General features: G+C 42.2%; 6 protein-coding genes across 6 annotated transcripts; 2 read left to right on the top strand and 4 right to left on the bottom strand.

Moving 5' to 3' along the window:
* The first annotated feature begins 5408 nt into the window (after positions 1-5408).
* On the top strand, positions 5409-11724 carry hopx (HOP homeobox). The gene is made up of 2 exons (XM_068593672.1): positions 5409-5735; positions 11404-11724. Exons 1-2 carry the CDS (start codon positions 5586-5588, stop codon positions 11479-11481), a joined length of 228 nt encoding a protein of 75 aa, XP_068449773.1. The 5' UTR covers positions 5409-5585; the 3' UTR covers positions 11482-11724.
* Positions 11725-16825: 5101 nt separating this feature from the next.
* Positions 16826-25461, bottom strand: LOC137794927 (sperm microtubule associated protein 2-like). The gene is made up of 10 exons (XM_068592084.1): positions 25453-25461; positions 23400-23450; positions 23053-23315; positions 22925-22955; positions 21809-21865; positions 21240-21505; positions 19978-20097; positions 18220-18364; positions 17585-17719; positions 16826-16957 (listed from the first exon to the last, which is right to left on the bottom strand). Exons 1-10 carry the CDS (start codon positions 25459-25461, stop codon positions 16826-16828), a joined length of 1209 nt encoding a protein of 402 aa, XP_068448185.1.
* Positions 23491-28585, bottom strand: arl9 (ADP-ribosylation factor-like 9). Its single transcript, XM_068580996.1, has 4 exons — positions 28273-28585; positions 26897-27068; positions 26643-26818; positions 23491-25842 (listed from the first exon to the last, which is right to left on the bottom strand). Exons 1-4 carry the CDS (start codon positions 28477-28479, stop codon positions 25666-25668), a joined length of 732 nt encoding a protein of 243 aa, XP_068437097.1. The 5' UTR covers positions 28480-28585; the 3' UTR covers positions 23491-25665.
* Positions 28586-29527: 942 nt separating this feature from the next.
* LOC137788142 (snRNA-activating protein complex subunit 1-like) lies at positions 29528-30688 on the bottom strand. The gene has a single exon (XM_068580984.1). It carries the CDS (start codon positions 30607-30609, stop codon positions 29536-29538), a length of 1074 nt encoding a protein of 357 aa, XP_068437085.1. The 5' UTR covers positions 30610-30688; the 3' UTR covers positions 29528-29535.
* A 1608-nt stretch (positions 30689-32296) lies between these two features.
* srp72 (signal recognition particle 72) lies at positions 32297-42139 on the bottom strand. Its single transcript, XM_068594405.1, has 19 exons — positions 42030-42139; positions 41557-41677; positions 39792-39912; positions 39402-39545; positions 38981-39092; positions 38868-38899; positions 38309-38433; positions 37577-37634; positions 37261-37392; positions 37024-37152; positions 36523-36595; positions 36161-36225; positions 35982-36077; positions 35768-35871; positions 35228-35305; positions 34242-34379; positions 34097-34137; positions 33445-33604; positions 32297-32914 (listed from the first exon to the last, which is right to left on the bottom strand). The coding sequence occupies exons 1-19, from the start codon at positions 42127-42129 to the stop codon at positions 32734-32736; spliced, it is 2010 nt and encodes a 669-aa protein (XP_068450506.1). The 5' UTR covers positions 42130-42139; the 3' UTR covers positions 32297-32733.
* A 1206-nt stretch (positions 42140-43345) lies between these two features.
* LOC137796867 (leptin receptor overlapping transcript-like 1) lies at positions 43346-48448 on the top strand. Its single transcript, XM_068595084.1, has 4 exons — positions 43346-43439; positions 43907-43982; positions 45636-45822; positions 45962-48448. The coding sequence occupies exons 1-4, from the start codon at positions 43424-43426 to the stop codon at positions 46076-46078; spliced, it is 396 nt and encodes a 131-aa protein (XP_068451185.1). The 5' UTR covers positions 43346-43423; the 3' UTR covers positions 46079-48448.
* Positions 48449-70986: the final 22538 nt, after the last annotated feature.

The following is a 70986-nucleotide window of genomic DNA, read 5'->3' as shown; positions in this document are numbered from 1 at the left end:
GAACAAAGTGTGAGACGTTTAGTTTTCATGCCTAAGAACAGATGAACAACGAGAACGACGTTTAATAAGTTGATAATTTACAGATGATATCAAGTCATCACAAAATGTATTTTATAACAAAGTCTCCCTCGTTGAGTCGACCGTGTACAGAAGTTATCACGAGCTCCTTTAAATCTTATAATTACATTTGAATTAGATACAAATTAAAAAACCACCAAAGTCACATTCTATTTATTTATTTTCAAGTTTTTTTAAACTTTATTTTAATCTATAAACAATCAAGTAAAAAATGAAGATCAGCTAAAAATATTAAAACAGGGAAACTAATAGAGAACCAGAAGCATAAATGATTACAACGATCAGCCATGTGTCCCTAAGTTAAAGTCAATATAAATTATTTTTGGATCATAATATTTGGAGTGTGTCAGTATACAAATCAACACACACACACACACACACACACACACACACACACACACACACACACACACACACACACTTAGAGAACATTATGCAATAAGAGCTTCAGACAACTGTCACCAAGAGAAAGCAAAATGTATTTTCAACATTTATTACTTCTGTCTTTAGTTTATGTGAATGTTCCCCAGCCACAAGCGGCTGTTAGATCGATTTAATGCATTGCATTGTGGGAGAATAGCATCCAATCGATTGCACACTCAAGATTCAACCATATATGCAGATGGAGCATCCTTAATGTAGTCCCTTTTCCCATAAGAAGACACTACTTGTATACCACAGGATATATGTGATGTTATTTATGGGGCAGCTGACGTGTTTCCCCCGAGGGAAGCAGATTCAGCTGGAAAAGATGTCGACAAAGTAGAAGAAGATACAGACGGCAAGAACAAAGCGGACTGGACTGATAAAGAGCGTCTCTCATCTCCTGTTCTGAATGCAGAGCAGAGTGTTTCACGTCATCAGGACAGTTTGTGAATGAAGTAAACTGACAAGAAGGAAATCTTTCAGCCAGACAGATCGCAGTGAAACTGTCCTGCAGATGAAGTTCATCACAGTACTTCAACGTTGTGTCGGACACACGGAGAGCTTCAACAAAAAACACTCCTTCTGTTTTAGTCTTTCTGTTTTTGAATGGTAAAAGTATGTTTTGAAGTATTTTACACTGGTGTTAAAGTCAGTGGACATGTTTGGTGGTCTTCTCATCGCATCCCTTCTTGAGTTCATGTTTAAACATTCGCTCCATCGCTGACCGGCTGCGTGCTTTCTTGGAAGCAGAGTCGTGGAGAGCGAACCACAACGTAAAGCAAATCTATGAAAAGGTCCAGGAAGTGGAAACGACCCCAGAGAGCGAAGACTGCGTCTTTGAAGCAAACTTGAGAAATGTTTGGGTTTCTTTTGAGGATGGATTTATTTTCCTTCTCGTGGTCGTGATATGCGGACGTTCATGCTTCCTCACAGGAAGTCAGTTCAACATTTTGGGAGGCGGCTGGACCCAAATCATATTTTTGCATGAAAAGTAGGTTTGTTGCTCGATTTCTGGCAGAAAGCCCCGGAGGCCGATCCCTCCCACGTGCTCCCTCTACATTATTATGATTGTTTTTACCCATAACACCTTTCTCTCTTCCATCCAGCTCTGCAGAAGCTTTTTCCTCTGATGCACTTTGGGCTCACAAACAGTTTGTACTATTTCCTGTGCTGGCAGGAAGTGCAGGGTCGTGACCTGTGATATTTTTACTCTGGTGTTGCTCTCCGAGCGGCTCACTGTCATCATGGCGCTCGCTCCAGAGCTTTCATACGTCCTGTTCTCCCTCGCACCTGAACGACCCGTCTGTCCGATGATTTCTGGTGATTTCGTTAAAAATTCAGTTTTTTCCATCAGGATGTTGTTAAAATAGACGTCTCCTGTGTGATGACACAAGCGCCGTCGCCTTTTTTTATTTTATTCTCAAGAAAAAGCGAAAATTCATATTATAATTAGTCTTAAATACAATCTATATATATAGATCTATATATATATATATATATAGATATATATCTATATATATAGATCTATATATATATATAGATCTATATATATATAGATATAGATATATCTATATATCTATATATAGATCTATATATATATATATAGATCTATATATATATATATATATATATATATATAGATCTATATAGATCTATATATATATGTATATATAGATGTATATATATATATATACAATCTATATATATATATATCTATATATTATATATACATATATGTAGATACATATTTTAGATTGGATCTGACCCTTTGCTCCTCTCTCATGTCATATTGTCTCTCAATCGTTTAAAGGAAAACATTTGTATACTTTCACATCTGCGAGACACACTGCAGATAAAACAATAAAATCCACATTTAGTGCCGTGTGCAGACGTCGGCAGAGTCAAAGTGAAGCCAGACGATCACGTTTCTGAACTTTGGATCCAGCCAGATGGGATTTGTTTCCTTATCACTGGACCCTGAAGCGACCTCGCTCGTGTGCGTCTGCCATGAACGGACAGCTTGCGCTCGGCCCTCTGTGGGAAGAGGCGGCTCCTCGTGTCCGTGCACCTTGTGAAGCGCCTCAGACATCTCAAACTGGGGCACGCTGCGGTTTCCCATCAGCTGATGCCACGGCCCGAAGTATCCTGTTGTTTCTGTGTTGGCATGCTGGTGCAGCTTCTTGCTCCCAAACTGTTTGTTGTTTCATTGGAAATCAAACTGCTTTGCTCTGGTTTGTGTGGGAGCGACGGTCACGCGGTCCATCGCTGAAACGTTCAGAACAAATGGACTTTTTATTTGGAGAAAGTGTTGACGTGTTCATCTCGCTGTCGGCTGGTCGGACGGCTTGAAAGTACAGAGACGCGTTGTCGAGTTGTACTTGTCCGCCCAGCGTCACATCCAGGTTATCTTTATAGCAGCTTGTTTGTTTAGTCAAATGTTTTGACGCCTTTAATCCCATTTGCATGCTTTTCATAGCGTGCGAGCCGTCTGTCCGAGGTCATTTAGGCCTCGAGGCCTGAAGTCACATCTTCTTCGTTGGTGTCTGTTCCCCTTGTGAAATGTCTTCACGCTTTACTTCTTCTCATCATTTTATTCCTCCAAGTACTCAGGCAAGATAATATCCTTAAACCCATCAAATGTATTCATGACTCCTTCACCAGACGTTACGTGACCTCACAAGCCGAACAGCATTAAATACGTCTGCTTCCCCAAAAGAAGAAAACAAAACAGTCATGTTAAACGTCCCCGATGCCGAACAGCGTGGACCCAAAACACCACAACGGCATGAACGGATCAATACAAACCAGCTGAGTGCGTCCTCGCTCGCTTTCTGTCATCAGCGGTGAGACCCTGCGAGGTTTTATTTGCTATAAACAATCCAAGCGAGAGGAAATTACCCAGCAAGCTTTGCAACCACTTAAGTCTGGCTTTCAGTGAGAGTACCACATCATTACGGGTGTAATCAGAGCCCAACGATAGCATCAAAAGGAAGTGTGTGTGTGTGTGTGTGTGTGTGTGTGTGTGTGTGTGTGTGTGTGTGTGTGTGTGTGTGTGTGTGGGTGTGTGTGTGTGTGTGTGTGTGTGTGTGTGTGTGTGTGTGTGTGTGTGTGTGTGGGTGTGTGTTTACTGTTTCTAACTCATGAAATCTAACATGTTTAATCAGGATGTTTCCTCTGCAGCGGACTCACCACACCGGTCTGATCAGAGTCCTGTGAAGGCTCAGGGCTTTACAGGGGAGGAGGAGGAGGAGGAGGAGGAGGAGGAGGAGGAGGAGGAGGAGGAGGAGGAGGAGGAGGAGGAAGAAAAGGAGTGTGTTATCTCTGTGGTGGAACAGATGCCTCCCACAGTATCCTGGAGTCAGTCGACATATTCAGTAATGAACACAAACAGAGAGATTAATAGGAAATAAATCCCCTTAATAATCCTATTGGGACACAAACAATGTCTTTTGTACTTAATAACCGTGAGTTATTACGTGATTTAAGTTTTTTTTTAAAGCGTTATGGCTGATTTGTGGTATTTTTATGAAAGTATATATAACATTTCTTCATATTGTTCTACATAGTTTTAGAAGTTATGTTTTTTTAGTTTTCTTATTTCTAAATATTTGTAAAATTCTCATTCTCACAGGTGATATCTGTATGAAGCTGTAATATTCATATGTTAATAGTAAACGATGCCGTTTTGAATTCCTTCTGTTGTGTAATCCTGCTGTGTTCTTATCCAGCTGTGTGTGTCCTTGGTGACCTTTATCCTTCTTTAAGGCGCTTATCTTATCTCATGAAGCAGGTCATTAGCTTAGCTTAGCATCAACACTGGAAGCGGGGGGAAACTGCTAGCCTGGCTTTACCCCAAGATTTAAACCAAAGAATCCAACGAATAAAAACGTCGTCAGTTTTTTGTTTAACATGTACACAAACACGTGTTGTTGTGCTGTGAGTCTGGCATGATGTCATGAACTAAACGCCTGCGCTGCAGGGACAGAGATACCACATTGAACTGGTTTCCTCCCAGTTGGGCTACTTCTGATTAAGTTATGCGTGTCAACATTTGGCAACAATGTTTGTTGAAGATTGTGCAAACAATATTATTAAACATGCTGCAATGTTCAAAAACACAGATATTAGGAACCTTTGTGTAGAGAAACAGAGATCATCCAATCAAAGCTCAGCACAAAGCAGCAGAACACATTTTCAACCAATTCATGGGTTCATTTTGGCTGAATCTCAAAAAACATGACGACGATTTCAGGGTTTTATTTCTCAAAACGTTAAACTATGTCTTTCAATATTACTCAATGACTTTATTAGACTAATAAAAAGCTATTGCACTTTATTTTGTATTTACCTTTAAAAGGGATACATTGTTTTTAATGTTAGCGCCCCCCAGTGGCAGAGGTCGTCATGATTGAATTCTTATATAAACTTCTACATACAGTATGTGTGAATATATCTATCTATCTATCTCTCTATCTATCTATCTATCTCTCTATCTATCTATCTATCTATCTATCTATCTATCTATCTATCTATCTCTCTCTCTCTCTCTCTATCTATCTATCTATCTATCTATCTATCTATCTATCTATCTATCTATCTATCTATAATGTATTCTACTATGTAGAGTATCAGGTTTCCATTCACATTTGATTTACTTCTGATAACACAGCTGAAAATTAAGTCAATTTGTTCCAGACAACTTTTATGTGAAGTTAAATCTGCGATCATCATTCATAACACATAATATATGATCCATAATATTCCCACAATACCCCTTTAAGCGCCGTCACCGGGCTGTTTGGGGGAGGACTCTCCGAGGGGAACGGCCTCATGACGCACCGCTGTTGACAGTAGTAAAACCTCTCCACATACACACTCCCACCCCCACGCACATACAAACACACACACACACGCACACACACACAGAGTGCCTCCGCCTCCCCGCGCACACTGCGCCGCTGCTCCTCGCCTCTCCATCCGCGCGCCGCGCCGCTCCTGCTCTGCGCGTCCAGCTGAGCTCCGACCAGCGCCGAGAAGCTGAGCTGTTCCACGGGAGATCGGAAGGAGAACTACACGAGGATATGTCTTCTCAGGCGGTGGAGATGGTGAAGCTGTCGGAGGAACAGCTCAAGGTGCTGGAGGACAGCTTCAAGAAAACCACCCGGCACCCGGAGGGCATGACGCTCATGCTGATCGCTGCGGAGAGCGGGCTGTCAGAGGAGGACACGCAGGTGAGGAACATCTCCCTCTTCTTTCCGTGCGGGGGAGGGAGTAGGACAAGTGTTGCTATTTGTTTACAATGCTCCATGTTACTTCGTATCCTGAGGAAAAAGTCTGCGTGAGTTCTAGAAATACCAGGCGAGTTTCTCTCTGGTTGTTAATACCGACGTGGAGACTGACTTCTGGTGCTTAAAGTAAGATTAGTTCATCATTGATTTCTCATGGAATCACTTTTTTTCTTCTTTTCTATTCATTGAGGTGTGTTTATTACCAAAGAGATGTATTTGTACTATAATAACAAATGACAAATTCCCTATTACACATGAAAACTCCACAAGTAGCCCTTCACGTGTTACTTTATCAGCATTTATTAGTTTATTTTAAAGCAATACAACACATTTTATGACAGTAATCTGCAAAGTAATGAAAACTAGTGCAGCGCATGTGATGTAGCCAACAAAACAACAACTCTGCCCTCAGCAACAGCATTTTAATAAAGTACTTTGCACCGCTGCAGTGTTGAGAGGTTTTACTGGACCAGCTATGACACAACAACGTGCGACTTGTCTTTATGGTGTCACAACTTGGTGTCAAGACAGTTTACGAGCTGGGTGTCAGCGTCACTATCAGTGTGTAAGTCAGGTGACCTCTGACCTCTGAGGAAGTAATGTATACTTCTAAACACACACAACCTCCATGTGTACGAAACCAGCCGCTCCTGACGGCCACGCAGCGGCTCTGTGGGCAGCGTGACCCCGGCTGATGCATCTGTGTTGAAATGTCACAGTCTGATGAAATAATCCTCATCGGAGTGTAAACACGGCCCCCAGAGGCTCCGCGCTGGAGCCGCCTTGCTTGTTTTCCTTTGATGAAGTCACAGTCCAGTTTCCTGCTGTTTCTTTTGGCTCGGGGAGCAGCTGTTGTTCCTTCCAACAGACACTGATTCCTTCATTCAAATGTGAGGATCTGTTGCTCTTCTTTGTCTTCCTGTGATGAGGAAGTGAATATCTGAAGTCATAGATTTGGGCTTTCATATATTACAGACCAATCAAATGGATTAATGATGATGATCGTCGTTGCAGCATAAGTCAGTTTTGAGTGGGCGTGACCTTAGGAACACTATTTTGACAAAATGTTGAGGGATCCTCGACCGAAGACATTTTTAATCGACTGATTCGTGATTTCATCGAGTTCCTCCTCAAATCACACAAACGCACCACTTTAAATATTGTGTTTACCAGAGATGCTCGTAAGTCTACAGAAAATAAGTCATCCAGCATAAAAAAACATAAAAGATAACTAATCAAGTAAAGAAATCTACGTTGACAAAGAGTAAAACAACCGACTAGTTCTTCCTTGTAGGATCCGGGGAACCCCAGTTAAAGTTTATTGGAGCTTAAAATTTACCAACATAATCAATTAAATAAACTTTTTTTTAATAACTGCTGAATATTATATATATATATATATTTATACATATATATATATATTTATACATATATATATATATATGTATACATATATATATATGTATAAATATTAATATATATATGTATAAATATTAATTCCAATAATAATTATCCTGGAGCGCGAGGCAAAGTCAGATGATACAAAAGTCCAAAATATTGACTGCACTATAATGTTAACATTTTCTGCCATCCGTCCATCAACGATTCAATTACTATACATTAATAATAATTAATAATAATTGCAGCTCTAGAGCTTATAAATGAACATAATATCCACTCCAGCAGGAGCTAAGCACAAATAGTCCATTTAAATGAAGCCTCACATTATTACTTAGGTATTTAATCTCTCTCTCTCTCTCTCTCTCTCTCTCTCTCTCTCTCTCTCTCTCTCTCTCTCTCTCTCTCCCTCTCTCCCTCTCTCTCTCTCTCTCTCCCTCTCTCTCTCTCTCTCTCTCTCTCTCTCTCCCTCTCTCTCTCTCTCTCTCCCTCTCTTTCTCTCTCCCTCTCTCTCCCTCTCTCTCTCCCTCTCTCTCCCGCCCGCATGTGAACTCTCCCACCATGCCTCACTATCTGAGGAATGTTTTACTATAAAGTCGTCACATCAGGAGCCAGATGTGAAGTTTCAGAGCTGCGATAACAAGCTCCACTGCACCTTCAGTAGCATTCCTCCGATGGATACATCATCTGAAAAGCACTTCCATGTCTCCGTCCAAAAACAGGATTTTTAGGAGCGGCCTAAATGTTGAATATCTCTGTTTTTGTTGTTGTTGTTTCTCTCTCCTCTGTTTTGGTCGAGGGAGACAACAGCCTGTTTGCTCAGCTGAATCCGCCAGGAGGTGAAAACCCTGCATGTAAATTCTGTCATTTGAGTCGTCGGGTTCAGTCTCAGAGGCAAATGTCTGCTGGTGTTTGTGCTCCCGAGGCTGACGGACAGGTTCAGATCTCACGTGTCATGAAACGTGGATCCCTCTTTCAGAATTAGCTCACACAGTACAAACGCTTTGAGTCAATAACTTGCGCGTGTGAATGAGTTTTCTTTTTTTCCGTTTCAACTCAGCGAGCCAGTTCCTCGAGATTCCTCGGGCGGACAGGTTGACACGGGCACAGGAACGACAACAGATGAGGTGTTGTGTGTTACAAAACACTTGGTATACACTTGTGTACTGGAAGCCTTCAGTTTACACCGTGTGTGTCATATCGTATGTGAAGATGAAAGACTTGTAAAAACCTCGACAGACGGGCGGACTCGATTCAAACCCCCAACTATACGAAAAAGAAATTCCATAAGGAAAGGTCAACTAGAGACACGGAGAACAAAACATTTTAAAAAACATGGCGACGGCCATATTCCAAGATGGCGACGGTGAAACCAGAGGCTTTAAAACATCAGTCCACAAACCAACAGGTGACGTCACGATCACTACGCCACTTCTTATATAAAGTTATGATTGGACTGCTTTACTACTGAACAACTTCGAATAAAGTAAAACAAATTTTGCGCAATAAAAGATTTAATTCAATTTAAAGATGCCCTCTTGATCCGGCTTACAGGGATCAGAGCCCCGTCTCCGTTACTATACCAGCAGAGGTCTTTCATTATTTATCTCCTTCCCCTGACGTTTATATTTCAGCTTCTAAGCTGGCAGAGCCGCATTGAAAAATGTCCGATAAACTAAAAAACTCCACTAAGCTGCGTCCTAATTCCTCCTCCGGTGTCGGTGACTGTTCCCATTCATCGTGCACACAAAGGTGGGAGGCGCCGGGGCAACCTGACAGGGGAAGCCTGGTCCAGGGTGAGGTAAAGGTCTGGCCTCTCGTCAAAAGACCTGAGTTCATTTCCAGCTGATGTGTTGGTTTTCTTTCCCCCTCCTGTTGAGTGTTAACAAAGCTCTTATTGGAGAAGGTTTAACTAAGGAAACACACCCCGGCTACCACTCCCCGTTTCACATTAACAAAGTTTACAAGGTGCTTCGGGCTCTGTGTGTTTGAGCTCCTTTCATAGAGCACTTTTACATTCAGTGCTGCAGTCAGTAAAGGTGGAGTCTTAAAGTTGGGAGTTTTCAAAGAGCCCGTTGTGTAATCCAGCGCTCCTCAGTCTCCTTTTTGTTCTGAATGTGGCACGCGTGTGATGTTTTTACAAGACATTCAATGATCTTTTACGCCACAAACAACAAGTACAAAGCAACTGACCTTCCAATCGAAACTTAATACAGATTCTTTGTTTTACATTTTTTTATTCATCCATAACTTTCCCCCCAATATGTGTATGCTGCATCGTAAAACTGAGCAGCATTTATATGAAATAAAAAAATAAAATCCCAAAACACAGCTGAAGAGTCAGGCAGTAGTTGGATTGATTTAGTCTTGAGTGCAAATCCAGACGACTCCTGATGGGAGTCTTGTGTGTTTTCAGGACAAAATGTGAAAACCGTCCCTCCTGCTCGGCGCGTGTCTCGCAAAGCAAGCTGGGGTCTCAGGCAGCCGATCCGAATCCCTCCCTTTCCCTTATGGCGTTGGACGAGATGATGTCAGCATTGTTGTGAATCCCTTGACAACACGAACCGCAACACAGCAATGTGCCGTGTGTGTGTGTGTGTGTGTGTGTGTGTGTGTGTGTGTGTGTGTGTGTGTGTGTGTGTGTGTGTGTCGAGGCACTCGGTGTCGTCATCATCTGGTCAGAGTTTCAGTGGAGCAGTCTGTTCAAAATTGGATGGAAACATTTTTTTGTGGTTTCCCTGAAACAACTTGGCCTTGGGGTCACTGTCGCATCTGTGAGTCAGCGACCACACTTACATGCATCGAGCAACGTGACGCGATAATGAAGATAATACAAGTCAGAAAGGAAACATGGCGACAATAACTCTTTATTCAGAGAGTTCATATTAGGGGTTTTGTTGGTATCACTATGGTGACAGAAAAAGTTGTTTAATGTGCTGAACATTAGCATGTTAACATGTAAACTATGGCACATTAATATTCTAAATATTAGCTTTTAACTTCCAAACTTTAGCTACATTAATAGCCCAAATATCAGCATTGCCAACTTTAGACACTATGTAAAGATAAAATGATAACAAGCTAACAACATATCACTTTTATTATGATTATGTTCATGCCAACCGTAGCAGGCTTCAATGCAAAATGTTACCTGATAAACGTTATTGAATATGGAATTAAAACATATTTACATGCATTTTAACGTGCTCAAAGTAATGGTAAAATGTTGAATGTTACATGAAAGAATGTTGTTCAAATTAATCACTGTTTAAATGATGTTCACAAGAAAATGTTGCTAAACATTAGCGTATGTTAAAGCTGTAAAGATGTTATTTGCTAACTTTAGCCAAGTTAACATGCTCATAACATAGCATAATAATATGTGAGCTACATGTTGCTGATGAGCATATTAGCTTGCTAGCTTGCGATAACGTGCCACAATTAACATTTTAACATAGCGCGTATCTTTCAATGAAAAGATTATAATTTTGCCTCAAACTCACTCACAAATATGTTGTTGTGACAGTTCTGTTTTATCACCAATTAAAGACACAACTCGTCACTTGAGTGATTTTTCTGTCTGACTAGCAGCCTCGCTGTCCCCATAGCGCTAATCTTTACGCTACATTAACTCGGTCTGATTCCAGCTTCTCATTGCACGGACACGGGAGAGTCAGAGCTCCTCTAAAACTATTCGGTTAGCCAAGAAGGTGCCATGGCATCTTCATGAAATACACATTTGTGTAATGTTATGAACAATACTAGTCTGTAGCCAGGCTAGCGACTAGAGAGGCGGTAATGCTCAAGTTACCTCAAAACAAACTGTAACAGACACAAGTAGACATATTTAACAGGTCTTTAAGTTTCACTTTGTGTCTCCTGTGTCTCTGTTGAATACTTCCGGTAACATTATATTTGTGTGTGTGTGTGTGTGTGTGTGTGTGTGTGTTCATGACCGTGTGTGTGTGTAAATTTAACCAGTGGGTCTGATGGTAAGAAAAGTACAACAATACATTTAAAAAACTTCATGTTTTGTTTAAATCATTCTCAACACAAGAACTGCTTGTGTAACTTCTCAGGGATATTCATGTCATGACTGTACATCCTGTGACCTCACCGCTCTCGTGTTTCAGGCTCCGTTGCACCTTGTCTACTACCTTCCCATGGGTGTGATTGTAATTGTTTCTCTTTGTTTATTTGTGTGTCCTTCCAGAAATGGTTCAACCTACGTAACCAGCAGTGGAGGAAGGAGGAGGGCCTTCCAGCTGAACTCGGATCAGTGTTGGACTGAGACGCTCTGTGCTGGCCTCGGTTTCTCCTGGACAAACTGACCGCCACCACCTCATCCTCATCCTCCTCACACACACTTGCCCCTCCCCATGTGTCATTCGCTCCCTTTTTTTTTTTGAAAAATCTATGAAGCTATTTTAACTTGCCGTAAGGAATGTGAAGGCGTTTGTGTGTTGTTGCCTCATATAACCGCCATCTCTACAGAAAATAAACATGTTGTTATTATAAGTTAAAGATGACTTGAGTGTGCTTTGTGGCTGCAGTACGCCTGGGGTGCAAATTCACTGAGGACGCCGAGGTATACGAAGAAGAAGCGTGCTTTTGTTTCTCAGGCTTTGTTTACATGTGTGTCTGTCAGCTGGACGCTGAGCGATTCACGGGACGATAAAAGATGAGAGGAAGGATTACAATAGAGGCTGCTGAATCAGCTGCTGCCATCCAGCAACATCCAGGGACAACATCTGGAACATTTCCAGTTGAGGGAGGAGGAGGAGGATGGGGAGGACGAGGAAGAGGAGGAGGAGGGACATGTGAGCCAACTGAGCTGAACAAATGACAGGTGACGTCATTTCATGGTCCTTGAGATCACGCTTTGTGAAAGAGGATGTGATCTCAACAGCCAGTTAAAGAATTCTGTTTATATATATATATATATATATATATATATATATATATATATATATATATGTAGAGAGAGAGAGAGAGAGAGAGAGAGAGAGAGAGAGAGATTGCTCAACAAGTTTGACAGAAACCAACACCGACCCAACAGGTAGTTTAACTCACCGCCGCCTCTCATCTGGTGTCGAGAGCGTTCATAAAGTATGAACTCATCATTGCTCACATTCCTGTTCACGGACACTTTGCTTTAGTTTTACTCCCTGAAGTTAAAACTTGAATTGAATCAAAAACAGTTTATTTTCTATCCGTTTATGAGAGCATTTGTATCAAGTACACACACACACACACACACACACACACACACACACACACACACACACACACACACACACACTTAAATATAGATGTTCATTTTATTTAGTGAAAACAAACAAAGAAGAAGACGAAGACTCCACTAAGGGATGAAACTTTTTCCTTTCTTTCATCCTCCTTCCCGACTCAGAGACTCAGATGATTCACACGACCGAATAACACGTACAGTCACACGCACAGTCACACGCACAGTCACACGCACAGTCACACGCACAGCGTCTGCATAGGAGTGTTTCATATGTTCAGTTGAAAAACAAGTATTTGGGTATATTGCGCACACGCACGCGCACGCACACACACACACACACACACACGCATGCACACACACACACCCACATGCATGCACACGCACACACACACACCCACACGCATGCACACACACCCACACGCATGCACACACACACACACACGCATGCACACGCACACACACACACCCACACGCATGCACACGCACACACACACACGCATGCACACGCACACACACACACACACACACACACTATACCACAGACTCCGCCCCTTTCCCACTCTGTTCATAAATCACATTTACAGTTTGTTTTGCTGGAAACCTCGAAATTCTTCGACGTCAGATTGTTAGTGATGAAAGTATCATGATTTTGTCGACGGTTATGAAATAAAACCTTCAAGATCTAAGAACCTCTTTGACCGGGTGATTCTTGTCTTTTTTAATCTCCTTTCTCTGCTCTTTCCTTCAGATATGGAGCCAAACAAAGCAGCAGTTTGTGTTTCTACTCCATTTATACTGCGCTATGTACTCGCGCTATGTACTCGTGCTATGTACTCGTTGTACTTCTGCGTGTATTATACCACAGTGGCCGATGTTGGAAATAAAGACTGATTTATGATCATATTGGATTTAATGGACATTTATTGTTTAGTTGTTAGTATTACTTATTATACACTTCTATACAATCTATTTTTCACTTATAATTTAAAATGTTTATTATATATATATATATATATAATATTTTCAATAATAGAAAATATTATATAAAATGAAATATTTGTGTTTATAATATACTCTTATTACTATTCTATTTTCCCCTGGTGTCAGTGTTAATTTTTTCACTATAAATAATTCTTACTCTGTTTATATTTTTTACTCTATTGTTTATTTCTTATTCTTCTGTTGTAATCTTTGATAAATCTCTGGCACAAGAATTTCCCTCAGGATTATTCATTAATAATCTTAATTTATTTTAAAATCCAATCTCATTATTTTATCAAATGTTTTTTCAATAGAATTTCTAGAAAACACACAATGTGTCGATACATAGCGTGTAGTATTTACAGTCATAGAATGTTGTAATAATATCATAAAATCCCTAAAACAGATTGTAGAGCCTCAGAGGGATTAACAATCTGTGCAGTCCCTGAACCGCCATCGCATCAGGAAAAACTCAGAGACAAAGATGATGTCTGACACACAGAGACACTAATTACAGTAATTATGAGAACTATGCATCACGGAAATATAAACAACGAGAGCACAGGATTAGACAGGAAATACTTACTTTTGTACTTGTGATTTAAAACCAGCTGTGAAATCCTTTTACCAAATTATGAGACATTAGCATGTTAAGATAAATATCAAAAAGGGAGTGGAAGTTAATTCAAAAGAATTCAATGAGCGAAAAGAGTCTCAGTCATTTTTATTTGTGGGAAGAACAGGAGGAGCTCATTTAAACTTAGCTTTCTGACTTATCCAAAGTGCTCAAACTAAAAGTGGAATAAAAGACTAATATGACTGCGAGAGGTCACGAGGCCTCAATGGGGACTCACACACGTTCTCTTGGGGTTCCACAGAGGTTCCTCCGCCCGGGGAACCTGCGTGTCAGGCGGTGCGACCGCGAGCGATCGGCGCGTGTGCAGAATGTGAATGCGGTGAGGTTTTGTCTGTTGCTAAGCGGACTCTGCAGAGCGGTGAGGAATCTGCCATTGATGGCCGCCGGGCTCGGCCCGCGTCACTTTGGGCCGCCAGACGTTTTGTTGCTCCATGCGGCCGCTGTGAGGGGTTTGAGTTCAGAGAGCCTGCGTGTGATGTGAGGGCCACGCCGGGAGAAAGAAGGGCAAACATTAAACTAAAGATCTATTCAAGCTCTACAGCGTTAGCGTTAGCATTGGGGCCCGTACACACTTCCAGTGAAGCCGTGAAAGCAGTAAGTCGTCATTCCCATCTTGGAAAACGTTTGTTGGGGGACCAAAATCTTTCTATGCTTTTAATTTTCTTTAAATAGTGCATTAATATACCCGATGGAGCCGATCCCAGCTGAGATGAGCGAAGGCAGAGTTCACCTGGACAAGTCTCCAGTCCACAACAGAGCACATAGAGACAGAGAACGCATGCATATTCATTTCATGCGGTTTGGCCTTTCATTTACACGAGAACGTAGGTCTTTTTATCACGGAAAACGATCATTTCTAAAAACTCCGGCCAAAGTGGAGATGTATGATAACTCTGTTTTTGTGTTTGCGTGTGCACGAGGTCAAATGTCACCGTACGCGACTAAAAATGCATCAGTTCATGTATGAGCGTGCTCTGTTTACAGTTTGCTTACTGATCATGGATGCTGTTAAGCTAGTGCTCATTGATGCGCTAATGCTAATGATCCTGTTATTCGTAGTTGTTGATTTGAAGGGATTCTGATTGTTTGCACGGCTTTACCCTTCTCGTTCTACTGCCGCCTACAGGTCTGGCATAGTTATGATGGCGAATATTGACCCGTAAGCTTTTTGTTTGGAGGGAATTCCTGTTGCTCCATCCTGATCTCTCCCTCGCCAAAGACCATAACTACTGCTTTACGTTCTAGTCTGCGGACCGTGCAGCAGGTTTAAGTATTCCTTACATCACAGTGGCTGAGCAGAGCGATGACGTGAGTGGGTCGTTTCCCCATTTCCTGTGTTTAGCAGAAGGTGTGAGGTGTGCCTCACACAACATCCTGTGTGAGGCAGTGGGCTCAGAACATGTGACAGAAATGAGTCTGAACTAAACCACAGCAGGAAATAAGCATTCCTGATGTTTGCCTTTCACAGGTTGATATATGCTGTAAACTATCTGGTAAAAGTCAGTGAGAAATATCTGTTTGGCTGTAAATGGCAAACCAGTTTGACACAAACAGCAGACCTGCGATGGACTCTGTTCATGAAGCTTCACAAGTCAAAAAGGAGTTGATTCAGTTGTTTCTGCTGCGTTGTGTACGATGATGTAGTGAATATTAAGTCTGTATTGTTTCTGTAACAGCTTGCAGTTCTTTCCTGATATCAGACAGAACGATCAAACTCTTCGTAAGCAGTCTGTTGACCTGAGAAAAGATGCTTTCACTACTGAAAGACTAAAAGCTTTCTTTTTTTTCCTCTCTCTCACTACCTTGTGGTCCCAGGTCACGATCGCTGGCAGGCTAATCTTGGATTAGCCTGCCAGCGGTTCAATCTCCTTTGATGTCTAGCCGAGTCGTGCTGGGCCATAAACCTGCACCAGCGTGGGCTGTAGATCACAGCTTACACACACACACACACACACACACACACACACACACACACACACACACACACAGAGTGTTATATTTAACGCTCACTTACACCAGTGTAAATGGCATTACAAACTGAGGTCGGGCACTTTTTGTAAACTAAACTGTGGCCATATTCATGGTATTTCCTTGAGAATATAGTGAAAGGGAAGTCTTTGGTAAGAGTCTCACACTCTGCACATGCAGAAAAAGCCTCAAGTGACAGTGAAAAAACATGCTCATTGCAGACACCACATCTGTCCCAAATCAGTGAGAGATGGAGAGGAAGTGGTAAAAACTGAGAGGCACAGTGTCGCCTCAAACTCACTTTTTAAAGGCTAAAATACCTCGAGAACCAAAGCGAGTGACCTGACGGCGTGTGTGTGAGGGTTCAAACACAAGTGGTTGTGATAGGAACGCAGATCCCAGCTCTAAACCCCCTGTGGATGTTTTTATTCCCAACATTATTCATCTTCTCTGCTCTGATATATTAAGAAGGTCTGAGATACAAACCACCAATCTATCATACATCATCTCTCCAAATCTTTTATTCTTCTATACACATGGCAACATTATAACACAACCGCAAATAAACAGACGCACCAGCGTGTGTTTTTCCACGTTTCCCCTCCAGATGTCTCAAATCCAGTTTGGAATTTAAAGATATTAAATACTTTCACGATCTTTGAGCTTCGTTTTCTACAAACTCTACAGGATTCGCTGGTTTTACATCATTACTCTTTGTCCTGCTCAAAGGTTTCCGCTGGCGTTGAATTTGCTCCACGAAGTGAAAAAAGTAGAAAACGTGGTCGTGACCTTGAGGGAAGCTCATGAGGGCGGGGCGTTGGTTCTGCTCCACTCGGGGTCTCGTGGGGGGACGTAGTCCTCAGAAAGTCGCTTCGGAGTCGCCAACAAGTCAACACGAGCGCTCGTCGTGGCTCTCAGCGCCGCCTTCGAAACCTGGTTTAAAGATTGAGTTCATGGTTTCATTAGATAAGATAATCCTTTATTAGTCCCTCAGTGGGGAAATTACAGGATTACAGCAGCACTGCTCACAAGTAATAAGATAAAAGAAACAATATAAATAAACAGTAGAACGGTAATAAACAGATTAAAGATTTAAGAAAAAAATTAGCAGTAAAAGAGAAGAATATTAAATATACATATGGAATAAAAAATGACCGACAGCAATTCAAGGCGCCTGAACTCATGTCCTAAAGCTTGTTCATCCACTCAGCTGCTGCTCAAGCAAAAGGAGCTTTTGTCATCAGACCGTTTTCTGGAAGCGGTTCATTCATCAGAATCAAAGCCAGACTGCAAAACCTCACGATCATGAGGACGGAAAACCATCTGGCAGCCGCGTGGAAGCAGTCGTTTGGCTGATGACAATGATTGGAAAATTCCACAATTAATTGTCAGAACTAGTGAAAACAACTCCAGTGTACTGCAGAGAGCTGCTTCCAGCAGCTGGAACGCATTTCAGCCGACTGTGCGATGTTAAGCAGGCAGCCAGTTTCACAGTTTTCTTGACTGACCGGTTCCTGAACATTCAAACTCAGCGGTGCGTTCAACAGAAGGAGCTCTTACGGTCCAGATCGGGTCCACCGGGTGTCCGAGCTCGTGGCAGATGTTGCTCGGCTTCAGTCGGGGCAGCGACAGCTGGATCAGTCGCTGGGAGACTCGAGCCGTCTGGGAAGCGAAGGAAACGACGGACGCAACGCTCTGTGGAACAGAAACGCTCTTCACACACCTTCTCACGCTGTCCTCAACCATCACAGTCTAGATTTGTTATTAGAAAACACAACAATCCATTACAAACGGTCATTATTCCTGGATTAACATTGATGGTAAATACAGAGAAAATACATATAATGACTAATAAGAGCTCCAGCAGACCAACATGAGAATAACGTGACAGCAGTGTGATAAACAGCAGCAACAATAACTGAGAGATGAGTGAAAGTGATCAAATCTGTACCACACTTTGTGTAATTGTATATCATACATACATACATATACATATATATATATGCATACATATTATACTTCACACAATGTGGAAGTTAATATGCTTCAAATAATCAGCCGATCCTGCAAATTAAATACCTAAAAATAAAACTACATCTTAACATAAATGCGTAATATCCCGTGAATCCAATATAGATCCCCGGCTGGGCGTCGCCTGACGGGTTCCTCAGCGAGGAAGAGCTTCAGGATCTCACCTCTCTGTTGCTCCTGAAGTCCGGGTGGTGGCGTTTGGGGCTGGAGAGCCGCAGCAGCCGCTCGGTGACCACGGCGGTCCTGATGCTGCGGTCCACGTGCCAGATGGGGCAGTTCCTGTCACAGCGAGGCGTGTGAGGAGGCCCGCTGACAGCAGAGAGGCGCGTTAGTACACCAGGACGAAGGAAAGGTCCAGCGGATTATTTATGAGCTTTAAACACATGAGCTCCATTTCTTTCTCTTGTCATTATGACATATCTGTCTCGAAAGTCTCCGAGTCGTCGAAGGCTCAGGGAACAGCTGCAGGAAGTGGACCTCACCTTTATTGTATTGTCATAGACTTCTTTATAATAAAACAAACATTTCAACAAACTGTTGTGCATCTCAACGCCAACAAGTTTTGTATTTAAGAAAAACAAGACAACTAATTAAAAGCTTTTCTAAGATGTCATTTTATTTTTAAATATTATCTGACGAAATCTCTCAAATATGGGTTAAAGGAAAAGTGTTGTTCCTCATCTCCTCCAAGTCTCAGTGTCCCAATAAACAACATCAATAAGTATTTTGCACATGAAATGCTTAAGTATGTTAGTTATGAGTTTGCTGCATATGTTTCCTGGGTATTCTTGTATTGTGTTGGTACTTTAGACTTTTCTTTATCATTCAGAATATGTTAAACTGTACGCGTAATACAGAAAGGGACATTTTTATAAACGTCTTAGGAATATTTCAAAAGCTTTAGCAACCAGTAAAATAGTTCCAGCAGCTTCCGTTACAGGAATCTTATTGTCGAGGTGCACGTATGTGTAATTTTAGAAGAAATGTATATACTTATCTAACTTTTTTTGTGCTGTTTTTTGGATCAACGCGATGAGCGGATTACGTTTCAGCAGCTGGTGATTACAATACCCCCGTTACATATACACTCTAAATTACAAAAGCAACATGAATTGTGTGTATTGCATCCAGAACGTGAACCCTGAATAAAACTCTTCGCCCGTTTCAGGGTTTATAAAAAGACTTCCGGCTGTCTGCGAGCGTCCCGGGGGCCTGGACTTTAGACAATGAGCTCCATTGTCTCCTCGCTGACGAGCGACGCTTCCCCACTCGCTGCTGCTCATATTGAACGATGTGACATGCAACGTTCTGCAGGGACCGAGTTATAGACTGTGTACAGTTATAGACTGTGTATAGTTATAGACTGTGTATAGTTATAGACTGTGCATAGTTATAGACTGTGTATAGTTATAGACTGTGTATAGTTATAGACTGTGTACAGTTATAGACTGTGCATAGTTATAGACTGTGTATAGTTATAGACTGTGTACAGTTATAGACTGTGTAAGTTATAGACTGTGTAAGTTATAGACTGTGTATAGTTATAGACTGTGTATAGTTATAGACTGTGTATAGTTATAGACTGTGTACAGTTATAGACTGTGTATAGTTATAGACTGTGTATAGTTATAGACTGTGTATAGTTATAGACTGTGTAGTTATAGACTGTGTACAGTTATAGACTGTGTATAGATATAGACTGTGTATAGTTATAGACTGTGTAAGTTATAGACTTGTATAGTTATAGACTGTGTATAGTTATAGACTGTGCATAGTTATAGACTGTGTATAGTTATAGAAGCCCCATCGTTACTGATATCTACTGCATGATGTCGCTGCAGCTCGGCCTCTGGGCTCTAAAGAACCTGCCGCGCTGCTTTGCCTCCAGTGGGTTTGGGCCTGTGGGCTCGTGAGGCTTTTACCCGGCTTCCTGGGAGCTGCAGCTCCGGCTTCTGGGTGTTGACAAGCGGACAATGTGCTCGTACCGGGACGCCTCGGAGGAAGGACGTGAGGTCTTCCTGGAGAAGCTCGCCTCCTCCTTCCTGCAGGAAAATGGGAGGCCATTACCAGTCCATTAATGCGCTGGGACAAAAGAACGTCTTGAGGCACAAAGGAGGAGGAACACACACAGAACAATGGACGAGTGTCAGAGCTGATGTGGAAAATCATCTGTATGCAGAGAAACATTTAAATGTCTTTCACTTCGAGACAGCGTGATGACACACAACCAATTTCAGATGTTGACATCTTCACAGGTCATGTTAAAGATTCAAGGAATAAGTTGAGTTGTGTCATGAAGGTCATAGAGAAGTGTCAGTGTTAACCTGAGACTGTTTCATAATCGATGACTCTATTTGTCGTTGTTAAAGCAGAAACACCAAACACAAGGATGTCCACTCTTCTCGATCCTACATTCCCTGCACGCCGACTGTCTTTGGGTTTTTCAGCGTCCTGCAGGGCCTTAAGGAACTGTTTTATTGACTCAAAAGAGAACAAATGTGCAGATTAAATCCAGAGGGAAGATTCTTAAAGGTTGCAGCTCCTGTGACGGTGACAGCGGTACCACTGAGATACTTCACCAGATAATCAGGTTAAAACGGAGGAGCCCACAGACCGATGGCATGACAGGAGCAGCAGCAGTGAGGTCATCAGAAGTCACAGAAGACAGTTGTCATAATCTAGATTAAGAATTCAACTAATTGAAACAAAACAAGCCGATATGAAGAAACTCCATCCAGCACTGTGTGTTTCTTCTTCTAGGAAATGAAGCAGCAAGTGATCGCCGTCATCGCCAATCACAGTAAATTAGTGTCATTTCTTCTGGAAGCTTTGCTTCCTGTGTGGGCTTCTGATTGTGTTACACCGCGTGTCACTGTGCATGTAATCCGACAGCTGAGGCGGAGGGGAGGGATCACAACAACAACAACAACAGAATAAAAGCCTCCGGAGCTGCCGTCACGCCTTCTCGTCCTCTAACTGATCCGGTCGGGTCCAGCTGGCATCCGTCCCGAGCTTCACTTTGCAGTTAAAGCTTCCCGACTCATCATTACCTTCAGCTCTGCAAATGTGTTTTCTCAAATATGTCGACGCGGCATGAAACGGCCCATGTGATGAACACAAACACCCCCCCCCCCCCCCCCCCTCCAACGCCATCATCAATAATGTTGACGATGACCGCGGTTACCTCCGCTGGTCCTCCCTTGCTGAGAAGTCTCCTTTGTGCCTCGCCAGGTGTTGGGTTCTCTCGCTTGGACGGGCTGCGAGCGCCGCGGCCGACAGGGGCCACACGGGCTCCTGGTGGCCCCAGCTCAGCTTCCCACTGATCAATGACAAAGATGAAAAAGGTGAGAGGCGGTGAGAGGTGACGGCTCGCAATGTTTTTTTCCAGACGAGCGAGGAAACCAAACGAGAGAATAATTTCAGATCAAAATGTTCAGCATCGTTGTTCTGCTGCAGCCGCGCCGGTCAAAGCGCGCAGACATCTGGCTCTGATCACGCTGTTTAAAGAGGGAGCGAAGCGCGACCGCGAGGTCCCGGATTCCTGGGAGTCAGTTTCACACCCGACCGATGAGCCGACGAGCTCATTTCTGTGTGACGCGACAGCTTGAACGCAGAGGACGTTTACAGGCCGAGAAGAAGCAGGAATAATGATGATGATGATGATGATGAACGTGCAGCTTCTTGTGGAAACGTAGTTTGCTTCTAAATATGTATCTGATTCAACACTCAGAGGAACACTGTGGAAGGACTCACCAGGGAGTCGTGACCCAGACCGATTTTGAGGTTTTGTGCTGCGCCAGCTCCAAGACTCTGCCGAGAAAAACACACAATCCAGAAGAAAAACACAAATCAGCTCTACAAGAGAGCGGAACTCTGAGAGCTGCGGCCCAGGAGGATGCCATCACTCTGCGGGTTTCTGTCTGTGTTGAGGCTTTCTGTTCTTTCTGGCCTCTATGTCTTTATGTGACGTTCAGAAACTGGGATCTCTCTGTCTTTAAACTCGAAACCTCAAACTCTAAACTCCAAACAATAAAACCTCAAACTCTAAACCTCAAACTCTAAACTTCAAACTCTAAACTTCAAACAATAAAACCTCAAACTCTAAACCTCAAACTCCAAACTTCAAACTCTAAACTTCAAACTCTAAACTTCAAACTCTAAACTTCAAACAATAAAACCTCAAACAATAAAACCTCAAACTCTAAACCTCAAACTCTAAACCTCAAACAATAAAATCTCAAACTCTAAACCTCGCTTTGACCACGAATCAAAGTCAGACTCAACTGAACTGTTTTAGGGTACATATTTTTCAGGGCGGACTAATGGAGAAAAGTTTTTGGCCTCAAGGAGGTTTATCAACATAGTAACATATAAAAAATACCCGGTATTTATTAAATAATAAACATAATACATCATCTTTTAACGCATTACAATGAAGGTATCACCAGACATTTAACTACTTATACTTTGCAGTAATTTTAACAATTATAACTTCTTCCATTAAGACATATTTTATAGAATTAAATATTGTTATATTTTGTGTCATTCATCACATTTAAATAGTAGTAGTAGTAGTACTAGTAGTAGTAGTAGTACTAGTAGTAGTGGTAGTAAGCAGCAAGCACAGTTACATAAGACACAAAAATAAAACACTCAATATAAACAATGAAGCAGAGTTTTAATTTAAGGAACTTAAACAAATAAAATATATCGTGTTTGGAGTATTACACAAGTGATACATTGAGAGAACCATAAGTAAACAGAGGAGCCAACACATTAAATAGTTTTAGAAGTGTTTTGTTAAAAGTAGTCATTACTTTCTTACAAATTAAATGTTTGTAGAAATTCACTAAAATGTTGTTACTGCACCTGTTTGATGGACCGAATCTGGGCTGAAGACCTGCAACAACAACAACAACAACAACAACAAACAGGACTGAAAACATGAGAACAAATGAAACATAACATAAATAACATTGCACAGTTAGTAACCGCACCTTGTTTTGGAGGCAGCATCTCTCGCCCTGCGGTGGCGTCTCGCCCTGCGGTGGCGTCTCGCCCTGCGGTGGCGTCTCGCCCGCTCGGCGTCACACTGATCTCCTGCTGTTGCTACGGAGCGCAGAGTCCTTAGCAACCGACAGCCCACCCGAGGGCTCCTTGAAACTGGAGTCTGCGAGGACGTGACTCGAGCCGTCCGTCTCCAGACCGTCCGTTTGAAGGAAAGCGATATGTGGAGGTCAGCGGCGACGGGCGGCCGGATCTTTGGGATCAGATTCCAGATGTAAAAGAGACGAGGGAGCGAACGTCAAGAGCTTTATTCTGCTCACGTGAGAAGTCCGTCTACCTCCTCAGATGAGCTGATATTGATGCGTTTATACACCTGGATGCAGCGGCACTACACAAAAAAAGTCACACCAAATCCATTTAGTGGAAACGATTTATTAAAGTGTGAAAAAACACAGAAAATAAGACAATCAGACTGTTGATCAATACTGTGTCGAGGACACGTGGTATTCTACATTCCTGGACTAATGTAACACATGAAGGCTTTGCACACAACAATGAATCCCCTTCATCCCCAGGTTAAGAGACGGGATTAATTAGGAAGAGTTGACCAGATAAAACACTGATGAGGTGAAATAACAAAAGGAACAAAACACACAAAGCTAATCCCCCCAAAACACACCCAGGAAGAAATGTCTTGAGAGAAAGTTAATTTCCTCTTAATGAACATGTGTCAGAACAGCAATAATGTTTTTAAAGATAATTCAACATAAACATGAAAGCTGTTTGATAGTGTTAACATTCGGCGACTCGATATCAGAATAGACATTAAACAATAAAACAGATGATCTTTAAAGCAAACATCCCTCAATATCCACTTTACCTGATTCATTAACTGTTTTATTTAAACATTAAACAGCTGCGGTTTCCTGTTAGTTATTGTATTTTCAGATTACATGTTAACAGTCTTAGTACCTGGTTCAACAAAGTCGATTAAATGTCCTATTATCCAGATTACATAACCGATATGATTGACATCAGGCTCACTCGGTTCCTCAAAGGTTGATATGTGCTGAAGCCGTCTCGTTAACTTAAATTTAAACCAGACGTCAGTCTTCAGGATCATTGCGCGCGGCCGTCTGCTACAAAAGGACAAAAAAAATCAAACACAGAATCCATGATGTTCTAACAGTACAACGGCAGATAAACTCTAAAGGACGAGCAACGGCTTTCTCCGCTGACGAGCAAGAGATGATCACGAACGCTTATAAAAGGAAGCCAGACCTTCCTGCTGCGAGGTCGAGACATAAACACTACTGCTGGCAGTAGTATACTAATTAATATATACTTATGAGGATATATGTACTGTATCCACATATGTGTCTGTGTATATTCATGTATGTGTAGATTACTTTATAACTAGGAGTTTGAATACGTTTATGGGCGGATCAGTATGTATGTATTATTCATAATCAAACATTCAATCAAGCAGTGAAAAATAATTGTGTGTGATTCTCTGTAGTCTTCATATCACAAGTCCACCGTGATCATGTTCTACAATGATGATATGTAAGGTGTACTAATAACACTGTCGTATAATTATGAGTGCTTTCAACACATCCATGACTTTCTTAAGCGCTAAATAAACGTTACGAACAGCACGGCGAGCAGCGGCTGAGTCTCTGCATACAGTCAGTGATGTGAGACGGTCTTTAGTTGGTCTGCGCCGTGTGGTGTTCAATGCACCGCTGAGAAGCAGCGGAATCGATAGCGCTCGTACAGGAAGTCATGGTGACGTGAGAACGGACCTTGGCAATCTCGAGGGAACTCTCTCCCTATAAAACTAACATCGCTCCTTCATCAGTGAGGAGGGGAGCTGCTTTTTGTCCAGTGGGAGTGGCCAACTTATCCAGTGAACTTTCACTAAACCTGCTCTAGACCAGGTGAAGGGATTTTGATGTGTTGCTATGGTGATTTATTTAAACTTGCTTCGAGGAACCAAAAAGCTTGACATGCGTCATCCTACCCTGGAAATAATCCAGCCAACTCAGTAAACCAGGTAGAGGAACAGAGAGCTCCTTAAAGCTGTTAATAGTCAAGTCTGCTCGTTGGCGATCCCGTGTGGCAGAAAGAGGGAACTACCCAGAAGTCATGACGCCGTCACTGACCTGAGGACAGCACGCCAACGTTTTAATCTTCACCAGAAGAGGGGAGCCTGATTTTTGGACTTTGTATTAAACTTTGCTGGTTCAGCTTTCAGTGTTCATGTCGAGGTGTCGCATGAGCCGTCGCTGGTGATGAAGCTGCAGCCACACAGCTGTCGCCCTGAGTGAAAAACCCCACTGGGATTCTCCTTACGTCAAAACATTCGTGTCTCTACTGATAAGACTCACTGACGCCATCTTGGATGAACATACATCTTTGGTGGAGACGCTGTAGGCCCCCCTCAATTAACAAAATCACTCATTTACTTTTGGTAAACACTGTAAAAACTAATTCTGAACTCTACCAGAAGAAACACACTGAAATAAATAAGAGTTTCAGCCAATCTAGCGTGGTGAAAGCGTCCACGGTGACAGAGCTGCAGAGGAGCGACTAGAGAGGTTCTATCTGCCGTCACACACCATCTGGATGATCAGGTCCCGGGCGTCCTGGACGCCGGAGCTGAGCGCCGCCTCGCCCTTCCTCACGTGGGTGTCGATGAGGAACAAGCGGCGCTCTCCGACCTCGGACAGAGCGAGGGCCTCGTGGAGGTCGGTGATGCCGCAGCTTCCCGGACGGTCCTGGAAACACGAGTTCAACATTTTAAAATCAGTCCCTGTTACTTTTATTGTTATCAGAATCAGCTTTAGTGGTCGTGTGTTTACAAATACATGGAATATGTCTCCGGTTTCACAAAGCTCTCATTGTACAATATTACTATTGTTATTTTTAAAGGCTAAATGCTGGTTTTCACACTAAATATTTAATTTATTTTGATAAGTTACTTCACAAAAACAAAACAGAATATATTAATGATGTCAAAAACATTAACCTCAGACAAAATGAAGCTTCAATTTTTAGATTTTAAGAACGTTTGTGACCTCTAAGCCAAACTGTCTAAAACGTTACTTTTTTAAATTTGGAAAATGAAATACATTCTCAACTGGAGTGATGAAAGGAGGATTTCAGAAAGTTATTTGTCAATTGAAAGAAATTGAGAAGAAAATTGAGAAGAAAATTAAATTTAAAATCAATTGAAATGTGTTGATGATCGATTTATTGTTTGTTCGTGATTTTATGAAAGGAAAAATTCAGAGCATTCACTGGCTACAGCTTCTGTATGTGTTTTTTTCTTCTAAAAAAACGAACTGAAAATATATTTTGGTTATTTGAAGATGTCACTTTGGTTGTTTTGTCATTATTTTCCTGACAACTTTCAGACCAAACAACTAAATCTAAAAAAACAATCTGCACTGTAATCGATATTGAGAATAACCATCTGTTGGCCGATGTGAACATTAGTCTCTGAATCTTCTTCTGAGCACCAGAGGCCTGCAGGTCCTGCTGAAAGCAGCGTGGAGTGTCTTCCTGTCACGCTCACCTGCTTGTTGGCCAGCACCATCAGAGGCAGGCGGGGCTCGGAGGCCAGCAGCTCGTGTAAATGCTTCTTAGCGACGGGGAAAAGCGCCGGGTTGGAGGAGTCGACCACGAACACCAGCAGCAGGGCTCTGGACATGTACTTCTGCCAGTACGGCCGGAGCTCCTCTTTACCGCCAACTGACAGACAGACGGACAGACGGCTGTGACATCAAACTCACGACTGACTTGAAACGTCTCTTTTGAGGTCAGACCTACTTTCTAGGAACTCGATGTGCAGATCCTCCCTGTTGATTGAGACGGCGTTGAAGCCCTGCGTCGGCTGCACGTCTGGCTCCAGGCAGCCGGTGGAGAAGCAGTTCAGCAGGCTGGTCTTACCGGCTCCATCCAGACCCAGAACCAGCACCTGGGTCCCAGCAGAGCTCACGGGCTGCAGCACACAGACCAGCACGCGTCAGATTAAGGCTGGATACTACGAGAACATTTCTGTACTGATACCATGAAGATACAGAACACCGAGGAGTCTTGTCATGAAACAGCCCTTTTCATATTTAGAAATATCAACAAACAAAATGTTTTTATTAACATAAAAGCAATGACTAAAAAAAAATGCAATATTTGATTAAAATAAGAAAAAGAGGTAGTCAACATGCAGAATCTGTATTGAATGGATCTGAAACAATTAGACAAACAGAAATTTAACTGCAACATTTTTGAGGAATTTGTTTACAGTCGAATAATAATAATAATAATAATAATATTGAAATAATATATTGTATTCGTAAAGCACTTCTCAAGCCACTCAACATGGTAAAAAGAGAAACAATAGATGCAATAACAATGCACACAAGAGAGAAGACATAGCAAGAAACAAAACAAAAGCATGCTGAACTAGGATCACGGGTTAAAAGCTGATTTAAATCAAGTCAATTATCAACAAAAACAGTTGCCAAACAAAAGTATGCATGGACATGCAATTTGCACACCGGTGTGTATGAACATGCTTTAAATGGCATATTGTTTTTAAATTAATGTTGTTCGAAAATATTAGTTTTTGTGGTTTGTTGGTTTTCTGCTGCTGCGACACCCAACAAAAGGATATATTAAGAATATATAAACTCAAACGAGATGATTTTATGCTTTCTTTTGTTATATCGATGTAAATATTTGCAAAAGAAGAACAATTGCAAATGATATTCCTGATTAATCGATTAGCTTTTTAAACTATAAAATGATCAGAAATGTCCATCACAATGTCTTGAAGACCAATATATTCAATGTACTAAGAATACTTTTAAACATTTGAGAGCCTGATTAACGGTCTGTCGTTTTAAAAGGATGAAAATAAATGTGCCGGTGTGCTGATACTACATTTCCCAGAATCCACCACATCCACTCCGCAGAGAACTTGCCTTTACTTGTAGCCATCTGTTAATAAAAAGGTATCTGGATAACTGTCTGTTTGTAGTTTATAATGTTCATTTAGGTCAAACGCAGTGAACATGTGCTCAGTTTATCTTTCCTTCGTCCCCGTTAGAATAGTTGGATGTCAAATCAATTAAAAGCTTATGTTTAAAGTACTTATTACGGCACCAACGGCTGTCCTCCAGGGACAATCATTTTATTGTTTTTACCTCTGACGTTTTCTTGGGTTCAGCAGCAGAAACCGGCTGAGCAGCAGCGGGAACCACGACGGGTTGTTCACTTTTGACGTCTTTTTGAGGCTCCTTCCCCGCAGAAGAGGAGGTGGAGGAGGAGGTGTAGTTCCAGACGAAATACGCGACTCCGCCCGCGAGAGCCGCGGAGGCGCCGACGACTCCGGCTTCTCTCCACCCGAACATCGTGCTCAAACCGCCGGGACTTTTTATCCGTCCGTGTCCGACATTGTTACACTTTTAGTGAAGATTTGTTGTGTGTGTTCACCTCGTCCTCCTCCTCAACAAGTGGATTAACCAACAGACAGGAAGCGAGGAACTCCTTCAAACGCGACTTCCGGGTAGAAGTGCGCCGCTTTTTGTTGTGGTCGATGCAGTGTCACAATCTCATCACGTGGGGGCGCCATTGTTCCTAGAACAGTCCTGACACAGTGTGACAATTTAAACTTTTGCCTTATTTTGTAATAAAATGTACGAATAAATCAATTATAACTAAGTGACTAAGTACATTACGTAGCCTAAAATAGAGGTATTACTCAAATAAATTGTTCTGCTACTTTATGCTTGTAGACAAAGAATCATTCATTAATATCAAGAAGTGACCAGATCTGCAAATGCTGTCAGAACTGTTTAATTCCAAATAAAGTTATTTCAAGTATCTTATTATATTTTTCCTTCACTCTTCTTTTAAAGCATTCAAACATTCTGAATTAAGAAAGTGAGATTTGCAGACTCAAATCATATGTAGGGCTATGATGCATACAATAAAACACCATTAAACAAGCCCTTCTTTAATTAGAGTACTTTTACTTGTCGCTTTACATACATTTTGCTGATTGTGCCTCATTACTTGTATCTTCTTCTTGCTTGGAATACTTCCAAAATAGCTGATATTACTTCAGTACAAGAAGAAATACTCTGAAGTCACACGTGTTTTCTATGACGGTACACTGATGAATTAACAGTAAAAATAGCGACACAAATAATGTAGGTCGACAAAGGCATTGGATCCCTGTAAATACCAGTTGAGTCATATTACAACAGATCTTTCATTACAAACCATCAATTATGAAATACATTTATTAACATTCAAGAATGACAGATAAATAACTAATGCATGACAAATGAGAACCAACTCAAATCCAAGTGTTTATGAAACGTAAATAGGGTCGTTTTCAATTAACCTGAAGAACAAATAGCAAACACAACATCTATCTGCATCTTAAAGTCCTGGCCTCCAAATCACGCACGGGAGGACGCTGCTGGGCCCCTCCCCGGCGACCTCTGCTGCTGCTCGGGGACACTCAGGAGCCAGTTCTGGAGCTTGCGTTCTGGCAAGGTCACCCCGAGGCTCTTCCGGGTCCGAGCCCTTAATGACGGGGGCCTCTGCCGCTGCAGGGTCGCCGAGGCCACCCGGACATGTTCGGCCCCAGAGCTGGGGGAGTCTGCAGCCGCCTCGCCCGGCCGAGGCCTCTTGGACCTGGACGCCTTCCGGAAGTTGCTGTAGCTCTTCTGCTTGATGGAGGACAGAAGCTCGGCCCTGCTGCTGCAGTACTCCGCTTCGCTCGGCTTCTCCTCGGCGTGCACTTCGTCTTCTTTGACCTGCGAGAACATCCTCTGCTGCCACTCGAGGAACTCGGACATGCAGTCATTCAGGCGCGCGCATAAGTCCATGTGGTTGACCGTGACCTCGCGGTTGACCTCCACGGAGGCCTCCTTCAGCTTCTCGTACTGGATCTGGACGTGGGCCAACTCCTCCAGGATGACCGCGGAGGAGAACTCCTGAACGGCCGTGGTCCTCCCGAGAAACGCGGCGCACACGGGCTCCCTCTTCTTCTTCTTCTGCTTCTGGAAGAACAGGAGGTGTGGCATGGCGGTGTAGTAGATGGCATTGATGGCCACGAGCTTGCGGAAAACGTAGACAACGTCTTGGTGCCCTGAATCCGCGGAGTCCTGGATGAACTTCTGGACCACGGCCCAGTCCTTCAGAGCCAGTCTGACCTTCACGTGGGGACTGTTGAGTTGCGTGTGGAACAACCCGAACATCAAGTACAGGCCTCCCACGCGGATCTGGTAGCTGTGTGGAGGCAGGAAGAACTTCGCGGCGGTGGCCATCGCCACTCTGCAGAACCGCTTCATTTCTGCCACTTTTGGGATGCCTATGAACACGTCCGAGAAGGCCATCTCCCTCCAGATGGCGGAGAAGTCCTCGAACCGGACCGAGTCGGTCTGCTGGAACCGGGCCAGCAGCTCCTCCACGTCCTCCGTCAGAGGATCGTAGAAGATGTCGGAGAAGATGGGCGGCTCGCGCGGCATCTCGACCCTAAAACAACCGCCTCGGTCAACACTGAGGCACTGGAGCGACCTGTCAGAAGAGGCTGATGGAGACAGGCGAGTCTCGTCGGTGGCAAATAACCCGAACTGTGACCTCAACAAGTGGCGCGACTCAATTCTAAGCAATTAAGGGGTGCGTTCACGTGGCGTTGGAATAATCTGAAAAAGTAGGCCCCATCTGAGTTAGCTAGCTGGAGAAATTACGACATGCTTTCATGCAACAGTGGCTTCAGAAATGTATCTGCTGTCACTCATCTACAATATATAGAAGCCCATTTGTCCAAGTAAAAGTAAAAAATATATATAATTATGAGATAACAAAACAACATTATAAATCATAATTCTGAGGTAATAAAGTAAATTCTGAGCAGGCTTTTTTTTAACTGATAGTGGCTGTCATTCAGATGCTGTTGTGGGACTACGGATAATAATATTAACCCAGACACACACAATGGAGTTGTATGTTCTGACATGGGTGGAATTTACAAGTATAAAGCAGAAGTAGTATAATCACTAGAAACATGGTGGATTACGAAAATAAGCCACGACCCTTTCAGGCGCGAGTGTGTAGCGAATATTTGCGACACGTTTGGTGTGAACTGTGAACGCACCATTAGACTCTGTTTGGAATAGAGATTAACATAAACATGCATGTGACTTTATTATACCGCGCCACTACGTCTCACAAAGCGCTCACAGGTGGTCAAACTTTGACTTTACGTTCAATCTACTCGCACGAATATTTTGCAACTCTTCTGGTGTGAATACAGCATAAAAGAGCAAGAAAAACTGAACTGGAAAACATGAAAAGCGCTTATTGCTTTTGTATGAAGTTAGATAATTGCTGGTCTTTAACATCTTTAAAGATAAGCAACAGACTGAACATGGACCAAAGGAGTGGCTTGTCCCTAACAGGGACCCTTACTTCTGAACGCACTCTGTTGTTCCGTAATAAAACACAAATGTTTTTTCTGGTAGCTGTTTAAAAAAAAAAAAAAACAGATTTATATACTATAGATGTATGTATGCATGTGTTAACTTGCTGTTGCTCCGAGAGTGACTGTTCTAGTGTATTGCATGCTTTTATTAAGTAATGTTATCAGAACATAATTTTTTACTTCATTATTAAATTTGGCACATATTGAGATTGATTTATCAGTACTTTTTTTTCAACTTTGCGAGACCTAGTTTTTATATTACAAACGGTTTCAATTCCGACAAAACTACAAACATCAACTAATTAAGGCAGCTCAGGAGCTGTTGCCATCTATGTTGTATGAACCACAGGGGCCGTTTGTCATTGTGAATGGTTTTAATTAGGACTTAACAAAAGTGGACACCTGTTAGGCCTAAAACATGCACCGGACAGAATTAAATTCAAGAATTTAAATTATTGGTCTTGAATTTGAACCAACACAGGGACTCAAAAATAAATATTCCTCAACATTGCAGCTGATTGAAAGCAAGGGACAATTTTAAGGAAACAAGAGTATGATTTAATACTCAGATCCAAGAAATATCAAAGACAATCTCTCAAAATGCAGGAAGCATAGTATTTTTTTTCCAATTAAAAGAATCAAGAAAGTAAAAGTACAATACTGAGATGAAATAAATGTACTGTTGCAAAAATGTAAAGTCCCACAAAACGTTCTTGATGTCAGGACGGACATGATTTAAATGATTTAATTGAAATGTCAGTGATTAGAGGTTGTATGGACATTTACAGCACCAGGTAACGGTAAAGAAAAGCCTTTTCTCCATTCATCTGACATTTTAATGAAGAAAAAAATAATATCTGCATTTTATTTTCATTGTATTTCACCGTGACCTGAGAAGGTCAAAAGTAAAAAACAGAAACACTTCAAGAAACCATCTGCTTTTGCAGCGCAACAAAGTAAATTTCAGTGGAGCCGTCCTTTAATTACTCTCTTCTGTACTTTCAACCCCACAAGTTAACAACGTAGAAGAGCAGAGGGGGGATTTTGGTTTCATGTATATAAACGAATAGCCAGGACAAAAGTCAAATTTACCTAGAAACATAAAAAAAGAGAAAAGCTCATGATTTCTTGGTGATGCCCCTCTGTCTCCTGTCTCGCCTCCCTCTGACTACCAGCCTCCTTTGCCTCCCTTCTTCTTCTTCTGTGGTGCCTTCTTGCGTGTGGCCCCCGAGGCCGCAGGTTTCTGCTGTCGCGGGGGGACCACGTTGGGGGCGGGGGCCGTAGAGGAGCCGGATGCAGACCCTGGCCTGGGAGAGGTAGGGGGGCTACTGGCGGTCTTACTGGCATCCCTGGAGCAGATGAATAAAAAAATTTAAAAAAAAATCAATAAAATAAATACATATAAATGTATATATATATTTTTTAACATATATAACACATATGTGACGATTCGCTAATCTGTTTGTCTGTGTCTGTCCCCAGCAGGGTCCCCCTGATGAGCGGCACCTCGGCTGAGAGCATAAAGCTCCCGTACGTTTTGTCGCGACGCTTGAGCCGGGTCGCGACAAAATATATTTTTAAAAAACACACAAAACATTTGGATAATTTTGGATTTTTCTAAATTCTAGAAAGAATTATGAGGAAGGGTTATTTCTAGAGCAGAGATATTTTGATAATGTAACAATAAAATAAGCATGTGAAGTTTAACTTTGGCCTAAATAACACACAAGACCGTTTCTTCTGCGCAGCAGCTGGACGTCTCCACTGAGGATTCATCGGCAGGAAACTCTGCTGCTTTTCCTCCATTAGTAGATTACTGGGTTTCAGAACAGGAAACTGCAGCCAGACGGCTCCGCTCACGGGCGGTTTCTTTACTCACAGCTCAGCCGATGCTCCGGCCGTCGCTCCCTGCGTGCCTTTTCCAACCTGGTCCTTCTTCTTCCCCTTCTTTTTGCCTCTGTAGTAGCTGCGCTCCTTCATGGGCATCCACCTCTCGGGGTCAGGGGTCGCTTTTGGGTCGCAGTTCTTGGGAAGCTTGCCTTAAAAAAATAATAAAGGACATCAGGATTACATGAGATAGATGAGTCTGGTCGATCCCGCTCTGCATTATACATCATCTTGAAAGCAGCTTGTATAAGATGATTTATAATGAATACATGTGTATAAATAAATTAGGGCTGGGCAAAGTTGAAAAAAATTTAACTGATTAATCGCATGATCGTTAACATGCCCAGACCCTAAAATAAATATATAGATTTTATACAAACATACATACATTTCATAATAAATATAAATAAATTCCTACTGGTGGCCCAGAGAGGTCAACAGTGTTGGCAGATCACTTGCAGCGGTTTGAGAGATGGACTTTGTTAAATAGAACATCTGTGCTACACTGGGGGGTTAAACTTCACAACATAACGTCACACAATTATTGGTTTTTTTTTCGATGTTAAGTGGGCATAGAGACTTTTTGAATAGAATTTGTTTTGCTGTAATCATTCTGTCTCACAAACATTTCATTAACGGCATACCTCTCTTCTTCTTCTTCTTCTTTTTGATCTCGCCCGGCTGGCTGTGAAGCAAAAGGCAGCAGTTGAGCATAAAGACGTACGAGCGTCCGGGTGAAAGCGTATGAACATCATGAAGCTGCCGAGGAAGACAGCAGAGGGGTTTTACATTTGTTCTTTGGGAAGGTTCTCTCCGGTGACCTTAGCGGCCTTTTTCCTGACGTAGGTGGCGCCGATGGAGTTCTCCAGCTCGTCCACGTCCACGTTTAAGGCCATTGTGTCCGCAGACGGGAGGTGCTTGCTGAGGCTGCAGTGCAACGCTTAGGACTGTTTAACATGTCAAATGGAAGCTTTCCAGGTGGAGGGTCAACTTAAATTACTTTTACAATCTTGCTTTTAATTCATTCTATTACATTTGATTATCTTATAAGCGTTTTAACAAGATCAACATGTATTACTATTATCGTCCTATTTTCTACCTTTATCTTTGGGATTTTATTTATTTTTTGCTCCTTGTGTCTCTTGTGTTTTTAAATACCTTCTGCACTTTATGAAAGGTGCTATATAAATAAAGCACAACATTATTTAAACCTTCATAGGGTCATCGAAAGAGTCTTACGGTTTTCCCATTATTATTGTTAGGAATGCAATGTTGTACAACAGTTTGTAGCATAAATTAAATACAATTAAAATATGATGATAATCTCAGGTTGGACAATATATATTGGAGCTTCAATTCGGTGTTCCTTGTTATCTAAAAAAAACATTAGTCATTAGTCTATAGTGTGGTCTTCCAGGGCTGCAACTAAAAATGACTTGCGTTTGGTATTTTTCTAACAACAACTAAGCAGTTAATAATTTTGTTTTTAAAATGCAAAAAATAGTGGAAGTTATGAATTATATTTTCTCAAAGTCCACACTCGTGTCCTTATATACCTCCTTTCATCTCAGCATTATTCCGAAAATATTAATTCACTCGAGAAAATCCTCACATTTGAGATGTTAAAATCAGAAAACGCTGGCTGTTTGTTTGACTATTAAAATCACAAAACAGTTGCCTGATTCTAAAAATACATTTAACAAAAAACAAAAGAAGAAAAAAAAAAGTATCTTTTCAGCTGCAGTGTCTTAAATGTCAGTAGATCACAAGGATACGATTTGGCTTTGTCCGTGTCCACCAGAGAATACGCCGAGATGAGTTGTGCCAGCGTGTGGATGTCGTTGGTGTTTTGCCTGTTTGAAGACAAATGAAACAAATGAAGCTTTGTTGAAATGTGAAGTAAAAAAATGTGGGACGCTACTTTGACAAAAAAAATCCTCTTGGGGATTAATAAAGTACATATCTATCTATAAAAATGACAAACATAGACTAAGACAAATAAATGAAAAGGTTCTACTGTAAGTATTACACAGACAATGAAATGATAAAAACATCCAAACTATCCCTTTAATGCCTGCAATGAATAAACACTCTGCCGTCACATTGAGTTATAAAATGAAATTGTATAGTTTAAAAGTTATTTTTCTGCTCTACAAGCACATTGCAGCGATGTTTATAAAGCCGTTTAAAATAGCTCAACAAACACATGAGCTGCTTGACAAGCCTGATGCAACACAGAAGCAGAATCAGCAGCTGTGAAATGAGCTCTAATACTCTGCACATGTTGAGCCTCCAGAGTTCTTTCAGTAACTCACTTCCACAGCTGCTCCAGATCACTAATGGCTTCTTTTTTCCGTCCGTACTTCAGTTTGAAATTGGCTGCTTCTCGTACGAGCGCCAAGTGTGCAGCAGATCCGGGCTGTGGAGGAGTGAGAACAGGCCGCTGATTTCAAACAGAACCGGTCCACGTGTTGGCTCGTCCAAGTCAGCCTAAAAACTATGTACTCGTCGTATCTACAGAACACGAACCTGTTCAGACTGGTAGTGCTCGATCGCTTGTTTGAAAATCTCGATGGCGCTGTCGATGTCTTCTTCGTGGGAGTACATCGTTACCAGAGCGGAAATCTGAGGAGTCGACGACAAAGTTTAGATGTCAGAGGTGATGCAAGACAATGTCGAAAAAAAGGTCAAAGTCCAAAAGGACTTACCATCCCCGATTTGTGCTTGAACTCTTCAATGGACCGCAGAACATCACACGCTTTTGTGACGTGACCTGAGGACCAAACAAAAACAAGAGTATTACAACACAAACGATGGAACATTAAACTTAACATCACTAAGTGAATTTATTACTATTACTGGAAACCTACATTTTAAAAAAGGCATCCAAGTGGTTAAATTCATCTTGTAAATGAATATTTAGGCACTCAAACAATTAAAAACTGAATGAACTATTCCGTTAAATAAAAAAAACCTGCTTTCAATTGAAACTGGAACATTTTCAACTGATCCTTAAGAGTAATGTGTTTGAACACATCACAGTATAATCAATGTAAAAACATGCCACTACCTTGTATTAAATAGAGTTGGGCCATCGTCAGTTTGATGCCAGATGCACTCTCTGGATGTTGGTCTGAGAAATGCTGGAAAACAAAACAAAAGTTGTTTAAAACACAATCTGAAGAGAATACACCTGATGCTTATAAAACAAAACTAAATAATTTAATAAAATCCTGTTTAACGTCAATATAGGCTTTGTTATCGTGACACATCTTATATTCAATACCTTATTTGATTCAGTTACAGAGCAGTAAGATTATTCTGGAGTAAATAATTCAGAGCCACAAAAAACATGTGCTCATGTAGACGTTGTGTGCATGCAACTGTAAAGCATTTTGGGGTTTCAAAAGTATGAAGATCTGAAGGTTTTATGAAATGATAGCGAGAAGGAAACATCAGCAAAGTTGGTGGTTTACTTTCACGCAATTAGAAAGAAAAGTGAGATGGATTTCATTTTTTTTGAGGACGCGAGTCGGACTGAAGACGAGCAGCCGTGTCGGTGACCTCGTACCTGCAGCAGCTCGATGGCCCGGCTGTGCTGCTTCTCTCTGCACAGCTGAGCCACCTGGATGAGGACCGGCCGCGGATGACCCGGATTCTGAGACTGGAGACTGGAGGCCAGTTTCCTGCACTGGTCCGCCTGTTGACGCCAACAAAACTTGGATCAGTAATGAAAACCAAAAATTGTTGAGAATAATCCACAACTTCATATCCTCCTCTTCTGGGTCCCAGCGGCCGCTGAAGCTACCTGGTTGGTGTACATGGCCAGAAGGGCTTTGTTGAAGTCGATGGCCTGCAGCTGCTTCCTCGCCAGCTTGTACTCGACTCCTTCAGCGTTCGTCAGTTTTACCTTCTTCTTTGAGTCAAACACGTTTTGGTCCTGTGAAAGTAGACGAGCGCGTCAATCAAAACACATTTTGTACAGTTGGAATATTGCTTCCATATTTGAAGAGTGTGGATAGATGTGAACTGATTTCAGACTGTTGGGTGAGTGGTCTGAGGTTTACTCTTGTGATACTTTCATGATGAAGTATTTTCCTTTGGTGAGATCGTCTCACACTCACCTTATTTATTGTAATGATATTGTTGGCGGTCACAGCAAGCAGCCCCACATCTGACGGCCTGCAAGTTAAGAGCATATGACGTTTTAAAACTCACGTGTGCCTCCCTCAACAATAATTTGAAATGATGAGGCTTGAGGGATGTCGGGATCGAGCAACAATAGCTCCACGGTGGGATGCTAGCGGCTGTGCATTATATGGCTCGTTTTCATCTGCTTGTGTACGATGTGTAATGTGCGGTTGTGACGTGCTTTAGTGCACGTTGCTTTGTTTGACCATTTAAAAAAAAATTTTTATTACTACTATGGAGGCAGCTATAATGAAAAGACAATATGTTATGAGTCATATCATGTGCGCGGCGCTTTAGTCCATGCCAAAGTACATTGTATCGTATTGTATATTATGGTACATTTATTTGACATCTGCTTTGTTGACACATACTACTACAAGGACCAAGACAGGAAAACATTCCTGTCCATTGCTGTAAATCTTCACAATAAGTTATTTTTTTGTCTAAGCTTGCGATTGTAACAAACACATTTCCCCTTGGGAATGAATACAGTATACATCCATCTACAAGTACAGGCTGTGTATGGACTTTGATTCTGGCATAAACGGAGCACAAAGTGACATAGCGACAGAAATAAAAACGAGTATACAACAACAACATCCTTGTTTCAACCTGTGCTACACCACCTTCACCTGTTCTTTGAAGATATTGAACCCTGCACTCACTTCAACTTGATGACCTGGTTGTAGAGCTGCAGAGCCTCGTCCGTCCGGCCTTGTAACTGCATAACGTACGCCATCTGAGAATGGATGACGGCCAGCTCCGACTCAATGTCCTCCTCGGTCACATCCTGGAAGAGACGAAGCGGCAATCACAGTTTGTTGTGGGAGAATTAAGACATCAAGCATGAACATCGTCTACTTTGATAACGTTTAAAGTTAATTAGTGGTTTAAAATCCCAATCTTCGTCCAGACTATTACTGGAAATTGTGTTCAGTAAAATTCAACTACAAGACTTGACTCTCCAGGTAATTTTTTATTAATAAATTACTGATAACATTAATGCCTTCCAGAATTGTTTGTGCCTTTTCCTCATCAAGTCCTAAATTATAAGACGGTTAAGTCTCTTGCGTTATTCTCCACTTCATGATCTTTTATAAAAATACAAAGTCCACAAAGAGCTACTTCTGCCTTCCGGATGAAAATGTTACAAATTGAAAAGTCATTTTTCTTTTTTATGAATGGCGTGTGAATGTTTTAGGAGCCAAAGGAAGCAACACTCACAGAATCATCTGCCAATGAGACTCTGCAAAGCTCTGTAAATGAAAAACAATCAAGTTTATGTCAGATGAAAGAACGGACAACGCAGCAAGAAGGTAGAACGGCGTGCGACTGACCCTCCGCTTGCCGTAGTTTATTGAAGGACTCCGTGAGCTGTCCCTGGCCAATCAGAGTGCAGGCAGCATTGTAGCACAGCTCATATGTGGTCTCTGGAAGACCTAGGTCGTCCTGCAGAGGGAAAGAAAAAAACACATCAAAACTATATAATACAATAATTTGCCCAGTAACACATCCAGTTAAGACTTAGATGAAGGTCTGAGCTCTTCTTCTTTAGTATTCATACAAGGAAAACATTTGAAGAAGTAGCTGAATATGAGCTTTCCAATTGTTTTACTGAATGTTGTTATGCTCTGCATTCAAGTTGCTTGAATGTTAACACTTTAAAGTTGCTTTTTTTTAAAAAATCAGATTTGAGAGCAAAACATAAGACTTAGTCCATGAAAAAGCCCAACATGTAAATATTGTATAGAAGCTCACCAATGGAGCTTCCTCCCACTGACTCATAGAAGCCACCACAGCAGCGAGGTTGGTTTTCCTCTCCTCCTCGTACTCATCCTGGGAGTTCCGGATCAGATCTGTGTACACGGACTTGCAGTCATCGTAGCGCTCCAGTCTGTACAACTGGACAATGAGAAGAGACACTTCCCATCAGCGGGAGTCTTTACATCAAACACCAAAAGCTTCAGTGATTAAAAAAAATAAAAATAGATTTGATGCACATCAGTCAAATTAAATGTTTTATGGGCTTTTACAAGATGCTCCACATAAAGAGGAACGCCGTTTTATTTTCCCTCAAAAGTCTCAACAATAAACTACAAATACAGCATTCAGAAATAATATATTTTTTTATTGTCTTAACAGCCTCACCACTTGACCGTAGAGTTCCTTTAGCTTGTCCGTTTGCTCTGGAGCAGCCTCAATGGTCTTTAGGGCGCTTTCTACTCTGTTCAGCCGGTACTCACAGTACGCCTTCTCAAACACAACATCACTGAGAGAGGAGAGAAATGCACATCATTCACACTGCAAGTTATGCATGGTAAATGGACCTGTACTTGTATAGCGCTTTTCTAGTCTTCCAACCACTCAAAAGTACTTTCACACGACTCGTCATCATGCACCCATTCATAGCTAACATTCATACACACATTTATACACCATATGCACAGCTACAGGAGTACTTTTGGGGTTAAGTGTCTTGCCCAAGGACACATCAACATGGGCTAGCGGAGCCGGGGATCGAACCCCTGATCCTCTGATTGAAGGATGACACTGCTCTCCACTGACTAAGTTATTCGTTTATCATAGCTAAATGTTGCATGCAGTATTTTTTTGTATGTTATGATATGTGCTTCAAACAAATGTGTGAATAAACATTAAAAAAGGGGCTGCAAGTACTGATTGTTTTATTTAACAATTGAAGTGTCGGTCAGAGCTCCAGCGCTCATTCTCTTCGTGTATTGGAACAGCCTTTCTTTCTGTTGAGTGGAGATAAACCCCGACCCACTTCTGGACATATGTGTTTGAATGTGTGTCTTCATGTATTGACAACTTATTCACTCTGTTTAATCCCCATTTATAATACGGGTAGATCAAATCAAGCATTCTGATTGGTTGAGAGTGAGTCACAGGAGGTAGTTTATTCATCCATAAAGTACTGTACATCCTGTTTACATTTACCAGCTTTCCATATCAGTAAGCACTCAAAATAACAGGTGATTTAAATTGTGCGACCGTTAGTTGTCATTTGCAGCTTGACAGTTACCAAACATGTGTAGCCGAGGGTTTCTCTTGCGCCGATATTTTCATATAATAAAATAACAACACGCTGCTTCATTAGGTTAGACAAGACGGCAATCACTTTATTCTTGTCTCCCTTTTTACTCGAACGTCTTCTTCCATTTCCCCCGGCACAATATAAGCCCCAGATGTTTACGTTTACACAATATAATAGCTTACTTGTTTAGTGTAAACTTAAATACTTTGGGGGGAATGACTTTTGATGAGAATGGCATATAATGTGTTTGTGGTCCCTGTTGTACAGTCACACGTTGATGCGGTTTAGGATTAAGAGAGCAGACTAGTTAACGCTCTGAGAGCAGACTAGTTAACGCTCTGAGAGCAGACTAGTTAACGCTCTGAGAGCAGACTAGTTAACGCTCTGAGAGCAGACTCGTTAACGGGGGGAGAGTACGTAAAACTGGAAACTAACATGAGAATGAAAAGGGTTTGATCACAACATCGCGATGATTTCCAGTGAGAGATAATCACCATCGGTAATTTCCCGACGTGAGGCAAGTTCTGTAAACATCATAGAAGGGAAAAATGACGAAGAAAAAAGACAGACAGAAGCAGCGAGAGCGCTTCTTTACATCGGTGGCTGGGTGTCATCCTCCACCCTGCTTTCAACCGTCAAGCAGTCCAAAACAAACATTTTTTATTTACAATTACCTGAAATAGTGTGTGGAAACCCTAACATTTGAAAAGCTGGAACCAAAGAATGTTTAGCATGTTAAATGTATTTAAGTAATTGATGATCTGGTTGATCAGATAGTTGTTCCTCACTTTAGGAATGCACGTTCACCCCTCAAACATAATGCATTTTAAACATTAATTGTATGTAATAATGCATTACCTGCTGAGCACTTTTGAATGAGTGTTCATGACGTTGAGCGCCTCTTTGAAGCTTCCGGTCTGAACGAGGCAAACTGTTTTACAGTGAAGAGCCGTCACGTCGTCCCTGTTTTCCTGAAGAACTGCGACAACACACACACACACACACACACACACACACACACACACACACACACACACACACACACACACACACACACACTCATTAGCAGCGCAGATTAAAGGCACAAGGACACACACTATAGACTGAAATCTGTAGAACCAGCGGTCACTGCACGCGCATAACGGCGTTTGGTGACAGCTGACTGTAAAGCTGGCTGGACACCGACCATGTTGAGCTAGCTCAAGGGCTAGGGACACGTCACTAACCAGGAGAGAAACGGCACGTTTCTGGGGTAAATTACTACTTTACCATGGCGCGTGGACTGTTCTGTTTCCGGTTTGAGAGTAAAGACGACAGGCGTGAACACTTACTTTTAGTCACAGCTTTGAGGGCTCTCGTAAAGTCTCCATTCTGCCCGCAACGGTTCACTTCGGTCCACAGCGAAGCCACTGAGACCCCTGCGCTCGCCATCTTGGCTGGAATGGGCTCACGGAGTCGGCGGAAGTAGAACATTTGACACATCCGGGTCAGAAGTTATTATAATAATATGTATTATTTATTTTTAAAATAACATAAAATACACAATGCGAATATTTGTGATAAACCGCGACGTTTTGTCATTGATAATAATACTTTACGTTGTATTTTTGGAAAAAGACTATAATTTCTCACTGTTCGGTGAAGTGATGCCTTCATGGACGACTTATAAAGTTTGTATTTCCGCATTGCGACCGTCATTCCCCCTGCACTCTGTGGCGCTACAGCAGTAGTGATTCCTGTCTTCCAACTGGGAAAGTTATACTAAAACCCAGTTACTTATTGAAAAAGTTATATTAAAACCAAAAGTAAAAAAGTAACGCAGAATAATTGTAATGAAGAAGGAAAAAATAGTGGTGGTTCTATTCGACACGAGACTACTTTAAAATCAGTGTTACTTAACTACTGTATATTTCAGAGGGTATTGCACTTTATATACATATAAAGTGATATGTTTTTGTAAATTACCCAACAGTATGTCAAAGTAGTAAATATTAGCTGAATCTTGACGAGCTTCTATTTAAATGCTTCTAACATGCTTCTATTTTTTGGCTTTTACTGAAATACATTTTGAATATGTTCTCCACCATTAACCAGCATTTCCATGGACACTAATTACCAAACGCTTCTTTGTATGCTTCTTTGTATGTTGTAAAATCACCTCTGGTCAGATCCTCATGCAATTGAAGCAATATCAATAACCCTACGACACTTTGTCATTTAGTTAGATACCTATTATTTAGTATAATACCTATTCTATCTCACTGATATACTCATATTTAACTGTATATGCTTTATATACACTTTATATACACAGTATATACTACAGTTTCATAAGTATTTCAATTTATTAAATCTAATATGTTCTGCTCTGCTATTTTGTTGTATTATATATATATATATATATATATATATATATATATATATATATATATATATATATATATATATATATATATATATATATATATATATATATATATAGTATTTTCCATACTTAATACTTTTATGTTTACTCTATATCTTTGCTTGGTGCTGCTACAAACAAATGTTCCACTGGGGATGAATAAAGTATCTATGTAATCGGATTTTTTTCTGCGTGTCTTAAAAGTCCTATATTTCTGGTAACACCGGAAGGCAGCACGGTAGCCAGGGTTGTAGGTACTGTTGGACCGTGCGGACTGTTGTCGTTCGTCGGGGCCGCGTGTCGACCTTTTGTCCAGGAGAAATGGCCGGGATTAAAGGTAAAAAAAAAGGCTTTTAATAATCCCGGCGCAGTTTATATACCTGTAAATACTTCTGAAGATGGATGGCTAGCTCGCGGTGACGCGAGGAAGCCGCAGGGCCAGTACAGTCGTTAGCGTTAGCTTCACAGTCTTTATTCTTTAGTCAACACAATAATGTGCATTATAACAATAGAACAGACGCTCCAGCCACGTGACGCTTCACTGTGAGGCTGCAATTAGCGCCATTCCCCCTTTTTGTTGTTGTAGTACAATACCGTAGTAGTTACCGTTATAATGCGATGCTAGCTGCATTATATCAGCTGATTCATCACATGGGCGGCTACAGAAGAGGGGAGGGGGGGGGGGGGGTATGCTGGGATGGAGGAGAGAGGAGAGAGAAGTAGTGCGTGATATTAATAATACTTAAATCACATTTATGTAGACATTGTCCATGCTGATGTCCTCTTGTCCCAATTGTCTTCTAGCTCTCATCAGTCTGTCCTTCGGAGGGGCCATTGGCCTCATGTTCCTCATGCTGGGATGTGCCCTCCCTGTGTATGAGTAAGTACCACAAACACATACACAAAGACACACACACACACAGACACACCATGTGAGTGTGTGTGTGTGTGTGTGTGTTTCTTAGTGTTCCCACTTGGCACTCAGGTGCACCTCAGGTGATCCCATCATGGGTTTACAGCTTTAGATACAGGTGTGTTTGCAGGGGCCGGATTATCTCTTCAGTATTTTAAGGTGGGATATCGAAACGGCGCCCTGGTTTGTTGCGTTGTAATTTGCGGGACGGTAATTTGAACTACATTTCTGCCCCGCCAGTCATTTTCAGAGCAGTTATCATCCAAGGTGATTGCAGAAATATGATGATTTAAGGGTTGTTGTGTGGATCAACACGCCACTACTTTTATTTATTTATGTTTTTTCTGGAGGTGGCTTTAGGTAGCAATGTGAGAAGAAAGTGTTCCCATTCTTAATCCTGTAAACAAAGCTCTGATTGGTGGACTGAAACAACCGCCCAGATTCAAAAAGTGAATCTTGGGCTTTCAACCACATGAAAAGAGAGCCTGGTGTCTGCCGCTTGCTGCTCATCGCCCGCCACACACTCCAGTGTGGTCGGTGCAGCTGACTTGCTAATTCAAAACGACTCTGACAAGGTTTTCCAAGGCCAACACGAGAAACCTCGAGCGACAGCCCCGAGGTTTGGCTCCTGTAATCTAATCTCATTTGCATTTGAGCCGTTATCGTGATGCCAAGTGTCGGCTTCAGTCCAGCAGAATGTGTTGGAAGAAAAATCAATGGAGGATATTTATTAGCAGAGTCCGATAGCAGCGGACAGTTGTGGCTCATCATAAGATCAGTTACCGTAAAGTCGTCAGCTCATGAAAAACGGCAAGTTGCTGATCCTAAATACCTCAGACATTCAAGACTCAAGATGTTTTTATTGTCATATACACAGATAACAAAGTTACTCCGTACAATGAAAGACGTATTTTGCTTGGTCGCACACAGAATGACAATAAACCTAAGGTAAAAATGTAATTAGAATTCAGAATACAAGAAATTAAATATAAACATTGCTATGAATGCTATACAGATAAGAAAATACATAAAATAAGTCACACAAATATGAGAACAGTATTGCACAATCAGGTTCACCGGGTGTATAAAGTGCAAATTCATTGAATGTTAATAATACAGACTTGTCCTGCAATACCAGCTTATTTATGGTTTAATATAGATAGTATAGCCGGGTAAAATTCATATTTAAAATACATGCACATGGTTTTTATTCTTTTTTTATTTAGTTGAACTTTTGTTGTTGTCTACTGAAACAAAAAAAATCCAGTTAGCTTTAATAACTGTCATAGATGCTAAAATGTAAAATGTCTGAGACACAACTCTATCAAACCTAAATGTAAGGAAGACCTTTAGTGTTTGTGTTCATGTAAAAAACAAAACACGCAAAGCCGTTATCGGGTTGGAATAAAATAAAATACACCTGTGAAGTTAGATAATGTGCTGAGAAGTGTTTCGTCCTTCAAGTCACTCGATTCCTCTTTCATCACCACAGCATGAGGGTACTTATCTCTTCTCTCTCTCTCTCTCTCTCTCTCTCTCTCTCTCTCTCTCTCTCTCTCTCTCTCTCTCTCTCTCTCTCTCTCTCTCTCTCTCTGTCTCTCTCTCTCTCTCTCTCTGCAGCAAATACTGGCCCTTGTTCCTCCTCTTCTTCTACATCCTGTCTCCCATCCCTTACTGCATCTCGCGGAGAGTGGTTGACGACACGGACTCGGCCAGCAACGCCTGCAAAGAGCTGGCCATCTTCCTGACGACGGGCATCGTCATCTCGGCCTTCGGCCTGCCCGTCGTCTTCGCCAGAGCGGCCGTCGTAAGTTTCGGAGGCTCCTCGGTGGCGTTTACCGTCGCTGTAACGGCTTGCGCCGAACGAGGTTTCGGCCTGAATAATGCGGCCTGGCAGACGTGCGGCAGCATTTGTTAACCTGAATTATTGATGCGTTGGTCCACAGATCGCCTGGGGGGCGTGTGCGCTCGTGCTGACGGGCAACGTCGTCATCTTCGGGACCATCCTGGGCTTCTTCATGGTCTTTGGGTCCAACGACGACTTCAGTTGGCAGCAGTGGTAAAACAGCAGAGGGAACTGTTTTTATTATTATTATTATTATTATTATTATTATTATTGTATTACTGTTTGGTTCTTGTTGTTATTTATATGATGACCGCCCATGCATAGACTCACACCAAACCAGTGCAATACTTCTTTCTTTTGTTTTTTTACCGCCTGCATTATATTGAACTGACACTCGTGGGATGGAAACTGCTGACTTTCTGTGTTGGATTTGTACTCATTATAGTTTCTGAGGTTTTTTAAATGTTCTCCATTTGTGTGTTCCACGTTTGATCTGAAAAGCTACTGTTGATTTAATCTGTGAAAAAAAACAAAAAACTTTAATAATGTTAATCTGACCTGGAAGGACAGGGTGGTCTGGATTGTATCGCCCAGGATTAGCAGCAAAAGGTTTCCATTTGGCACAATTTGATTGACACTGTCTTGGTTTTCTCAAAAGTAAAAGGTGAAAACCTAAGCTAGTGTAACGCTAAGCTGTGATGGTGGAGAAGAACTGTTACTACCACTAAACCCTGTTAAATGTGTGTCTGTAAATCAGTTGTTCTTCACGTCTGTTGTGGGACCAATGTTGGAAATGTGTCACTTTAAAAAAGAAAAGTTATCCCCTTTCAAACACCTAATGTCTGCAACTGCGTAAAAAGTTGAACGTCATCACGCAAAGTGAGACAGAGATGAAATGTTACTGATGGGGCGGTTTTTCCCAGGTGCCCCCTGGGTGCTCATGCTGCTCCTCAAGCCTTCAGGTCAAGAAAGCATAAAAAGCTTTTTTTTAAAGTAGCTGCCAGCTAACGTAGGATGAGCTCGAGGACGGTGGCCTCGTGAGAATCTGAGCCAAGCTGAGACTTACAACCGAGGCCACCAACAGCCCATAAGCTTTTACATGCGACTCCTTCAAAATAAAATAATTCGCTGTCACGTTTTAGGTCCAGACATGCCGTCACATTTCCTCACACCAGCATTGTCACGATATAAAAAAACACACACCCAGTATTGATTTGTTTTGAGGTGTTTCTGTGAAGGAAATGTGTGCGTTGGGTTGTGTGACCTGTTGGCAGCTCACAGCCTCTAGTCAGTCAGGTGCTGCTCTCCTGTTCGCTGTTGAAGTGCATTGTGGGAGCTTAAGCGCTTTCCTTTTAGATCAATGATGTTTGGGGGGGGGGTCTTGTGTATGCTTAAGTTTGCTCTCTGGAAGATTAAAAAAACACAATCTGATTTTTAATGAGGACTAATACTGACTCATATTTGTTTGAGTGTACTTCTGCCGCGGGGTTTCCACGCACAGCAGATTTCCAATGGACGTTTCAGACACTCATGACGTCAACACGTTTGATCCCTAAACAACAGTTTCCACTTTCAGAAGTAGCCACAAGTACAATTGTCTCTTCAGAGGGATTCAGGTGCGTTCACTATAAGTTGTTAACGAGCGATCGCACATTCCTCCCTCTGTCGCCCCATTTCTCTTTTTTATATCTCTGCTCGGGTGCGGATGAAAGAAACGACTACAACGTGTCAATCGATTCACTTTTGGGATGTTTTATTTATTTTTTTAAATTAGGATAGCTTCCAGACTTCCTGCTAAGCTAATTGCCTCCCGGGTTGCGGCGCTACATTTGAAGCCACTGCATGAAAAATACATCTTCATACATCTTCTGACCCGAGTCCCAATAACACAAACCACTGAGACAACAGGAAAGCACTCTCAAGGTAAACACAGCGTTTCCTTCTGAACAAATATGGAGGAAATACACATTGGAAATCTGCAAAGGGAAATCCGCAGCTAAAAATACTGACACACACACACACACACACACACACACTTTGTAATTAAAACCCTCACACTCAGCTGTGATATTTATTTGAACGTCCTTGTCTTGTTACGCAACTCTTCCAGAGATCACGACCTCAGTGAAGGCACTGATTGTATGAAAAGCACCACAGCGATGGCAGCTTTTCCAGTTCACGTTTAACTTGTTTTTGACTTCTGAGTAATATTGAAAACTACTGACATGATCCGTGCATATTGTTGCGTGGGGCGAGCCGGCGTCCTGAGGCGTGTGAGCGCCGCCGCGTGAAGCTCCTTGTGTCAAAGCGTTGTCTCTGTTCTGTAGTCTGACGTTGAACCTCCCCGGTGTGACGGGATGGGCTTCTCTTGTGTTTCTGTTTTGAGAAGAAATGTCACGCTGTGCTTTCTCGCAAATTTGGGGAAGATATTGTATTTATTTATTTGAATAATCGGACGCTTCAAAATGTCAAATGTCCCTAACGCCATTTTCTATCTACAAGCTTTCTGTTAAAGAGGCAGAAGTCAGCATGGTGGTTTCCTTTTATCTTTTTTTTTTTTTTAAATAAATGCCATTTTTGAACATCCTCTCCCTTGAATGACTTGCGATAATCCGGTTACCGGTACGGCTGCATCAGATCCACTCACAGGAAGTAAGTGTGTGGCCCAACATCTCATCCTGCCCAGTGAAAGGAAGTCCTTCTATTCATCTTATATGGTTCATGTCGAAGGGATAAGAAGTATATGAACATTTATTAAATGGTTTAATACACTATAATATAGCCAGAATATATGTATTATTACTATAACTCCTCATGTGGACTGAAGGCTGCTGCATAAAGTTTGAATTTATTTAGCCCAATATATTGATTTTCTCTCCAAAATAAATGATATAGATTAACCTTTTACAATAAATGTCCAGTAGAAGGAGTGGAACAGATTGCAAACCAGAGTTTAGATCATCACAGGACGCAACAATCCTCAATCAAAAGAAATACTGGTTTTATGAAATATTATTCCCCAACATCTCTTGATTGATAGCACCACTGTCATTCAAACAACAATAAAAAGGGCGTAAGTGAGTAATGAACTCATTAAAATATAAATGCATGAAGATGAGCGACTGCTTTCCTGAGAGCAGACTGGAGGAGCTCTGCCTCCCCCTGCTGGCGCCAGAAGGTTCTACAGCAACATGTGACGTCACACGCAGAGGGGAAGAGGTGCAGTGACATCACTGCGTCTCATTTACAGACATTTGTTTTTAGCCACAACGTCACACTTTTGAAGTGAGAATATTTTGAAAGTAACTTCTATCATCATCTTCTAGCGCATGGTTATTGTTACTTTACTGTATTGGCTGTGTTTTATCGGCTAATTATGAAGAACACACAACATTCTGTGCCTTTGTTATTTGTAATCAGTTATTTATTTGTATTATCAAGCTATTAAGCTCAAACTGATTAACTTCATTTGAAACATTAAATAGAGATAATAAAACACTCCTTAAGTAATCCTGACAGAAATGATTCATTACCTAAATTAATATTGAAAGACATAAAAAAGACATTCAAAGACTGTACAATAATCTGCTTCCAGGTCTCCATTACAACACAAACAGTGGAGAAAGTATTCTACTACTATGAGTACTAATACTCTGTGAAAAGTAAAGGTCCCACATTGAAAATGTCACTTCAATGTACATTCAAGTATAAACCAAGAAAACATACTTAAGTAAAAGTAAAAATACTCAATGCAGAAAAATATGAAAATATTATATAATATATCAAGAAATTATGATTACTCATGTATTCATGTAAAAACACAGTTTTACCGTTGAAGCTGGAGGTGGAGCATTTAGTGACACATCCTCAGTGTACATGTACCAGACTTCTTTAAGTTACTGTCAGCTTTGTTGCCCATGTGTGTTCACACATACATGGAATTTGACTGAGAGCTAATCGTTCACGGAGCTCTCTTACACACACACACACACACACAAACATATATATATATATATATATATATATATATATATATATATATATATATATATATATATATATATATATATATATTAGATAAATATAAAAAACACAACAGATACAAAGAGACAATTTTTGAGAAATTAGGAAAAATAAAACAGTTTCAGACTGTTTTCTACATACAAACCTGATAAATACAAGATAAGTATCTAAGTGCAGTAACCGGTATGTTTTTCCATAAATTCCCTCTCATGGAGAGCTAACCCGAGGCGGCTGCAAAGATGCCGCCGCCTTCAAGACGCGACAAGCCCGCCTCGCTGCTCTCCTGCAGCGCTCGCCGCCTCGGGGGTCAACTTTAGTATTTGCTTTTAACGACTTCAGTTTCTGCACGACATCAAGTCAAGAGTTTTCCTATCTATTCAAACAGTGAGCCTGAAACACACACACACACACACACACACACACACACACACACACACACACACACACACACAGCAGCATGCCTCCATGTTATGAAAACAGCAGCTTAGACTGATGCCTAAACTTGCCCTCTGTAGGTGCGCTCTTCTCGTCTTTAAGACTTACAGGGAGAGAGAAACATTACAGGTAGACACACCTGCGCTGCTCCTAAGGATCATGGGAAGCCGGAGGAGGCTTTTAATCGGGGAGTCGGAGCGAGAGAGAGAGAGAGAGCAAGCGGTCCGAACGCAGATCCATCATGAGGAGGTTCTTCCAAGCGCACAGGGACGAGGACTACAGTCAGATCCAGTACCTGACGGCCAAGTGCACGCGGCTGGCTCACGACAAAGGTGAGGATGTAGTTACACATTTACTCTCAGAGCCGCTGCAGGAGTGCACGGGCTCCAGGTGGCAAACTGCCATTATGCCCTTGATAGGCCGTTAAACTCACGGGTTTATTAACTGTGCAGTTAAAGTCTAGTGATTCTATGAATTAAATAACTATATAAAAAGGAGCAGAGCAATGTCATGTTTAACACACATAGTTCTGCTGTGGCTCAATGGTCGTACTTCCTCCTGCGCAGCGTTTTGAAAGTGTTTGGTTTCATGTCATAAATGTGCAGAGATCCACGCTGCACGCTGAAGAAGTCACAGGAACCTGTGAGCAGATACTATCACTCCAAAGGTCACGCCGAGAAACAGTTTACTGCTTTGATATCATCAGGATTCATGAGGAAGAGAAACAACAGCACACAGGCAGCTGAGTACAACCTCGCTGCAGGAAGTACTCATCTGAAAGCAGAAAAACATCCTCACGTCTCTAATGTTTAACTTCAGCTGCGAGGAGAGAAATACCATTTTGTCTTTTATTTAACTTTTTGTTGTGCATCAACACAACAGAACAATCCTTGCCTTTTAAATCAACATGTTAAAATAAAATAAATACTAAATAATCACAACAGTAATATTGATTTCAATAGGTTAACCTATAGCGAGTATAAAACCTTTATATACATGCATACAAATGCTTATACATATGCATCTATATACACCTCCATTACATGCACACAGACACGCACAGCATGCCCGTATACCATCACACATGTACACACTTACACATGAAGGGGAATGGGGGGAGGACAACGTCCCACTTCTTTAACGTTGTTCACAAAGCTATTTTTAATTCATGGCAGAGTTTATACCTTCTTAACTTAGGATTCCTAATTTAAGTGAGAACGGTTTCATTATAACCAAATTCCTTTCCTTAGATTAGACAGGAAACACATTTATGTTTCTGTAAAACCCCCAAATCCTAAATGATCACGCTCAACTGAGATTGAATGGACTTCAGGTTAAGGTTTAGACTTCATGGCCATTCAATGCATGTCGTCTAGTTTCATGTGACACCAACATCTCAACTCCAGCTTTAAGACTGAGCCCGATACGGCCTCTTAAAGACGGTGCCTTAAACCTGCATTCTCTCTCCTGACCACCAGGGGGAGACTCCTCTGGTTGTATAGAAGTCTATATAAATGACTCTATTTCTCTCATGATTTATTAACCATAGTGTGTTTTCACTTTATGAGAGTTAAATGCCTCTTTCATCATTAAGTTGTACAAAAACCAAGATGGCGACGGCCACTATGCAGAACTCGAGATCTCAAAATGTCAGTCCACAAACCAACGGGTGTTGTCAGGTTGACTACGTCCACTTCTTATATAAAGTCTGTGGAATAAACTGAATAAAATGAGGTGAGGTGAGGACATCTAATGATTAAAAAAGGCCTCATGGTATTGGACATTAGGAAATGTAACGATAGGCCCTATCGACAAAACGTACACAATGTGGACAATGCAGTGAGAGATGAGGACGGCCACAGAGCGCAGATCCAGGAACAATGTGTGTGAAAAGAATTAAGGACACACAAGTGCAGTGATGAGGTGAGAGGAAGGGGAAAGTGTTTCAATGCCAGAAGTGTCAGCAGCTGACATATGACCATTTATTGTAAGTGTTATGGTTTAAAAAATGATGGTTATTTTATGCTGTGAGCCGTAAAACAACACACACACTTCATCACCACCTTGGAAATACATCCAAGTGGCGAACGTTCAGCAGATCTTCTGTGCTTTAGCGATGCAAACCCGACGGGGGTCTGTTGTTTGTGAACTGCAGCGGTGCTGGACAGGGAGCTCCTGGTGGCCAGAGACCGGGACAGGAAGCTGCAGAACGATCTGGAGGCCGCCGCCGCTCGACTCCGCCACCAGGAGCAGATGAACGTGGAGCTCAGGGCGAGAGAGGAACATCTCATCGGCAAGATCCACCAGCAGCAGGTGAGCAGACGAGGGAAGAAACAATCTCCTGGTTTGGTTCTGAGCCATCTTGAAGGGGCTGTGATCAAAATACATCAACAATGGATCGACATAAACATAACATGTTCGAGCTCTCATCAGTAATGTTGTTTTCAGTGAAAAAGCTTTAAGCAGCACTGTGAACTACACGTGCTCAGCACCAACAGCCGGCAGACTCAGTTCACGACTCGCTGGTGGACGTAGACGATCATTTAGCAGCCACAGAGACGGATATTTCCCTCCGGAGGGCTGGAGACCCAAAACACAGCCAGAAGGAGAATGAATGTTGCACTGATACTCATCAGGTGGCCAGAAACACAACTTCAAAACAGGTGTTTTTAAATTTTATTTTGCAATAAGGGATTATTAAGTTGTGTGTCTGGCCATTTGATGAACGTAGGTCAAATTTTCACTCTTTTTTTCTTCTCCATCTTGGCTATCAACATCTTTGCCCGCTTGCATGAACTACCTTAACTTCCAAACTGAGGGAAACTTGTAGCCTTTGAGCTCAGGGCTTCACTGAGCCTCTCAGGTTGTCTCCTCCGTGCTCAGTGCGCTTCCTCTTCCACCTTACGCTTCACCGCTTCATCCTTTAATGTCACTCGACAGCGTTATTCTCAGCGTTAGTTAGCGTCTCCGAAGAGGACGACACGGAAAATACAGAAGCAAAAAGACATTAGAATATGATATCACATTTGTGGTATATATCTATCTATATATATATATATATATATATATATATATATATATATATATATATATATATATATATATATAATAAATATAAATTGAGATTTAAAAATAGACTGATGCTTCTTGTTTCCCTGTTCCGAAAATATTATCTTGGTATCTTCTCCTCTTTCATCCCCAAATAGTCAGCCACCGTCTTTTGTTCCACAAATTGTTCCACTTTTAAACATCAAAGCTATCCTGAGATGAAACTGTGGTGTTTTAATGTAACCGGGGTCTGGCTCTTTCTTTCTTTCTTCTTCTTCTTTTTACCAGATGTTTTCTGCTGTTTGGTGCTATAAAGGCAGAAAAGAATGACCCACACAGTAAATGTGCCGTAAAACCCAAACTATTAGTTTGAAAAGGCTTTAAAAACCTCTGCGAAGCTGCAGAGTCAGCTGATAATGTGTCACTGTGTCACTATTTTAACCTTTTAACCGTTACAATTAGAGTCTTGGTTAGGAAATATTTACCTGCAGGCTAACTGCTGTCCAATTCACTGTTTGTTTTTGTTGTTTTTTTTTAAATCTTGTAGCGTTTAACCTCATTACAATCCCATAATTTAAATGCACATAGCCATGACCGTGCCAGCCGGCCACCTATTCTGCAATTACTGAAAATGACTCTGGAATTAGTCTACCAGTAAGAGCCAGTTAACATCATGTTCAGTCGGGGCTTTCAGGCCGTGGTGGTTACAACCTTTTGGGTTTTTTCCTTCTCTTTCTGGGTGTTTGGCTCCTAGTCAACTGAAGTTGTGCAAGTTTTGAGCTGTGAGCAGTTTACCTCAAGAGATATTTAGTCTCTGACTGCTTTATTTCAATGCTTTTACAGTCAAAACAAAAAAAAAAAGTGATAAATTCTGGTAGTTTTGTCTCTTCTTCTTAAACGTGCCAACAACAACCTCGATGATTTATCTCTGCTTCACAGTAACAAACGAGCAGCTCTGCTAGAAGCCTTGATGGTGTTTGTTGGAGATGTGGAGAGTGTGACTCACTCACTTTACACGCATAGATTAGATATAAAGTCAGGTTTGGGCTCGTCTCAAACTCGTTGACCTCTAGCTGTGTTTGAAATCCCTTGGGCCCTCTGAACAAGAGGGTAATGTGAGGATCAGGGAGGCTTTACAAGGTAAAGCGCGAGAGGATACATGCATTGATAATATGTGCCATTTCTGCACATTATGGCCGTTTTGCATGCACCTTTATGTAAGCATGAGTATGAAGAGATGACGCTAAGTTAAAAATATAGTGAACTAAGCACGAGAACAATAAAAGCCATAAAACTGAATTTATTTTCTTTTTAAAAATCTACATGAGTGGGTGTGGATTGCCTTCATGTTATTGGATGGACGTGTGTGTATGTGTGTGTGTGTTTGTGCTTGTGTGTGTCCGTGTGTCCACCGTGCAGGACCTGGTGGAGCTGCTGCAGCAGCGCGTGGTCCTGCTGGCGGAGGCGAGCTCCCGCGACGGCGAGCTGCTGCAGCAGGTCGGCTCCGAGCTGCTGTGCCTGCAGAGCTCCGAGGTGGAGCTGGAGGGCCTGGTGGACGAGCTGCACGCCGAGGCCCAGCGCAGGGCCGCGGTGGCGGAGGGCCTCCAGACGGAGCTGCGCGCCGAGGCCCATCGCAGAGCTGCGCTGACGGGGGGCCTGCAGGCGGAGCTGCTCAGGCAGGGCCACAACTTTCAGATTTTATCCATCAAATAATGTATTGACTGATTCATTGCTGTGTATCCACTTATATTGCATCAATGGTGGGGATATTAATCTGAATATGCACAAGTTTTCAGCTAAAGGTTGAGCACAATCCTTCACTGTGCTTCAGACGGGGACCTGTTCCCTCTGAGTCGAGGAGGAAATACCTCCTTGTTTCCTAAACGGTGTTGAATCGTCGACGGTTTGATTTAAAACACATTCCTCCACGTTCCACCCAGCTGTTCCAACCGAGCAACATACAAAAACAAACATTAAACCAGATAAGGCCACGGACTAAGAAAAGAAACGTTCAAATTAGTTACAAAAATCCAATAGTTTGATGAGCATCTCCAGCGAACTGAAGCGAGTGAAGCCGTCAGCTGCTGCTCCGCAGAGGAGAACGTCTTCTCACACCGTCAGCTCACGACTGAATGAAAACATCGAGCAGAATCTGCTGGCTGCAAACCCCGTTTAGAGAACGCGTCATCGCGTTACGAGTCAGGAAGAGGAAAGACTTCTTAACAACAGCAGCGAGGTTCCTCTGGACTTTCAAATGCATTTCAAATTCAGAGAAACCAATAAATCTGTGGGGAAAAAACACCTGAAACAAAAACATTGTTTTAGTTTAACCTTTTGGAAACCATGCGCGAAAATCCTCCTCTGTCAATTTTAAGTCCCAGCATGCCCCATTCAGACAATCTTTTGGCATAAAATATGTAATTTTTACATTTTTGCACCAAACGACTCAGGTTTTTGACTGAAACTCCTTCCTAACAGACCAAGGCTGTGTTGTTGTTGCAGATTTCGATTCTTTAGGTCCTAATCTTTCCATAAAGGTGTCTTATTGACGCTCCAGGGGAAATATTTGGAGGGAATCTGGCTCATATCATGCTGGATGTTCATAGTTACGATCAAAATATCTTTTAAGTGTTTTTTTTTCTCCCCTGGACTTTGCTGAATAAATACATACAATAAACACAAGTATTGGAATTAATTTGGGGTTCCTACAACGACTCAAACACAGAAAAAAACACTCAAACACACGAAAAGGACGTCTGACAAAATTGGTTTCCACAGTTTTCAATAGGTTAAGAGCAAAGTCATATTTTATATTCAAACTGAACTTAACATCCTTCATATTAAAGGTTTTCGTTCTATTACTTTCTCCTCATAGGTTTTGCTTATGAAAAATTTAAAAGTCATAAAAATAACGTTCTTTGTCAGTTGTATTGTCCAAATTATATAAAATAATCAGGTATTTTTGTAAATATTATACAGTGGTGTTAACATGTGAACACAATAAACAGCAGTGCATCATTTTGCCAGTTAGTTTCTGTAAGCAACCAGATGGATGGAGTTTCCTGTTCATCGAGTCACAATCAGGTCAGAAAAATGAACGTAAACACAGATGAGATAAAATAATAAAATAATCTTTTTGGTGTTTGTCCCCACCAGGAAGTCCGCCGCGCTGGATGAGCTTCAAGACTCCAACCAAACGCTGACAGAGAAGCTGAAGGATTTACGCTGCGCTCATCAGAAGGAGGTGAACGTCAAAATGAATCAAAACCGCTCAAGAAACGTCTTGAACGACTGCAGCAGCATGAAATATCTATATTAATATCCATGTATGGATATTTGATGAACACTATTTTCTACTATCAACTAATCTGCTGATTATTTTCTTGATTAATCAACTAATCGTTTGTGAAAAGATGTTCCCAAAAGTTCCCAATAGCCGAAGCCGACATGTTAAGACAGTCCAGAAGGCAAAGATATTGAATATTAATGTTAAAGAAACTCTGAGAAAGCCAGCAGATTTGAAATGTGAGAAGATAGAAACATGAAATCAAAAATAAATATTGATTTAAAACAACAAATCAAAAGAAAACGATAGATTCCCATTAATGTTTTGCCAACTGTTTGAGCTTCATTCACACATTTTGGGGGAACTTCAGGCCTAAATAAATAACTTATTGCTTTTTTGTAAATTCTTTACCGTTTGGTAAAAAAAAAGTAAATTCATATCAGTTAACTTATCCACTAACAATGTTGATACAGAAAGCACAATAATAATAGTGACAAGTAACTGGTGACGTAAACTTAAAAAAAAGTTATTGTCGACCAAAAATAAATTGTCGATGATGCGTTCAGGGACACAATGAGTTTAGTATATAACATAAAACAATCTGTATGATTGTGATGATAATCTGTAATACCTGCTTCGACATATTGGCCTGCAGTTTGTGTAAATAGTTGTGTAAATAGTTGTATTAACAAGAGATTATTTACACAAATAATTCAGCAACAAACCAAACATTTAAAGTTTTAAACAAACCTTCAGCGCCGAACAAAACCAAAATAAAAGTCAAATGGTTGTAATGCAGCTTCTGTCCAGCAGGTGTCAGGACTGGACTCTTTGTTCCCCGCCGCTCTGGTCCTCCCTGTTTGTCCATAAATAGATAACTAATGAGCTTTTAATGGTGTTATAATGAATGCAGCTTTATTCTCTCGTTGTCAAGCTTGCAGCCAACTCCTGCAGAAACAATGCAGCTCAACCTCCTCCTGCCGCCAGCTGCTCCAATCACAAGCAACCGGTTCGGTTAAAAACAGAGAGCAACAAGTCCGCTGCTGCATTTTTAATAATTTATGCCATGGAAAAAAACTGACAACCAACCGAGAAAATGCACTCATTCAGATTATTCTCTTTCTGGCATGAGGTTTGTATTAATGTGTGTCGAGTCGGGGCATTAGGGAAACATTCCTTCACACTGTGAGGATATAAAATCATTTTTTATTTTTTTTTATTCACACTTGGCTTCAAAAGACTCCCTCCCCCCTCTGGCCCCTGTTTCAACCTGTCCATCAACGAGAGAAAGAATCCAACTGCACAACTATCTCTCCTGCGAGGAGCCGCAGAACCAAACAACAGCCTGGCCTGCCAGCAGAGAACTTAATGAGAACATTTATTTGTGGAGGATAAAGTCGGTGAATTATTGTTAAAGTCCAGGGAGTCGCAGATTAAGTCGGACCCCCGTTGAGTCTCGCTCATCTTTCCAGATGACGGCAGCGAGTTCCAGAGTCGTCTTTCTTTATTTCCCATTTAAGGCCTTTGGCTAAAGCCCAGTAATACATCCTGCTTTCATGTTGTCTTGATCACTTCCTGTTGTCTTGATCTCTTCCTATTGTCTTGATCACTTCCTGTTGTCTTGATCTCTTCCTGTTGTCTTAATCTCTTCCTGTTGTCTTGATCGCTTCCTGTTGTCCTGATCACTTCCTGTTGTCCTGATCACTTCCTGTTGTCTTGGTCTCTTCCTGTTGTCTTGATCTCTTCTTGTTGTCTTGATCTCTTCCTGTTGTCTTAATCTCTTCCTGTTGTCTTGATCGCTTCCTGTTGTCCTGATCACTTCCTGTTGTCCTGATCACTTCCTGTTGTCTTAATCTCTTCCTGTTGTCTTGGTCTCTTCCTGTTGTCTTGATCTCTTCTTGTTGTCTTGATCTCTTCCTGTTGTCTTAATCTCTTCCTGTTGTCTTGATCGCTTCCTGTTGTCCTGATCACTTCCTGTTGTCCTGATCACTTCCTGTTGTCTTGATCTCTTCCTGTTGTCTTGGTCTCTTCCTGTTGTCTTGATCTCTTCCTGTTGTCTTGGTCTCTTCCTGTTGTCCTGATCACTTCCTGTTGTCTTGATCTCTTCCTGTTGTCTTGATCTCTTCCTGTTGTCTTGATCACTTCCTGTTGTCTTAATCTCTTCTTGTTGTCTTGATCTCTTCCTGTTGTCCTGATCAGTTCCTGTTGTCTTGATCTCTTCCTGTTGTCTTGATCTCTTCCTGTTGTCTTGATCACTTCCTGTTGTCTTAATCTCTTCTTGTTGTCTTGGTCTCTTCCTGTTGTCCTGATCACTTCCTGTTGTCTTGATCTCTTCCTGTTGTCTTGATCTCTTCCTGTTGTCTTGATCACTTCCTGTTGTCCTGATCACTTCCTGTTGTCTTGATCGCTTCCTGTTGTCTTGATCACTTCCTGTTGTCTTAATCTCTTCCTGTTGTCTTGATCTCTTCCTGTTGTCTTGATCTCTTCCTGTTGTCCTGATCACTTCCTGTTGTCTTGATCGCTTCCTGTTGTCTTGATCACTTCCTGTTGTCTTAATCTCTTCCTGTTGTCTTGATCTCTTCCTGTTGTCCTGATCACTTCCTGTTGTCTTGATCGCTTCCTGTTGTCCTGATGTCTTCCTGGTTGAACATGTTGTGTTTGAGGTGCGGGAGCTGCAGCAGGAGAACGAGTGCAGCCTGAGGAAGCTGCAGGGCACAGCGGAGCAGTTTGAGTGGCTCTGTCAGCAGCAGCGCTACTGGATGTGTTGTGTCAAGAGGTGTGTGTCGGTCTCCCTGCACTTCTTCACACACAGCGTCCGATACACAAACATCAATATTAATTCAGCAACAAGGAACAAGCCGTATGCTGTCGATATCAGAGCGACGCTGGTTATTTCATGTGCGAGGTTCCTGTTTTATTCATTTATGTTCTCTGTTCTCACTTTTTCCGGGTGTTAGATTTATTGGTTGAGTCTAAGAAATCACTGACAATAAGGTTTTATAGTCTTTATAGATAAACAAATGAGATGTAACGTGTTAATTAATGAGCTTTAGTGGTTTTGAGGCAGATTTGATGTCAGTCAACGTTGAGTTAATTATCACATAACTTGCATACTTCACTAACGATATTTTCCCAAACCTAACTAAGTATTTCACAATATTTTCCTAAACTTAGCCAAATAGATTTGTTTCATAAACCTAAATGAGTTATTTCCTGTCAAGACGGAGGTTTATTTTGAAGAGACCGCACACAGGTAGCGAGTCGCTGGAGTTTCGCAGTAAAATGCACAAAAAATAAGATTACTTTTATGCACGATATCATACCAACCGTTGTATGAGGTTACGTTGGATTAGCCTAGCTTAGCATAAATACTGGAGACAGTGGAAGCCGGCAAGCCTGTAAACGTCCAAAAATATGTCAAGCAGCACCTTTTAAGCACATTATTTAACACGTTTTCTACGTTTCTGTAGACTTTAGAGACGTCAATAGGCCAGTATAGCTGCTTCCCTGTTTCCAGTCTTTATGCTAAGCTAAGCTAAGCAGCTTCTGTCTGTTGCGACATGCTTATGCTATAGACTTTCTGCAAGAAGGCAAATAGGCATTTCTTCCTCCAAATGTTGAACTATTCCATTAACTTTATTATCTTTTATACAAGCATTGATTGATAACTTGTGTTTTATTCCTCTACAGAACGTAATAAACTAAATACAGCCCTTTGAGCTCTGCGTCTTAGTAATAATGGACGTGAAGCCCTGGAAGCGACCCACTCCAGAGACTTCCATATGGAGTGAGACTCATGTTACTTTATTAAGTCTAACGAGACTCGCTGTATTTTCTACTTCCACGTGGTTGCAGGTTCAAAGACGGCCTGATGGAGGAGAGAGACGCTCTGCTGCGGCAGGTCATCCTGCTGAAGAAGAGGGCGGAGAAGCTGAAGAAGAGTTTAGGTGAAGATGGCCCCACCCGGAGCGTCCTCTGCCCCCTGCAGGACGCGACACGCCGTGACAGGTCAGCAGGGGGTCAACCCAGAGTTCAGCTCTGGAGTGTTTTAAAAATGACTCCCACCGCCATTAAAGAAAGAAAACTAAATTCCTCTGCATCTCCCGTTATGCTTTTTTAATACATTTTCCGCTGTGGCTCCACTCCCACGTGTCTTTCTGTGGAAGCAGCGTGACGTTGTGGGACGCCGACGCAGCGGCCGACCGGGAGTCCCAAGTGGAGAAGTCCAACATGCTGCATGCGGAGCTCTTTAAGCAGGTACACGTTTCCTCTGTTCCAGTGTTTAGACGTCTCCGTGTGGGGGAGACGCGTACAAACCTCAGGGCCATGAGAGGTTTATCAGGGAGGCTCTTATCCATCTGAGCATGAACGCCAAACCTCAGAGGAGTTGCTGTTCTGTCAGCTCTTCCAGAAGTTAGAAGTACTTGTCTTGAGCTAGGGGTCTGGGGGGGGGGGTCTGTCTTCTGCACTTTGAGAAATGAGGATCCAGAGCGGTTGAACCCAGAACCATTTAAAAGCATGTTTTTATTAAACGGTTCTTTGTATGATTATGGATTCTATTAAAAACCTTTTTAACCTTTAGGAAAACGTGCACGGAAATCCTCCCGCACCCATTTTAAGTCCCAGCATGCACTTATTCAGACAATCTTTTGGCATAAAATACGTAATATTTTTTCCATTTTTGAAGCAAACGACACAGTTTTTGGACTGAAACTCTTTCCTAACAGGACAAGACTTTGTTTTATTGTGATTTTTGTTGCAGATTCTGATTCTTTAGGTCTCATCTTTTCATAAAGGTGTCTTATTGACGCTCCAGGAGGCTTTTTGGTGGAATCTGGCTCATATCATGCTGGATGTTCATAGTTACGATCAAAATATCTTTTAAAAGTGAATGCAGATATACTTTTTTTCCCCCAAGACTTTGCTGAACAAATACATACAATAAACACAAGTATCAGAATTAATTTGGGGTTCCTAGAACGACTCAAACACAGGGAAGAGGAGGTCTGGAGCCCAAACAGTTTTCAACGGGTTCAAGAACCCTTTTTGGTCGAAAGAGTTGAAGGATTGTTGAAAGCACGGTTTATAAAGATCCTCTCAGTCCAAACACCCCCAAAACCTTTGTTTCCTACAAACCAAGAACATATCATTTGTAATCGGAAACCATAAGATATCAAGTTTACTGTCATTCATGAGACGACAAAGAAGTCAGAACTGCTCACATGGTCGACATTTATTGCTTGAAATCCATAACTTGATAAAAAAAAATGTTGCAAATTGGTTGCAAACAAACCAATCGTACAATTGTCATTCTTAAAAATAAAAAAAAGAAGCACAGAAATAATCCAAATGCTCGTTTGTTCACTTTTCACAAGAGCCATGAGATGACCTTTACGTTAAGAGCCACCGTGTCTGGATGAAACCTCTTCTGGATCAAAGCCAGGAGCTGATCTGAGCTCTGGAACAGACGACATGGGCTCATTGGTGTGTGTGTGTGTGTGTGTGTGTGTGTGTGTGTGTGCGTGACTGCCAGTCCCTTCAGGCCCTGACGTGCAGCCAGAGCTCTGGAGCTTCATGGGCACCAGACTCATCTCTGTTCGGGCCTTTTAAAGGTTTCTTGGCTCTGAGCGACCGCAGAATGTTCTGTTGAGCCTCATGAACACTGACAGCAAATCTTTCACTCGTACGTTGTGAACATCCGTCCGTCACAGTCCTCTTTCCCGACGCCGTCGCTACAAGTAGCTGCAATGTAAACACATCCCGTCAATATCAGACGCTTTGAGGAGATGATAACTGAAACATCCTATCAACCTTTCTTATTGCAAAAGGTCTTTACGAGCTGACTTTAATGTGAACTGGCTCTGTGTTTAGCTTTGGGCAAATCTGTACAGATTTATAATGAAATTGTACTCCCTAAGTACATAGTGCACTTTATACACTCTGTGAAACTGTTCTCTTATTTTTGTGCCTTATTTTATATTCTAACTAAATAATCTTTAAAGTCAGTAACTCTGTTAACTGTGCACATGGCAATATATATATATATATATATATATATATATATATATATATATATATATATATATATATATATATATATATATATAAACAAACATTTAGAGTAGATTTTCAAAGAGGCTCGGTCTGACACTGTTTTCATGTTTAAAGACTGTCTGTTTGTCATGACTTCTTGTTGGAGGGTTATTCAATGTCTTTCTCCCACTAATATATTCATATATTCATCTTCTAGACTTTTAAACCCGGGGAAGTGCTGAAGTTGCCTTTTGAGACGAGGTCCCCGACCTTTTCACAGTGACCAGTTCAGTCTTTAGAGCCGCCGGATCAGAGACGAGGGGCGGGCAGAAATGAGAAATGTAAAACAGAAATATTCCTGTGAGGACGGCTGCCAGTCCCCCGTGGACTCGTGAGGGCTGCCAGGACGTTCATCAAACCGATGCAGCCTCATCAGTGATTTACTTTCTCGGTCTCGTCTGCTTTTAAAACGTCAGAGTGCTTTGAGGGACTTTTGATTGCGAAAAGCTATTTAGCAATCAAACAGGAAACCCCACGATGTCCCACAGAGAGCTCCAGGAAGAGCTCGCCAATCCTGACAGGACCTCAAACGCTTCCACAGCCAGGAACCCGAAAGGTGTCCGCTGTCCGCTTTGGGATTTTTAAAAGCTCACACGCACACTGCAGAGTGACAAGCTCAGTGTTTTTGTGTTCTTTAAATCTCTCTGCGGATAAGAGGAAGCTTGAGAGACAGAACATAAAGCTGATGCTCGTGTGCCAGTGGAGCCGCTGAGCTGCCAGAAGCCTTGAGAGATGGCTGATGCTTTCTGGGCACCGGAGTCACATCAGGTCTTTTTCCTCTGTCTGTCTGTCGGCTGCAGTTGGCTTCCTCCCAAACCGTCCGGGTGCAGGAGAGAGAGAGAGAGAGAGAGAGAGAGAGAGAGAGAGAGAGAGAGAGAGAGAGAGAGAGAGAGAGAGAGGACTAATAAGGACTGCAGGGGAGGCGATGCCAACAGCCTCTGTGCTCGTTCCCCTCACAGGCTCTGCGCTGCATTTCTTCAGATAATTATTCTGATTGAGTGCAGATGATGCAGGCTGCTTTTCTTCTTCTCCTTCTTTGCAGTACAGAGAGAGAGAGAGAGAGAGAGAAAGAGAGAGAGAGAGAGAGAGAGAGAGAGAGAGAGAGAGAGAGAAAGAAAGAGGGAATATGGAGCTGGACAGAGAGGAAACAGCCGTGATGAAACACATCACCGGCCTCGTGTGATGTGATTTATACAAAGCGTGGATTTGTGTTGGTGAGATTATTCAAAGTGAATCAGTTGGAAAACGAGTAGTTCAGCACGTGGAAGAGGAGAATGATATTGTTCTGGTGGTTGATAGTTCACTTCAAGGCAAACTCTTCCAAATCTAAGCAAAGGAAACATTTGTGCCGTTGCATGAATCTTTGGTGAGATGGTCTGATGTCTTGATGAATACTCGTGTATGAAAAGAGACACATCATGAAAAAAAGATCTTCTCAAGTTGCAGGAGACTTAGAAGTCACTTGATTGTGGTCCACAAAAAAAGGTGACGAGTGATTATTTGTGAAATGATTGTTATTTTAAATCCTCATATTGTGGTCTTAACTTTTTCTGTCACTTCCCACTTTGGAGGAAGCAAAATGTCCGGGCCCCACCACCCCAACAACGTTGGAACAAAATGGTCCAACTTTTTGAGACTCCTCCATCAGCTTTTTTAATTAATAGATTAAAGAAAATTAAAATCCCTTTTAAATAAACCTCCGCGCCCCACTCGAGGGTCGCGCCCCACAGTTTGAGAACCACTGCCCTAAAGTTACAGAGCATAATGTAGTGTTGTATTTAAAATATATAATCCTGTTTTGAATCCCCATTGGATGGAATGTATCCGTCACATTGTTATGTGTTTTGTTGTACTCTGACGTGCCATCATGTTCCCCTCCTGCACACACGTCATGTTCATTGTCTTTGCTCATCTTCACTTACAGTTTCTTGTTGTGTCCTCAGGCAGGGAGCCCCATCAACAGACACCACAAACCTCCTTGAGGACGGAAAGCCTGCAGCCTGGACGCGTCTTCTTTTGTTCCTTCTGCAAACCAGAACTTTACCACTCGACGTTTGTGTGTGCGGTTCGCGTCGTGGAATACTTCCAAGTTACTGTCGGAAAAAAACAAGCTGGAACTAGTGTATGAAAACAGTCAGTGTGTCTTTCCACTATTGTTCACCTGTCTTTAAAAACAATGTGTTGGAGATACACAACTCAATTAAAACCCTGCACACTGCTCGCGTCCTCCTCCCTCTGCTGTGACACATGCGCTTCACATGTGGCGAGCGCTGCTGAAGTCACATGCTCCGGTAATTGTGCGTTGTCCGGACCTTGTAATCAACACCACGAGCGAGAGCAGTGAAGCACCTGAGAATGTTGCCTCTTGTTGTGTTTGCCAATGAATCCTCACAGCTGGCGAGCAGCGGAAACAACACGTGTTGTTGAGACCGAACTGAGGCTGATTGTCCCCGCCCACCAAACACACACACACACACACACACACACACACTGGGGATCTGGTACATCTCAACTCTGGTGATCTGATCTCACTTATCGTTTGTCGACGAAAGAAACTAAAGCGCCCGTGAGGCGACGTTGACTCGATGGCTCCGTTAGACGGGAACCATGTGACGCACACATGGCGTGGACACTTTAAAAAGACCAGGGAAATATATAAAGTGGGTGTCGTCGCCGTGACGTCACCCGGTGGTTCGTGGACCGCCGTTATGAACCCTCGCCATCATCATCTTGGAATACGGCCGTCGCCATATCACCGTAAGCTCCGCCCTAAAGCGTCCGCTGCTTTATGGTCTGTTTGACTCTAAATGACTGTAATTCACTAAATGAACATCACGCTGTAGTGAAGAAGACTTGAAACTAGAGATTAAGACAGAAACTCATGTTTAGTTGCAGGTAGAAGCCGACCAATCAGAGCAGACTGGGCCTTTTGGGGAGGGGTTTTAAAGAGACAGACGCTAAAATGGAGAGTTTTCATTTTTTTACATTACAGCATATCTCGCAGAAACCCCCCAAAATACAAGTATGAACCTGAACATGAGCATGGCATGTCCCCTTTACAGAAACAATCCAATGAGCAGATGTTGCTCACCACATCCTCCTCTGTGGCTTCCCCCTTCATGTGTTTCATTCCTAATCATATCACCACAAGAATAATTGATTGGTCCTGTAAAGTACGTGTTCTGCAGCTTTTCACACTGTCGATCACTCCTCTTTCCAAAGTCCCATTATGTCATAAATTAAAAAAATATATATATATATTTATATATTTAAAGCACAAGCAAAACTTTCCCTGTCAACACATTTAATCAGTTTTCCTGGAGCACTAACCAGAGCTGTCTCCTTGATCCACAACAAGTCTGGCAACTGCAACACAACTACTATTTTATGGTCATTTCTGGGCAATTCAACACACTTAGTTAGTCACGAAAAGATTGTGGTTTTCATTAACTAAAGAAGTCAACACGGGACGGTTACAGGGAGTTTTTTTCTAAATATTTGACAAAACCACAACCTTTTTCCTAACCTCATTAAAAGTTTTAAGAGCACAAATGGGATGCAGGATGCACAATCAGGTGTCAAAGTCTTGTACCTAACTTGAAGGTAGAGGCTTTGGATTATACACATGCACATGCAGGTTTAAAGTGACAACCACCGCAATGAGGAGCATGACATAAATTAACATTCTTGGTAAAACTACATACTTAAAAACTCAAAATGCTTTAAAAGTCAAAACTTTCCGCTCACTCTTGTGGGGTTTAGCTCAGCTTAGTCATCTTCCAACAACCCTGAGTTTCATTACCGCTCCCTGTGTGATAATTAGGGTGAACACCCCAAATAACGCTGGATATTAAGGTCAGAGTGGGCTTACAATAAAGCTGACTTTGCATGAACCAGAAACACATTTGTTCATTTACACACAATGTCAGTTGGGTCACGTAAACAACAAAACACAAGCTGTGTGGAAACGTGAGGATTAAGAAATGGTTTCACGGGTCAAAGGTGCAAATGTCTTCCAACAAGCTCAACAATAAAGTAAAGATATTAATAACGGCAAAGACAGGCGGTGGGAGAAGGAGCTGAAGATGCTTCACTCTCCAAAAAACTTAAACTACGAGCTTGTGAGAAGTTTAGTGCTGCTGCTCTGCTGATGGTCGATATCTGGACACGTTGGGATGTATGTTTGATTTTGAGGCGAACGAGGATACTCGTACCCCCAACATGATTTCTAAAATAATTAAACAATAATAGGTTCAATAAATTAAATTTAAAAACATTCCACCACAAATGTTTTGTGCTAGTTTAAGGATAATTTACCTGCAATGATATTTCAAACAGGTTAAATTAACAGGGGAAATTATTGAGAAGGTCGTTCCTGAAGATGGGTCGGGACCCACAGGTGTGCTATTCGGGTCTCCAAATACGTTTGCAGAATTTCTTCCATTGTTTTTAGTGAACGTTCATGTCTGCAGTTCACCGTCGAGCCACACGAGGGCGCCTGAACGTTCGTCGTGTTCCCGTGACAGTGAATCTAATATAAAATGGCTGCCGTTCATTCTGCTTGTTTGACAGGTGAGATTTACTCCACCTGAATGCCTTTAATTGGTATTATTTATGAAGTATTTAACATGTGGGTATGTCTTCAATAACACGTGCCTAAAACAAAGTTGTGGTTTATCAAACTGTACAAATGTTGTCAATATTTGAGGCCGATATGAGGACTATTGTGAATTTGGTCGGGATTGTTTATCGTAAGAAAAAAGAAAAGTGGATCCCCAGAAAAGAAGTTTCGGAGCCACTGGACTCGAGGAGGGAATAAGAAAAAGTATTAATCTACTAAACCGTCATGTCACGCCCGGTTCAACTGATTGGAAGAGTAATTGAAACGTGCTTTATGGAAGAAATGAAGATCTTTCAGGCTCTACTAGCAGCCGGTTCAGTGGGTTCAGGCCGGGTTCTGGTCTGAGTTCTGGACCCGAGTCCACTGGCTCTCCCGCTCCAGGTGGTCCAGGCGTCCACCAGAGAGGAATGCGTGCCTGGATTTCTTCCGAGGGCGTGTCCAATCCTTCCCCCACCCTCTGACGTGTCTTGTCAGAAAGGTGTGGCGGCCCCCGGATTCAGGGGCCCCGGCGCCGTTGACCACGAGGGACACCGGCGGGCCGCCTGCCCTCTGACTGCCAAACGCTAAATATAAGAGTCCGACCTCAATGAGGCTGCGAGCGGCCGAGGTGTAGCCGGAGATTAACAACGTGTGGCGGCTGGAAACAGGCTCGCGTTTGCACACAATAAATAGCGCCGCACCCCGCCATGCGGAACGAGACGCAGACGTTACGGGCGTTATTAAGAGAAGGAGTATAGGTACGGAAAGAATAGCATGTTTATGTCCAACCGTCGTCTCAGCCAGGCCAAACACATAACAGATATTTAACACCAGGATACAGACGTTAAACAAAAAGTGGGACTTGTTAAAGTGGAGACTTTTGTCTGTGCACTTGCTTGTGCAAACACAGATTATGTGGTACAAGTATGTACTGTATGGAGCTTATGTGGATTACAAAGAACACCACATGCCGGCTGGAAAAGGCTGACTTATTGTGGATAGAAAGCGTTCATTAAACATTTATGAGAGCTGGAGTCCACTTAGGGAAATATATTCGTCTGTCTCCACTCACAAAAACAAACTCCGGGATGATTCGGCACGGAGCTGTTTGCGGTTTTTCGGAGCTTAAACCGAAAGACAAAATGTTAGTGAAACACGGAGTCACGTCTCGTTCGCTCCACGTGGAGATGAGAGATGTTTACTGCCGCGTCCTCCGTGTGTACTGCTGTTTGCTTCCATCAGATTGATTACTATGGGATGTTCTGGGACCGTTCCTGCGTCTCGGAGGAGGAGGCGGACGGCTCGGCCCGCATGCTAATGTGAACCAGAGCGGGCTTTTTTTTTGGTTGTGTTCTTCCTTTCTTTCTCTCTGACACTGTTTGGATGGGTACGTAAATGTTTAACTGTGGCGTGAGTAAACACACACGAGGGTTAGGTGTCGTTTCTTTTTGTTGTTGTTGAGGGTTTCTTGAGGATCTTTAACGCCCGACAACCGAACGGCACAAGAGCCGCACGTAAACACTAAAGAAAACACTGACATCACATGGAGAGGAATCCTTTCCCCGATAAACAAAATGAATCCACAAGTCAAGTGAAAAAAATGCAAAGTTGGCGACGTGCTCGAGAGGGAGTTCAGGTTTCTGAAACAATAAAGCAAACAGCACAGTGAGGCGCTGGAGACTTCAGAGCTGTTAAATGGCATTTTATTTAAAAGACGGCCGTTTGCAGAAGCAAAGTCCACGTGTCAAAGATTATACAAAAGTACAAAATGCAAAAAAAAAGGTGAATACTGAAGAAGAGGGAATGGCATTAGTGACCGCTCACAGCGTTGGAGGAACTCTTCTTTTGGGCAATGCCTCTTGGATGACGAAGAAAGAGCATTGACGAGCGATTCGCTGTCATGCAAGTGCACGATGTCACCATGCCTGTGGTCTCTGGTGAGGGGGGGGCATGAGCATCTTTTAAAAGATGTGACACGAAAGCACGAAAAGCTGCACGCGATGTTTCTGTTAAGTCTTTCACGATGACTGCATGTCGCCATGGGAATCAACAGCCTGCGTGTTGTTGTCTTTTCTTCATCTACTCTCTACTCGCATCCTCCTCATCGCTGGCTGTGTGTTTATGGAAGAGGTTGGGATTGGTCTGTGTGTACTACTGTGTACTGTGTACTGTGTACTGCTGCAGGTTTTTGCACGCAGCAGGCCTGAAGGTTTTTACACAACAAAATACAAGTGAAGCCCGTCGATAACACACAGGGAAACACGACAAAACAAAAACAAAAACTGACATATGACACATTACACATGTCGTCTATAATAACTGCAACGTAAAAGCATATGCATGAATATAAAGTAAGAACGTGAGTGACTTTTCATGGGGGGCGGGTCAAACAAACACAGGACTTTCAGCCAGCAGACCGCTGTTCATGTCCCAGGTGACTTGTTTTTATGTGTTTGTGACGTGTTTTCCATTCTCATGTTGCGTTGTTTGCATTTCACTGAGGTTGCGTGCTTATTTTAAGCCTCACCGTGATGCTTTTCCTAAAACTAAGTGAGTTTATTGCCTAAAACTAACTGCGGCCATTTCAGGGTAACAATGTGGCACGAAAATGCTTCATCATGCGACGCAAAATGTCCTTAAAATGCTGAATTCACCCAATGCCCTTGAACCCTCCCATTGGAAAAGGAACAACTCGGACAGAAGTGCAGTAGATGTCATGTGGACGCAGTAAAGAAGATAATAAAATGATAAGAAATGATCCATATAATGCGAGTAGCACAGCAGTATTAGCGCTTTGTGTCCCTCAGCCAGAAGCAGGTTGGCTGGTGGGACAGTCTCAGCACCTTTAGGACACATGTGGGTAAGACACTCTGACAACCCTGAGCTCCTCTGAGGCCCGTTCCCACCACCACATCCTCACCGTGTCACTACGAACACGCAGACCAATCCTGCAGCTTCCTGGCTGGACGCCTCCCCCGTTCCTCCGGATTCAACAAGCTGTCTGCGGACGGAGAATGATTGATGAGGGCTGCAGCGCCGTCCGAGCGGCCTCGCTTCTCCATCCAAGCGAGAGCCGGTGTGAGTTCTCATTCTTCAGTGAGGTCAAGTTGGCCGGGCGTCGCTTCTTAAAGGAGCGTTTATGGGTTTGGACTTCTTTTTTTTGAAAAGGTAAAAGTTGTGGTTGAGCACGCGGAGCTGGAAGGAAACCGGTTTGAGGTTTTCAGGGGAAATAAATGCAGACGATGTCGGCCCTCCCAACTGAAGCGATGCGAACGTGTGTGGAGCCGTTTCCCCGCTCGACAGCGACGAGATGTTGACACGGCGTTGACCCCCGGTCGGCATGTGGCCGCAGCTTATTTTACAGCAGGGGGAACGCGGGCGACTGAGAGCGGCCGCCGTCCGGACCGTGGAGAGCACAGGTGGAGCACAGCGGAGGTCGTTCCAGCGCCGTACCAAGCCTCACATCAGGGATCTGGAAGACAGATGTGTTTTAATGTCGAGGGATATACGTTTCACTCCGTGGGAGTGTTTATCCTGGCACGGCATTTTGACTGATATTATGGTGGCCGTTGCTCATTGTTATTACGTTGTCAATATGGCCGGCGTTCTTTGCTACATTTTGATGAATTGCTCGGAGAGG

This window comes from Clinocottus analis, unplaced genomic scaffold, assembly GCF_023055335.1.
Source record: "Clinocottus analis isolate CAN_PGR_092001 unplaced genomic scaffold, fCliAna1.0.p SCAF_10, whole genome shotgun sequence".
NCBI classification, from domain to species: Eukaryota; Metazoa; Chordata; class Actinopteri; order Perciformes; family Cottidae; genus Clinocottus; species Clinocottus analis.
The sequence above is the reverse complement of the archived record's forward strand: the minus strand, read 5'-3'. Positions and strand labels throughout refer to the sequence as shown.

Bases quoted from the DNA above. Each gene is read 5' to 3' on its own strand.
- LOC137796867 (XM_068595084.1), top strand. The intron at 43,983-45,635 runs GTAAGTACCACA...CTCTCTCTGCAG, and splicing joins TGTGCCCTCCCTGTGTATGA to CAAATACTGGCCCTTGTTCC. The intron at 45,823-45,961 runs GTAAGTTTCGGA...GTTGGTCCACAG, and splicing joins TCTTCGCCAGAGCGGCCGTC to ATCGCCTGGGGGGCGTGTGC.
- hopx (XM_068593672.1), top strand. From the start codon at position 5,586: ATGTCTTCTCAGGCGGTGGAGATGGTGAAGCTGTCGGAGGAACAGCTC. The intron at 5,736-11,403 runs GTGAGGAACATC...GTGTCCTTCCAG, and splicing joins TGTCAGAGGAGGACACGCAG to AAATGGTTCAACCTACGTAA.
- LOC137794927 (XM_068592084.1), bottom strand. The intron at 20,098-21,239 runs GTAACCGCGGTC...ATTTTCCTGCAG, and splicing joins GCAAGGGAGGACCAGCGGAG to GAAGGAGGAGGCGAGCTTCT. The intron at 16,958-17,584 runs GTAAGAGCTCCT...TCTTTAAACCAG, and splicing joins CGGTGGACCCGATCTGGACC to GTTTCGAAGGCGGCGCTGAG.
- arl9 (XM_068580996.1), bottom strand. From the start codon at position 28,479: ATGTTCGGGTGGAGAGAAGCCGGAGTCGTCGGCGCCTCCGCGGCTCTC. The intron at 26,819-26,896 runs GTAGGTCTGACC...TCTGTCTGTCAG, and splicing joins GCACATCGAGTTCCTAGAAA to TTGGCGGTAAAGAGGAGCTC. The intron at 25,843-26,642 runs GTGAGCGTGACA...TCGTGTTTCCAG, and splicing joins TGGTGCTGGCCAACAAGCAG to GACCGTCCGGGAAGCTGCGG.
- LOC137788142 (XM_068580984.1), bottom strand. From the start codon at position 30,609: ATGCCGCGCGAGCCGCCCATCTTCTCCGACATCTTCTACGATCCTCTG.
- srp72 (XM_068594405.1), bottom strand. From the start codon at position 42,129: ATGGCGAGCGCAGGGGTCTCAGTGGCTTCGCTGTGGACCGAAGTGAAC. The intron at 41,678-42,029 runs GTAAGTGTTCAC...GTGTTGTCGCAG, and splicing joins CCTCAAAGCTGTGACTAAAA to TTCTTCAGGAAAACAGGGAC. The intron at 37,393-37,576 runs GTGAGTGTGAGA...CTACTTTCACAG, and splicing joins ATATCATTACAATAAATAAG to GACCAAAACGTGTTTGACTC.